Source organism: Protomyctophum parallelum, assembly GCF_964188405.1.
Source record: "Protomyctophum parallelum genome assembly, chromosome: 13".
Classification (NCBI taxonomy): domain Eukaryota; kingdom Metazoa; phylum Chordata; class Actinopteri; order Myctophiformes; family Myctophidae; genus Protomyctophum; species Protomyctophum parallelum.
The window spans coordinates 11,191,036-11,263,124 of NC_139708.1; the positions used below are offsets into that span (position 1 = coordinate 11,191,036).

The 72,089-nt window shown below is 43.6% G+C and overlaps 2 protein-coding genes across 8 annotated transcripts; one reads left to right on the forward strand and one right to left on the reverse strand.

Annotated features, from left to right (window-relative positions):
• Positions 1–9,382: 9,382 nt before the first annotated feature.
• pctp (phosphatidylcholine transfer protein) lies at positions 9,383–23,058 on the reverse strand. Of its 4 annotated transcripts, XM_083779535.1 has the most exons (8): positions 22,916–23,058; positions 22,064–22,181; positions 17,221–17,300; positions 15,023–15,194; positions 13,723–13,790; positions 11,474–11,550; positions 10,704–10,751; positions 9,383–10,672 (listed from the first exon to the last, which is right to left on the reverse strand). In XM_083779535.1, the coding sequence occupies exons 1-6, from the start codon at positions 23,045–23,047 to the stop codon at positions 11,476–11,478; spliced, it is 645 nt and encodes a 214-aa protein (XP_083635661.1). In that variant the 5' UTR covers positions 23,048–23,058; the 3' UTR covers positions 9,383–10,672; positions 10,704–10,751; positions 11,474–11,475. The 4 variants fall into 4 exon arrangements, with proteins under 4 accessions (XP_083635661.1, XP_083635660.1, XP_083635662.1 ...); XM_083779534.1 differs by having other exon boundaries at positions 10,704–11,550; XM_083779536.1 differs by having other exon boundaries at positions 10,704–11,643.
• Positions 23,059–27,225: 4,167 nt separating this feature from the next.
• tmem100a (transmembrane protein 100a) lies at positions 27,226–37,179 on the forward strand. Of its 4 annotated transcripts, XM_083779581.1 has the most exons (3): positions 27,226–27,573; positions 29,642–29,683; positions 31,062–37,179. In XM_083779581.1, exon 3 carries the CDS (start codon positions 31,168–31,170, stop codon positions 31,606–31,608), a length of 441 nt encoding a protein of 146 aa, XP_083635707.1. In that variant the 5' UTR covers positions 27,226–27,573; positions 29,642–29,683; positions 31,062–31,167; the 3' UTR covers positions 31,609–37,179. The 4 variants fall into 4 exon arrangements, 3 of the variants coding, with proteins under 3 accessions (XP_083635707.1, XP_083635705.1, XP_083635706.1); XR_014570121.1 differs by lacking the exons at positions 29,642–29,683; positions 31,062–37,179 and adding an exon at positions 29,722–29,854; XM_083779579.1 differs by lacking the exon at positions 29,642–29,683 and having other exon boundaries at positions 31,062–37,178.
• The last annotated feature ends 34,910 nt before the right edge of the window (positions 37,180–72,089 follow it).

Genomic DNA, 72,089 nt, shown 5'->3' on the forward strand with positions numbered 1-72,089 from the left:
CGATGGGCTATAACCCATCGTTTTTTTCACTTTTTTCAAATCCTCAAAAATGATGAAAAACGGCGTGCTATAGTATGCCGTACGGCATGGGCTATAGCCCATGGTCAAAAATGATGAAAAACGAGGTTAAATCTTTTTTTCAAAAAATCAAAAAACTATGGGCTATAACCCATCGTTTTTTTTTATTTTTTCATTTTTTCAAAATCCTCAAAAATGATGAAAAACGGCGTGCTATAGTATGCCGTACGGTATGGGCTAAAGCTCATGGTCAAAAATGATGAAAAACGAGGTTAAATCTTTTTTTCAAAAATTCAAAAAACTATGGGCTATAACCCGTGTTTTTTTTTGTTTTTTTTTTAATCCTTAAAAATGATGAAAAACGGCGTGTTATAGTATGCCGTACGGTATGTGCTATAGCCCATGGTCAAAAATGATAAAAAACGAGGATAAAAAAAATCTAAAATTCAAAAAACGCTATAACCCATGTTTTTGTATTTTTTCACTTTTTTTCAAATCCTCAAAAATGATGAAAAACGGCGTGCTATAGTATGCCGTACGGTATGGGCTATAGCCCATCGATTTTGGAATTTTGGAAAAAAAAAATTATCCTCGTTTTTCATAATTTTGGACTATCGTAGGGCATACACTGAGCAATAGCCGGCTATTAGACGTGTGTCTAAAAATGGGATAAAAAACGTCTAAAAATAGACGTCTAAAACACGTCTATTTTTAGACGTGTTTTAGACGTCTATTTTTAGACGTTTTTCATCCCAATTTTAGACGCTCGTCTAATAGCCCATATATATATATATATACGGCATACTGTAGCACGCCGTTTTTCATAATTTTTGAGGATTAAAATAGCCCATCGTTTTTTTAAGTTTTGGAAAAAAAAATAACCTTGTTTTTCATAATTTTTGATTATGGGCTTTAGACCATACCATACGGCATACTATAGCATGTAGTTTTTCATCATTTTTGAGGATTTGAAAAAAAAAAAAAAAAAAAAAAAACATGGGTTATAGCCCATCGTTTTTTTAATTTTTGATAAAAAACATTATCCTCGTTTTTCATCATTTTTGACCATGGGCTATACCGTACGGCATACGTACGGTACAGCTATTGCTCAGTGGGATGGTCAAAAATGATGAAAAACGAAGATTAAAAAAAAAATCAAAATAAAGTGCTATAGTATGCCGTACGGTATGGGCTAAAGCCCAAAATAAAGTGCTATAGTATGCCGTACGGTATGGGCTAAAGCCCATGGTCAAAAATGATGAAAAACGAGGTTTAATCTATTTTTCAAAAATTCAAAAAAATGGGCTATATCCCATGTTTTTTTTTCTTTTCATTTTTTTCAAATCCTTAAAAATTATGAAAAACTGCGTGCTATAGTAGTCCGTACGGTATGGGCTAAAGGCAAATATCGGAAAAGCGACAGGCTATAATCCATCGTCTCGGAGCGCATGCTATAGGGTGATAAATAATGTAAATACAACACATTGAGCAGGGCACTGCAGAGAGTTGAACCCTGTTCTGGTAAACCAGGAAGTACCACACCAGTGCCTTAGTTTGTTTTGTTGTAATTTACAGGTCCAACAGCAATCACATTCATTACATTTCAACAATAGTCATTTCACAATTTACACTGTAGGCAATAATAACAGTATATAAAATAATAAGTCACAAAGCTAACATTGTCAAATTTGCTAAATATTTTAAATGTAGCCTACTCTTGTACTCCGACCTCCCACGACAAAATCATTAAAATAAGTAAATCACGGAAAAGCGACAGGCTATATAGTCCATCGTCTCGGAGCGCATGCTATTGGGTGGCATTTTTCACGATTTCGGAGGATTTGAAAAAAAGGTGAAAATATCGGAAAAGCGACAGGCTATAGTCCATCGTCTCGGAGCGCATGCTATAGGGTGGGGGGGCACTCGGGAGACACTGGGAAGGCACTGGGGGGACACTGGGGAGGCACTGGGGAGGCACTAGGGGGACACTGGGGGGGCACTGAGGGGGACACTGGGGAGGCACTCAGGAGACACTGGGAAGGCACTGGGGGACACTGGGGAGGCACTAGGTAGGGGGACACTGGGGAGGCACTGGGGGGCAATGGGGGGACACTGGGAGGGCACTGGATGGGACACTGGGTGGGCACTAGGGAGGCACTGGGGGGACACTGTCTGGGGAGGCACACTCGGGGGGCACTGGCGGGGCACTGTCTGGGGGGGCACTATCTGGGGAGGCACTGGAGGGGCACTGTCTGGGAGACAACTGGGACTTCAGTGCACTGTACTTACATCTGTTATGACCGGTCTGTTGCGACCAAAGGTCCAAACAGATGCAAGTGCAGTGAAGGAATGTATTTGAAGGAAGCCTGATCTAACATTCATAGATTTTCTCCAGTTTACCCTATTGTTTAGGATTTAGGTTTATTTAGCCTAATTGGGGTTTAGGGTTAATTCACCCCATGGCTCCTCAATTAGGCAGTGGCAGGTTTTATGACTAGCTCATGGCTTCCTGTGAGGTTAGGTTTAGCATTAGAATTTAGGTTTAAGTATTTGGTCTTTTCATTAAAATCTTTTTTTGTTGGTTATTTGAGTTTTTACTGTTTTCATTAAATCACCCAGGCTCTTCTAAGTAACATTTACATTTCAAGGTGTCCCTGTCATGTTTTTCTCTTTTGTTTCCTGGGCCAGGTTTGTTTCTATGGCCCATTTGGTGTCCGTGACACCCCTTGCTTCGTGTCCTCTGTTGGCTTGGTGTGGAATGTGCTAATGTATCCCCTATTCAAAGTCTGATTTCCAGTGATTGTTGGCTGTGTTTAGCATCTCTATGGCTGTGGAGTTTTAGTCATGTTGTTTTTGTACAAAATCAAAACAACTTGTCTAATATTCTGACATGTTTAAACCTCCAGGAAAATCCGTGTTGAGGTTCTTAATCCACAGCTTTTCATTAAAACTTCTTTAGCTCAGCATCACAAATAACAGAGTCACAGAATCAGCTCAGGGGCTCCACACAGATATAGCCCCTGGCCTATGGAATCACAGAATCAGCTCAGGGGCTTTGATTGATTGAAATATTTATTAACAGTTTGTAGAATTTACAGTACATTTTAAGCACAAACTCAATACAAAGACTGTCAACTGTGAGTGGACGACCCAATTAAGCATTACACTTGTTTACACACAGGTCTAGCCCCTGGCCTACGCTTATACACAGTTTCAAGACATTTGAGCATTCCCTAGCTCCTCTGGACAGCGTGCTCTCAGTATGGGGAAACTGAGAGACACTGCCAATGATTGCATGTCACAGGTGCTGCTAAGTAGTCTTCCCAGGCCGGTCCTCCGAGCGCGGATTGGCTCCTGGTGACGAGGGGGTGGGCAGACAGGTTGATGGGTCTCTGCCTCCACGCACCACAGCAGATCAGACCTGTGACTGAAAGTGTTGATCAGCACTCTGTACAATGTAACCTATTCACGATATATTATAAGTATATATATATATATATATATATATATATATATATATAAGCATAACCACGTTATCATATAATATATATATATAAATACAATCATCAGGTTATCATCTCATAAATATATATAATCCCCGATTATGTAACAGTCCTTCTGTCCAGTTGGGATTGTGTTGATGTCCAGACACTTTCAGAGCTGTGATGCCATGTGCCATGTAACTACAATTCTTGTAGTCTTTTTTGCATTGTTAATATTGTGATAATGTGTGTTAATAATGTGATAACATTTATGGGGTAATATACTGTACATGAACACAGAGAGATGCTTTAACAATAGTTTCACAATCAGTTAAGAGCTCAACTAATGAGTTTACAATTCATGCACAGCACCTGAAAAGCTGAAACCCCGTATAAATAGGCTATGGCTATGGAATGCCGTGATTTATCAGAACAATGCAGCTCCATGTATGGAGATCTGTCCAGAGCCTGGGCACTGTGGGCAGAGGTTTTAGAGTTTGATTAGGATCCCCATTAGCTGGTGCATAGCAGCAGCTAATCTTCCTGGGGTCCACACAGAACATAAAAACATGACATTCAACATGAGTGACAAAACAGGACAATGGACAACCCGGCAATCCGAATGGCTCGACGCAGGGCACTGCACTCCCTGTGGTGGTGTGGAACGCATGTGTCACATTTGAAGTTGGTGGTGCGAACATTTCTCGAGTTACGTGGATTACAGAGGTACGTATCATGTACGTACACACAGAGACGTGCTGCATTTATATTAGGACTAGATCGGTGCCCGGCTGTGGAGCACCGATTTGGTAACGATGGAAGTTGGAGATCCATGATCTATGTTCACAGGCTTCATGCTATGCAATACCCGTTGTACCCGTGTTCCACCCACCTGTCTGTGTTCCTTTTATGCCCATATATGGAGATTTCTGTATCATTCTCTGAGTCCCTGAACAGGCCAGCTCCATATATGGAGCCCCTTGTCCAGTGCACGGGCAGAGGCCTTTTGTGGCAGTTCTGGACAACCGTGGGTCCAACTGACTCGACACCGGGCACTGCACTCCCTGCAGGGGTGTGGAACGCGTGCAGATTTGTGATGTCGGTGGGGCGAACAGTTCTCAAGTTACGTGCATTACAACCGTACAGATGTACAGGCAGGCAGGCAGGCAGACAGACGTATAGAGACGTGGTGCATTTATAGATATAAGTGCCCCCTTCACTGGTGTGGTACTTGTCTTGTTAAAGACATTTTCTTTGTCAGAGTGATAACCAATGTGGAACAATCAAAGTCAGTTACAATAACAACACATTTAGCTGAAGGTGACATTCAGAGGGAAAAGTGATGCTTATCCTCGGTATACCAAAGCTTATTTTCCCCGTCTCAAACCACAGCTGATGTGAAAACAATATTTATTTCTGATGTCACACAAAACGGTTTTCATACTTTCCACAAATCCTCATTATAACCAGTTAAAGTGGCATTAAGACTAATTTAAAGTGACATTGAGACTAATTTAACGCTTTACATGTCAATACATAAATATAGTAACACATAAATATGTGAGTTGTGTTGTTGATGTAACGATTCCCTTGCTAGAACATTTACAGGTTATTTAACTTTAGTGTCTTTCAGTGTTCATGTTTTAGGTTGTTATTAGAGAAAGTAAAAGATGATTTTTGATTTGATTTTTATTTGGATCTCTTTTAGCCTTTCGGCTAATCTACCAAGAGTCCAGAAATAAATTAAAACTTTACAAAATACATTATATTACATTACAAAATAGTACATTGCATTTCAAAAAAACATTTAAAATTGCACTGATGCTAAACGACAGCAATGAGTCAAATATTACAGCGTAATAAAAATACCTATACCTCTAATCCTCAACTCATACAGCCGCACACTCACACACACAAAGGCACAGCATATGCCTGCCCACAGACAGTTCATTCACCTATCTATGGTGGACTATGCATGGCAGGGTCATCCTCTTCCCTGAGCCAGCTGAAAACCTGACCGCATACCAACACAGAAACTAGAACTAAAAAAAACAAAGCTTAACATAAATAAACATAATAGTGCATCAATAAAAGCAATCCCAGCTATAATGATGAGTTCCATAATTTAACTGGCCTAGAAATAAAAGATCGGCTTCCCATACTAGTTTTTATTTTTGGTAGAACATAAATATCTTTGTGTCTTGATCTTGTGTTGACCTGAGTTTCTCTCGAACTAATGTTAATTTATTCTTTATGTTAACTGGTTTATTAGATGTTTTTATTTAAAAAATCAATGCAAGAGACTGTTTTCTTATGCATGCAAGTGCTGTGGGCCATCCCATTCTGTTATGCAGTTCACCCGGGTCTATTAAGACCATTCTAGCTGCCTTGTTTAGTGTGATCTGATACCGGGTATCTCATATCTGTCTGAGCTGCATACTGCACAACAATAGTTTACATGACTATAAATCAGACTACGGGATATTAGCCTCAACGTCTCTTCAGATAGAAGCCCTGCAATTCGCCCAACCATTCCTGCCATTTGCATTACCTTTTTAGAGATATCTGTGGTATGAGCTGTCCATGATAAATTGTTTTGTATTTTAATTCCTAGTAGTTTGACTTCTGTGACCTCATTTATCTGTACCCCTCCATAAGATAAGTTCCATGGCCCAGGCTATGACCATATTCTTAGTTTTATCAGTGTTCAGTACTAATTTGTTATTCTCAGCCCATTTAACGTGTTTAAAATCATTCGCCAGGTGCTCGTGCAACTGAGTTTGTGATTCAGCTACTGCAGTGATGGTTGTGTCGTCAGCAAACATGTGTGCATTTGAGTTTGTTAGTACTAATGGAAGATCATTTGTGTATATAGTACACATTCATTCAATTTTAGTAACAACATTTTCTCAATTTCGACAAAAGATATGTCTGGTGGTAAAACAAAACTGCATTCTTTCCCCTGCATAATCTGTGCATCTATATTTCCCACCAGTTCTTAGTTTGAGGCATTTACATGCATATTGGACCTGAGATTGTTTACCTTGATTTCATAATGGTCTGCAAAATGATTGGCAATATCTATTGGTTTTGTCTTGATCTTTCCATCAACCTCCACACTAACAGGATTTGTATTATTTGATCTACCCAGCAAACCATTTACTGTGTTCCATGTCTGTTTTGGGTCGTTTTTACATTTCTCAAATGCAACTGTATAAATAAAGTGATGTTTTCTGACGATTTAATTTTACAACAAAGTTTCTGCATTTCCTGTATAGCATAAGGTCAGAAACCAGACATGACCTGGATGCAGTAGCTTTTGCCTCATCCCTCTGAGACATTGCTTCCCTTAATTGTTGATCAATCCAGGGGGATGGTTTATCTTTGATTGTACTTTTCCTCATAGGGGCATGATGGTCAACGACCTCAGTTAGCAGCTGAGGGTTAAACTTTTTTCATTTGCTGCTTTCTTTCGTTTTAGCGATTGTAGCTATTTTTACAGGCGGGCGGGGCTAAATATGTATTTTTTCACACAATTATTTTATAGCGATTTATTTTTTGATTATTTACTATAGTCCTACTAGACCCCAGGGAATTACATCTGGCCACAAACGATCACAGGATCTACTGAATGTGAAGGGGGTGACAAAATGACATGTTGAGCCTACAACACATATGGCAGCCCACAGTACCCCTTCAACCCCTAACAACCTAAAACATGAACCTTGGTTGAAAAAAACTAAAGTTGTCCTTTAAGGAACAGTTTGCACATACGAGGTCATCTCTGATGCTCATTTATACATAAAAAAACACTTTTTACACTCACAAGACCCTATTTTAAGGTCTTGGGCTTTTGTGCGTGATGACGTGGCACGCGCCCAGCGCCCGGTACATAAGTAGCCAGTCCGCTATGCCCATGCTTACTCCAGCAGAGGTGTTTTGCCACCTGTGGGGTTGAGGGCTCACTCTACCCGCAGCCTGGCGGCATCCTGGGCTCTATACGAGGGTATTTCGGTGCAGGATGTCTGTTTGGCGGCGAACTGGTTGTCACCTTCAACCTTTGCGAGGTTTTACAACCTGGACGTTACTGAGCCCTCGGTGGCTCATGCAGTCCTGCAAGTTGCTGAGGAGCGTGGGAATCGCCCTCAGGCCCCCTAGTCCTTGCCCATGAGGGCTAAGTCACTTAGGGGATTGGGCCATGTATGGTCGAATCAGAGCTTATGAGGCAACTTCGGTTGTCAGCTCCTTGCAGATGAGCGGGTCAGGGGCCCGCCGGGCCTCGACCTATGACCCTATCTCTCCATCAGGCCGGGGGTCTGAGTGGCAGATTGATGGTCCTATAAATAACAACTCTCTAAGATCCACTAACTAAGAACCAAAAAGAAGTGAAGCAGTAGCCATTGGGAACCAGCCGGTGGAAAGGGGCTGTGTGTGTAGATCTATCCTCCGTCTTCTCTTATGGACACCCAATATCACTCCTGTTTCATAGCCATTTAATTCAACCTCGTCCCTCATATAAAGTCATTTAAATCACACCCTCCACCAAGGGCGTGTTCGCCGTTGAAGGACGGGAACAGCCCTAGAGGCTGGTCCCTCTTGTGATAACGGAGTGAGTGTATGAATACCTCAGATGTGTAATCATGAGCAAACCATAAAATAACTGGAGGTTATGTAATAACCTTGGTTATTACATAAGTGACATTTGCGAGTCGCTTGTAATAAGCAGAAGAAAAGTTTAACTGAATGGCGCGTGGAGGCGTGGCCCCGTCTTATGTTAAAAAACTGGGCTCCCGGTTAAAATTAAGAATTAATAAAATTATAATTAATAGTATAGTATAGTATAGTATAGTATGTATGTTTTTTTGAGTCTTCATTTTAGTCATTGTCGTTTTTATTTAGTTTTTCTCAGTTAAAGTCAACAAAAAATTTTTGTCATAGGTTTAATCAACACTAGACAGAATGACAAGTAAACCCTTCTAGGCCTGAAGACGATTCTACAAAAGCCTTCTAAATTCTAACAGTTTTCTGAAAAACTCATGTTTCTATGTCAGTCGTTCTCAAACTATTTCATGTTAAGGACCGCCAAGATTATAGCCGCCGACCCCATATGATAATATGTTGTTCCAGGGATCTCCCAGAAGCAAAGATTTGAGTTAAAACGTTGGCTCTGAAAGAATATATATTCAAAGATTATTATCTTTATTATTATTATTATTCGAGGTTTTGGTTTTATTCAAGTTTTTATTCTAGGTTTTGGTTTTATTCAAGTTTTTATTCAAGGTTTTGGTTTTATTCAAGTTTTTATTTGAGGGTTTGGTTTTATTCAAGTTTTTATTTGAGGGTTTGGTTTTATTCAAGTTTTTATTTGAGGTTTTGGTTTTATTCAAGTTTTTATTCTAGGTTTTGGTTTTATTCAAGTTTTTATTCAAGGTTTTGGTTTTATTCAAGTTTTTATTTGAGGGTTTGGTTTTATTCAAGTTTTTATTTGAGGGTTTGGTTTTATTCAAGTTTTTATTTGAGGTTTTGGTTTTATTCAAGTTTTTATTTGAGGTTTTGGTTTTATTCAAGTTTTTATTTAAGGTTTTGGTTTTATTCAAGTTTTTATTTGAGGTTTTGGTTTTATTCGAGGTTTTGTTTTCTTTCTCGAGTTTTTGGTTTTATTCAGGTTTTTATTCGAGGTTTGGGTTTTATTCAGGTATATAAATATGTCTGTGCTCCACTCTGACCACAAGGTGTCAGTGTAGGTCAAGTTATTGGTGATGGGCAACACAATTAAATTAGGCTTTATTGCCATGAGCATTGCTAAACACCGATACGATACGACAGGGATCATAGACATGATAAGAGCATATGTCTTCCTATAATAAAACTGTGAACAGTGCTGAATCTCATATTAAACTTTATTTCCATTCTATTACACAGTAATAATCCCATTCCCAATCACAGCAAAATGTCCATGTGCATCCGTACAAAAGGGGCACATGTGTAGTTTTAATTGGGAAAACATAATTATTAGCGGTATTTATTTACCGTTTCATCCAAAATAAACAGATTACACCGTGCAATTACAATGCATTCATAATTAATACAAAAAATAAAACAAGATGATCACAACATAGACCTTGCATAAAATAAGATTGCACATTCCTGATTAGCAATGCATTGTTGAGAAAACAGTCAACAACTTCCTATGAAACAGCAATGTTCGCTCTGAACACACACCATGAGTTTAAGTAGAGCAAGGGAATTTCAACGCAGAACAGACTTATAATTTCCAGTGGCTTGATTTCAGTGCAAAACCATACATAAAAACCATTGTTCAGTCAGCTACACATATATAGAGCCAGGCTCAGGATGCATTTTTCTCATAGACATTTCAAAATGTATTTATTTAAAGACCATATAAGCGTCATACAAAGCCAAGAAAAATTGTGTTTGTTGTCATGATTAGTCACGGCAAGAGTTGGCTTTGTCCGCGGCGCAAACGTCTTTAAATAAATACTTTCTGAAAAGTCTATGAGGAAAATGAACGGGGATTTCTTTTCTGGGTCTCTCGGGGGGGCGGGACTGCGACGCTCTATAGGGCTGCACAGTTATGGCTAAAGTGACCATCCCAATTAATTGGTCTACAATGCCGTTTAGCCCATTAAGACCGGAGGTCAATTCTAAAAATGCCTTCTAAAAAAGTAGTTTTTGTAATTCTAAATCATTCAACATTTTCCAAACACTTTCAAGATTTTTCAAAAATCATCAAAAATAAGATACGAGCTTGTATAGCTGCTATTTTTGAATAGCCAACGCTAAAACGACACGGATGCTTTCCCAACATGAATGGGTTAGTTCTCCGTAGTCCGTACCTCTGGGAAGGTGCTCCCTCAGATCGGCTGAGTCTATCAACAATCACATCTTAAAAAACAAAACACCTCAAAATGACTTGCGTTAGATACAACAAAACCCCAGGTTTTGCTGTATCTAACAGAAAACGTATGTTGTTCAGACGCTCGTGTGGCACAATGGTGACGTGCCTGCCCACCACTGGGGAGTCATGGGGGTTCGAATCCACCGCTCTGCATCCGGCTTTGCAGAGCATCTATATTGTACGAACACAATTGTCTCGTGTTCGGGAGAGGGAAGCCGGGCGTGGAGGGCGATATTTGTCACGGCACATAGTCCTACGGGTTGGGGGTGGGTACTGCCCAACACAGGGAGTGTAGGGCGCAGGCTCTACGTCCTCCCGGTGGGGGCTCCTCACTGGCAGGTCAGAAGGATACAAGAACAGCAGTGACAACACAGAAGTGTGTGGAGAGTAAATAATTTACATAACGACTAAATTGGGGAGAAAGTGGGGTATGTAAATGTGCTTCCTGTGCAGCACTTAGTAACTTTGTTTCGGGAAGATCAATAAAAGCTGATACAGCAATGATAGAAGTTGCAACAGCTGACCAAATACAGCATCTCAATTAATTGCCAGCTTTCATGATTACAAACTTTTTATGTAATAGTGCAGCAAGTAAAAACGAACTTGAGTTGAGGCCCTCCAGAAATAGGCAAACCTGACATTATCAATGTAATGTATTTCCTATCGCAATCCTGTTAACCACGTAACCACATATAATTACGTTTGTAGTGGATCAGGACTCCCCAGAATAGGGACTCTAGAGTTCTTGTGGTTAAACAATCTAAATAAAGTCAAAACAAAATCACAGACTCTGTGCCTTAAAATTATTTTTTTTAAGGAAAAAAGAAAAGAAAAGAAACAGTATACACTATTAACTGCTACAGCACAAATGGACAAACATGGAGGTGTAACAAGCCCTGCATGAGGGCAGCCATCATGCTCATGCCCCACAGTACATAACTTTACATTAACAAAGAGCACAAGCACCCAATGCTTCCCAGAATCCCATGAAACCCCTCGAGTGTGTATAGAAAGTAGTACAGCATGACTGCATGGAATGATTGTACTCATCTACATTCATTTCTTCTGGAGGTGTTTGGCGTAGTTGTTGCAGGCCTTCTGCATGTCCGTCAGGAAACCCGGCACTCCAGTCTTTTTGAAAACACAAGAACGTCTCGTCACCGAGCATCATGGGTAGATAATATCCCGTCACCGTCAGGCGGAAACCTTGTATGTCCAAAACCTCTACTTAAATGTAGGAAGTAAGTCGACAGTAAAGAACCTAGGGGTTATTATCGATTCAGATCTGAATTTTAATGCGCACATTAATCAAGCTACCAAGACAGCTTTCTTTCATCTCCGAAACATCGCACGTATTAGAGCTTATTTGTCTTTAGATGATGCTAAAACATTGGTCTATGCTTTTGTTTTTTCTCGATTAGACTACTGTAATGCCCTCCTCTCAGGCCTGCCAAAGAAATCAACGGACAGACTCCAACTCGTTCAAAATGCGGCTGCTAGAGTATTAACTAGAACAAAAATGAGAGAACACATTACCCCAGTTCTATCATCACTGCATTGGCTCCCAGTGGTTTTTAGAATTGTTTTTAAAATTATTTTACTTGTTTATAAATCCCTAAATGGTCTTGCACCTTCGTACCTCCGTGACTGCCTACCTAGATATGTCCCTAACCGCCCCCTCAGGTCCTCCACTGCTGGCCTGCTTGAAGTGCCGATTTTTTTTTTGCACAAAACAATAGCCTTCTGCTTCTACGGCCCAACAGCCTGGAATAAATTACCATTCCAGCTCAGACACGCACCCTCTGTAGACATTTTTAAATCCCAACTCAAGACACACCTCTTCACTCTTGCTTTTAGTTGAGTTTTAATATGTGCGTTCCTACCCTGTCCTGACTGATTTGCTGCATGTGGTGTTTTCATTTATTTTTTCTCTATGTTTTTATACTCTTATTTTGTTCTATCATTTTAACTACTTGTTTTATTGTACTCTATTTTTGTGTCCTGCCCTGTGAAGCACTTTGAGCTGCATTTATGTATGAAAGGTGCTATACAAATAAAGTTTATTATTATTATTAGAATTGATTGATTGAATACTGTATTAACAGCTTGCAAGTACAAACAGTACAGTAGGTACTACAGTTATACAATAATGCTAAAAGGAAAACTGAAAGATACCCGAGGGCATGTTATATTTGTGGTCCTGTATATAATTAACAGTTTTTATGCCCCATACCTTTTCAAAATAAAAGGCAAAGGCACTAGAGTGCCCAGCAGATGAGTTGGATTTTACTCTGAAAAGCCCTGCCTTCCAATTCCCCACAAAACCAGTAGGTATAATGTTCCATTACTACCTCACGCTGTCAAGTCTGATCTCTCTTTATATTAGTACAGAACATCGGTAGTTTGATCAAAACCATGGACAGCGCCGTATAGATTCAGAGATAATAACAAGGTTGTCGGGCCGTAAACAAGAAAGTGAATGGCTGCGCGCATGCACATACTGCTATAAATATATTGTATTTTTTTGGCTATAGTACGTGAAATAACCTCACAAGCTTGGCAAGCTTCCGCATGTGTCCGTGTGCGTCACAGAAGCTTGCCCTCCCTGTGAGATACAGACGAAGGAGGCGTCTACCTTTCTGTCTATGGTCGTGACAACCATGAACATGTCGACAGCAGACACACCCAGGAGGGGAAACAAAGAGAGGAACCTCTGACATCACCAAGACACACATCTGCTAGCAATAAGGACAGAGAGATGTGGACCACATCTCACACACATACACACACACACCTCATCAGTCCCTTGCACACAAAGCCTGGTTTAGTCAGTGTGTGCAAAGACAAAAGTCTTGGAACGCAACATATCAGGCCAGTTGCTTGCACAATGCCCTAATCATACATATTCAGATATAACTTTTTTCTGCAAGGTGTACACATAAATGCAATAAATAAATCACAGTATTTTAAAACAATCCCCTACATAAGACATAACACACAAACATGAGGTTTATGGCATTTTCATACAGTAAATGCCATCATTGCTATTGGACCTCTAAGCTTTAGTGTTTTTTACGAAAAAGTCCAAAAGCTCGAAACATAGCTCAAATTGGGGTGCAAAGTGACGTGTTTGTTGTAGAAAAAGAAAGAAAAGGTTTTGGACATTATGAGGTTTCCACTCGACAGAGGTTCTATTTATTTTACATTGCATGTGGATACTTTTCCACACAGTGGACCTTTGCTTTCAGTATTCAACTTATAGATAGGAACATGACAGAAGCCCATTGAATGGTCCATACATACCTTAGCTCCCCAGTTCACAAGCCAGGTAGGAATCATGCCCCCGGGGTTATCAAAGTAGTTCAGGAAAACTGAAAGAAAAGTTAATGTTCATATACAGTCATTAAACCAGAATAGTATCTCAATTGCCAATGAGATCCATGGTGCTGAGGGATGAAGGCAGCAGCTCATGTAGCATGCAGTAAAATATTACAGGTCCAACACATATCATAGATATTTCATATAGATGACTGACATCTCATCAAGTTAAGTCCTAGATCGAGACATTCCCATGTGGATTCCATGATCTCTGTGAATCAATTTCGTTTCGGTATCACCAAATGAAGAGAGCCGAGGCGAAAAGCTGAAGCAAAAGGTGACATGTTGCCATTGTGATTTTGTGTTGTACACAAATAAAAGGGTTGGACAGCACTATAGCAAGCAGCTACATTGATGGAGTAACTGCAGTGGAAAACAAAAGTGCCTGGTACCAAAAGCAAGGCGAGGGAGTAAACTCAATAAGTAATGAACTCACATCTGAAAGGTTTTGTTAGGCCATGCCCCAATCTGCGATTTGTAAAAACAAACCACCCCTACACAAACGCTCTGCTTCCAAAACAACAAATAGTACAATATGTAAAATTAGGTTTGGCATTATGTTCCTGCTGTTCTGCACAGACAACCAACCAGATATCACAAATTGAGTCGTCAACCTTTGTTTTTACTGAAATATCTTGGACCATTAGGGTTTTATGTAAGATGTTTCTGAACAAGTATTCTATTGCTAGTTTGATCAATTTAAGTTTTTCCCCGCCAGGTTTAAGGTCAACTCGCTTCTCTGCCACTTCACAAGCCACTTGGCTTTATGCTGCGCCACACATCAAAAGTAGCAGCGTTGTTGTGAGCTTGTTCATCAGCTATTTTCTGTGCATGGCACATGGCATGCAAAATATAAATCATACCTAAAAAGATTGTACATTTGTAATTCCATACGAGTCAAGTGGAATCAAGATGGTAAATGCAGTGGAAAAGCAATGTAAGTCGATTGGAATCCTTTAGGATTCTAACATTTTTGGTTCCTTCGGGGGATCCATATGGACCCTTACAGATCTGCAACTCTGAGTGTCCGAATGGAACCAAATGGACCCATAAGGGTCCAGATCTGTAACTCTGAGTGTCTAAATGGACACAATAGTCCACTGTACTGACAGTGTAATAAAACCGCTTCCGGAAACTGTTCCAAAAGTGATGGAACCGATTCCGGTTTCCATCACTGTTGTTTCCGATTCTGGATCCCAACCCCTAAATGGTAAGTGGAGTTTACTTCGAGTGCCACTGTCTCCATCGCTCTCCATGGCCAGACTCTGCTTGTAGTCCTTCACCCTTATGACGCCACTCTTCTCCAGACACGCCGTGCCCAAGGAGCTCCGCGCCAGGACGACCCGGACCTTCCGGTCGCCCACGTCCAGGTCTCGGCGCTCCCTCACATACACATACTGAGGTCGGAAATGTTAAAGCGCAAATAACATAGACAATATGATATTACATATTAAAAGCAGTTTTAAATTGCATTATGTCCCTCAACGTTATTTCTAATGGTTTGAGCCTCAATCATCACTGATATAACCAGTTTCTTTCTGGACTTTTTTTTTTCTTTCAATTATCTAATGTGATCCTGGGCTCTACACACCCTCTCCGCCAACCTAGTCCCCATATATGGGGGACATTCCAACCAGTTCCTTTCCCCTCCATCAGGCGCCCCGGCTGGCCAGGGGGAGGCAGTTTAGAGACCAGGATTACTGCATGTTTTTTGTGAGGGCACCTACCCTAGGGGACACGGGGAGAACATGCAAACTCCACACAGAAAGGCCCTTTGCCAACCCCGCCTTCGGGTATGGGCACTGATGACACGGAGGAGGAAACACGCCGCCAGCACCCAAAGCGTCCCGAGCGGGAATCGAACCCAGGACCTTCTAGCTGTGAGGCGACAGCACTACCAACTGTGCCACCGTGCCCCCCCCCCCTTTCTAGAATTTGAAAGCAGTTTTAGCTGCAGTACCACAATGTCCTGAGGTGGTGGGGGTGCTGATATGCAGATTATTTAATATTTGAGTAATTATAATACTGTTGCTAGATAAAACCAGGCTTGTTTCCATTCCATGCGAGCTTGGAAAATCAACAATGGTGGACATTGTAAACAAAGTGGAAATGCAAATTTGGAACTGAAGACTGAGGAATTGATGACATCACGATGACAAAATCAGTTGAGCTGTACCTGAGAGCAATTTCCATTAAAGCACCTGATATGATAGCCTGATTGTTCAAAATTGAAAAAGTTGAATGTTATTAAAGTTCCTTTAAAGGAGAATTCCATACTAAAAGGCTTTCTTACCTTTCTTTATAGTTGTTACGTCCCCACCAAAGAGGTCCAGGTGTTATTTTGTGCAAAAGCTCCTTATTGGCTATTTCCCCTACCATAAGCCCTAAATGAATTGCATTGAATTGAATGGGAATTGAATGGGGCGTTGTGCTAATTCGCTTATTTCCATCGCTCAAAATTATAATTTCTTTGTATATATCCTCTCTTCATAATGTAAATAATATCCCAAGCGGCACACTTTACTACTTCTTTCGATGGAAATAAGCGAATTAGCATAACACCCCATAGCCCCATTCAATTCCCATTCAATGCAATGCAATTCATTGAGGGCTTATGGTAGGGAAAATAGCCAATAAGGAGTTTTTGCACAAAAAAACACCTGGACCTCTTTGGTGGGGACGTAACAACTACAAAGAAAGGTAAGAAAGATAAAAAAGCATTCTAGCATGGAATTCTCCTTTAAGGGCATCGGTTCTCAAAGTGGGGTGTTCCAGCAAAAGGTGTTTCTATTTTGTTTTGACCTGCATGTTAAAAATAAAGACAGAAAGAAAAATCTGATCAAAAAGGTGTGAACTAGTAGATGTGATATACACCTTTAATGATGACATGGCTAAGGCTGTCACAATTACAATAATTTAGCTGACAATTTACTGTCACACACATATTTGTGATTATAGGTTTCCAAGTCCACTGTCACCTCCCCATAGAATTCTATCTACACTAAATATAATCAAACAGCAGACATATTTTATCATGGGGTCCCTGCCCCTGGCACACTATGGGGGTCTGGGGCCTAATATGTATCAATTTGGTGGTCCTGGACAGGAAAACGTAATGGAGACGGAGAGATGGAAACATGGTCCGCACCCTCCCCTCAGTGTAAAAGGATCAGTTACCTTACCTCTTGAGGAGACAATCTCACTCCTATATTGATTCAGCCTGTGGGAGCAAGTCTTGGCTCATTGCAAGTCTATAAACCATGCGCTGTCACTTCAATTCACTGTAGCCGTTTAAGAAAGGCAAAGAAAAGGAATAACATGTCAAGTAAATATGATTTTGTGCACAACTGAGGATCTCCTCCCTGTAAGGTTGTATATGATGCCAATGTCAATATGTGCAAATGACTAGCATAAGAAGGATACATCTCTGTTCGACAGAGGGAACGGGTATTTCACTTCCCAGTAGATCGCTGGGTGCCCATCAAAGTCCTTCTCATACAGCTCTGCGCACACACACAAACACATGGTTGAAAACAATGCAATTGTAACATAAAATGTACAGTCCTTTAATCACGGTATGATTAGAGGCTACACAAAACCGAAAACAGATGGCGAGAACCCAGATTCATTTGAACCTCTTGAGCCCTATATAACTGTCACATTGCTTGAAAAATGTGCTTTTTTTATATATTTTTTTAACATAGGTAAGATCTTATTTAATGATGAAAGAAAAGAAAAGAGAGCAGGTTGAACGTTGGTAATAAAGATCAAGGTACAAACAGTCTGGACGTACGCCGTACGCCAAATTAAAAGTGCTTGTCCGTAAGTTGAATAGATTGTTGGCCTTCGTATCCTATGGTCAGCGGGTTTTATGCAATTGGATGCAATCCAGCTCTTGACTACACAACAAACGAAGCCTAAGGCAGCTGACAGGCTGTTCAACTCTCTTTGCTCTGCACGTTCCAAAACAGAGGGTTAAAAAAAAAGAAAAGGAAACTGTAACACGTTTCAGATCTGTCAAATTAAACTGATGCAAGCTAGGGCTGGGCGATATGACAAAATCTCATATCACGATATAGAATTTATTTTATCACGATAACGATATACTCACGATATAGAATATTTTTTACGATACCTATTTTTTTTATCTAAAAGAATAAATTTTTGTTCAGGTCGAGTACTTTACTGTACTTGGGCTGTACTGTACTGTACTGTACTGTACTGTACTGTACTGTACTGTACTGTACTGTACTGTACTGTACTGTACTGTACTGTACAAGCTCTCCTCCCTGGCCTCTGTCTGTGTTAGGCTGCACAACAGTGACACTTGTTGGTGACAATAGTTATGCTATTTCCGTGCTCGGATACAGGGACAGGGACACACATAGCTGTCTATAATGGTTGCACCACTCAAAAAACAATTAAATTCACATTATCCAGTCTAATTATATGAATATAATACTGATGCCCTTCCCATGCACAGACAGGCCCAAAGCAAGTACAAAATATTACAAAATAAAATGTATATAATAATAATTAGAGGCTGAACTCAATTGTTCAGCCTCTGTAGACATTTTTAAAGCACAGCTCAAGACCCACTTCTACAACATTGCTTTTAATTGATCTTTTATTTTTTGTTATTCATGTCCTCACTGTATTGCATTACTGCTTGTTTTTTAATGTCGTTGCCTTGCTTTTCTTTTTTTCTCCATTGCTCTGTAAAGCACTTTGAGAGCTGCATTTCATGTCATGAAAGGTGCTATACAAATAACGTTTTATTAGTATTATTAATAATAATTATTATTATGACAATTAAAAAGAAAAAAGAAAGAAAGAAGACACAGAAGTACAGGCCTGTGTCTGCATTAAATTGGCTTAAGGAAAAAATAAATATCTCATGTCACAGTTTGTCACTACAGTTGTTTCAGTTCATTTAAGCTCTGTATAGGGAATCAACATGTTCTGTTGTAGTTATAGTTTAGTTTGTTAAAGACGTTGGGCAGCTTAACGATGTTTAATTGACTACAGGCGATAGAGTGAGAGAGAACGCGATCTTGTCGTCAACTCTCCATGCCCATGGAGAGTGCGTATATGGGAGTCTGGGACGAGTGGGGCTTTTTCTTTTCCTTTTTTTTGATGATCACAACAAAGTCAGCGTCTTGTGTTGTTGTTGTAAGCTGTTGCTGAATTAAGGACTTTTCAAATGGAATAATTTATTTGGAACAATAAAACAAGACAGAGACACGCAGCAGGAGGACTGCACAGGTAAGAGGAACGTCTTGGAAGAAGTTTGCAGTGCACCCGACGACGGACAAGCTTATTGTTCAACTGTGTAAAACATGCGTGGCTCACGCAATTTATCAATTTGACCCAACATGAAACCTGCATTTATAACAGTGAATGACCGGTTACTTTAGGGCGCGTTCGGAAATAGCGCACTAGGCGGACTGTGCATTGTGCAATGCAAACTGATAGATGAGTTCGCTCTGGTGTGGTATTTCCGAACGTGCCCCTTACACCGCTCTGAATCTCGTCAGCCATCATCTCCCTTCATGTAATCAAAACCACTTCCATATCCATACAATGGAAGACGTTGCCCCTCTTTTAGGTGCAAGCACCACCTCGGCTTGTGTTGTGGTCGTGTTGGCCTGCTTAGAGTATATAATAGAGAAGACATCCGAAAGGTGTTCGCTCACTGTTTTCAGTGCGCGCGGTGGGCTGCTGGGCATGCCGTATATAAGCGCTGTGACGTAAAATACTGCCGTAAAGCGAAACGGCGATATAAGCGATATAGCTTTTTTTTCGTGATAGACATTTTCTATCGAAAATACGATATATATCGTCATATCGCCCAGCCCTAATGCAAGCCTCTTTCAAGTGATTTCAGACATCCAAGAGCTGGAGCGAAAGATGTGCTTCCACTTAGGAAACAAAAAAGATCAACCCCCACAAGTCAGAGATATGTGTGGGGCTGTTAGTCATTTACTACAAATCAGCGTCCCACATGGTTCTACAAAAGGACAGCAGACAGAGATGGACAAAAGTAGATAATTCGAACGATGGGACTTTTGAGTTCAACACTGATTCCGATTTGAGTCCTAAGACCACCGATAACACTGATTACCGATGGTTTCACCAATATTTTGTGAAACTTATAGATTTGTTATTTTTGAACATTTTCAAAAAGGTTACAAATCGAGACACATCGGCTGCATGACTGCCCATACCCATGTCGTCAAAAAGTCCAATGAAAGCTAATATGTCAGCAATCTGATGTAGTGGTCAGGCAGGCCAGTGATTGCCACATGCAAAAGCACATCTCTACATTGACCCAGCTAGTGGGTTATGTGTGAGCGCACATAACGGAGCCCCCGCTCTTCGCCCTACCCCAACTGTATGTTTGGAGTACACTCCACTGTAGTGACCCAGAAGTGCTAGTGTTTGAAAAGAAACAATTCTCAACTTCACCACTCTGTGCCCCCCTAGTGCCTGGCAGGTGATTAAATATTTGCACTGTGAGTATGTGCCATCCATTTTCTCAAAACATACTTAGTTTCTAAAGGAAAAATATTAACACTGTTCCTTGTTCACTGCTCTGATTGCATTAGTTGAAGCTCAGTAAAAACTGAAGGGTAGGGCCAGGGTATTGGATTTGGCCCAAAGTGTTGCTCAGGGGAAGTCAAAGCCAATTCATAATTTGCACGACAAGTGTCGAACGGCATGGTGCAAAGCATAAATTAGCCTAAAAGCAGAGCGTGATTAAGCCAAGGATCGAACCAGGCACCGTCTGAATCCAAGGCTTTCCTGATTCCAAGGCAGGCCGCTCTACCTCCTGAGCTACTGCAACCCTACAGCACATGGCAAAATCCTGTTAGTTTAGCTCTGACCCCGTAATGGTCACTCTCAGAGCTAAACGGACACTGGGGATTTTGCACAGTATACAAGCAATTACCAGAATATACAGTAAGAAACAACAAAACTAGGAAAAGACTAAACTAGTGTAAACACTTTAATCTAAACCAGTGTTAAAATAAGTACTTAATTTTTACTTAATACCACAATGTGGAAATATTGCATCAAAAGTAAATGTCCTGTGCTCAAATTGTAATTGAATAAAAGTGCTGGCATCATACTAGTGTATACTTATTACTTACAGTACCAAACCAAGTATGGTCCACTTCAAAATATTGTAATTAGTAATGCATTAATGTGTTCAACCCTTTAATGTTGTTGCAGCTGGTAAATTGGAGGCTGATTTTAATGACTGTATTAACCTATATAATAAATGAATAATACCTCATGTATCACTCAATGTATGTATTTTTTTATAATTTCACTCTGGAAAGTTGTCATGTAATAAAAAAGTACAATATGTGCAAACTTACTTGGCAAATACCCCAACAACAATTAAAAGAAGTGGACACAATTATTACTATGCACATGTTATATTTGCCTCCGAGATGTATAATGAAGTATAAGCACCTCGTACAGTACTTGTCTTCCACCACTGGTCTAAACCCAAATACATCCTACTCTAGTACTCTAGTGTCTACATGACTACAGACAGCGTCTACATTGTCACTACTGTTACCTTGTGGTTACTGTTGGGATGGAGACAAGAGGCACGTTAAGGATGAAGGCAGAACACAAATGAGATGGTTATTTCACACTGTGGTCAAATAGTTGGTGAGTCTAGAGAAGGGCTGATATAACTTATATGGGTGATATGACTATAAGACAGTACTAATGTCACACATGAGTCTACACTTTTTAAACACTTAAACCCTATACGTGGTTGACCGGAGTCCTGCAGGTCTCTAAACTAGTGACTGGCCATATATGGAGCATGTCGTGAGTGTACAGGGTTTGATGAGTTCAGATCAACATATGGATGGAATGTCAGAACAGGTCAGCTCGATCGAAGGGTGGCTTGAGTGTCTTGAGTGTACAGGGTTTGATGAGGGCCCAGGTAGGGTCGGGCCTTAAGTTTCGGGCCTGTTGAGAACTCTAGCCTAGGCTACTAATAACTTTGGGGCGGGCCCGTCTGGAGTCAAAAGGGAGACATCGAAGAGGAAGGACGGGTGGGGAGGGATCCGAGGGATCAACATATGGACCGTCAGAACAGGTCAGCTCCATATATGGAGATCTAAGGGCTTGAGGTCAGATGTAGAGTTGCTGGCCAGCTCCATATATGCAGATCTAGGTTATGACGGACAGGTTTTGCAGGTTTTCATATTAATCTGCGACCTACGGTCACAATTATTACCTTTGACATATGAATCCCATTGTTTGCGGTAGTCCAGGTCCATGTATACATCAGCACACAGCTCTGGGGTGCAACTGGCCAGAACACCAAATACTTTGTACTCATAAAGGCCAGTTTCCTGCAAACAAGCAAACAACAGTTTCCGTTCTTTACACACACACCCACAGTATGCAGCTAATCCCTGCACACCACAGAACTGACATTATTATAGTCTGTAGAACAGAACACTCAGGAAACTACACTTCGGATTCTGAGAAGGGTTAATTAGTTTCCTACAGCTTTAAGTCCAAACATCTTATGATGTCTGTCAAGCTGAGCTCACACCGGTTCATAATAAACTACATTTTTATTAGAATAGAAATCAAGACATCAAGTTATTTCAAGTCACTTTACATGTAGAGCAGGTCACACTTTAGAGACCACACACACACACACACACACACACACACACACACACACACACACACACACACACACACACACGATCAAATGTAAACGTTCAAATTGTATCTAATAAAGTCTAATTCATTTCCGCATGTTTCACACAAACTGGCCGCTAGGAGGCCACCACCAGAAAACATAATATGGATGAATGACCATTTAAATACATTCCCACCCAGGCCATATTATAAATGAAAGTGATAAGGGGGGACAGAGATGTGGACACTGTGGACAAAATGGTTTGTTTATTTCCCTGGACACCTATAATTCATAAACCAACTCGTTACAATCACACACTACGGTAATAAGTGACTACCGCATCGTTTAACTTCGCCCAGTGAGCTTGTATCTCGGCTATTTCTGGGCTACGTTCGTTCGGCTGTGTTCCAACAACATTAATAACGCTGTTACCTTGTCTAAAAGCCGGTATATCTGAACGCCCATGGTCTCGGTGAAGAGCTCCCACCCTCCCTCCAGCTGGGGTTCGTCCAGCTCCTTGCACGCATCGTGGAAGTCATCATCTGTGAAGCCACACAGTGACATGTTGGATGTGTTATGTATATGTATCCTCTCTCTCTCTCTCTCTCTCTGTCACTGACACTGTGTGATCGAGTCACGTGACCACAGTGCAGTGCAGGTGGTCACGTGACTGCCTGTGTTCTGCGTCACAGAGACATTCCTGTGTGAGTGCTTGTGTGTATGGTAATAGAGCACCGAAGTCCTGACGTAACTCGCTCATCCCTTCGATTCCCCCTGGTTCGCGGAAGTAATTTCTCTATGGAGAATAACATGGGGTGATCTTAATATCGTCTACTATAAGCGTTGTGGTCCAAAAATAAACAAGCTGTCTCGGCGTTATTGTCAGGGAGGTGTCTCTGTATCGTTTGCAACAGTCAGTCACTCATATATGATAGGCCTACAGTCTGCTTCTAGCGAAAATGTAACTAATTCAGTAGCAGTAGCATTAGCGTTTTCTCTCAGTCAGTTGATTCTTCATATCCATATGAGTGAAGCGGCCGGGGTGACATGTTTATTTTTCAAACAGTTCTTATATGAAGCAATCAAAAAATCCTCCTATGGCGATTTCAATGAAACTAAAAAAATACATGAACCTGGGGACTGACGCCCTCTACTGAAAGTGACGTCAGACTTCGGTGCTCTATAGCGACTGACAGAGCTTTCACTCTGAACTATCACACTATTTTATTTTATTTTATTTTATTTTATTTTACATGCGTGCGTGCGCCGTGCGTGCGTATACATGCAAGTGTGTGTGTGCGTGTGTGTGTGTGAGTGTCTATGGCCGTTTTTAGCCCAAGGAGGTTTTTTTGTGCAAAACTAATGCTTGAAATGGATTCAGAATCATGAAAACCCCCTAGTTTGACATGTCACATGCTACTTAAAGCACAAGAAAATCTAGAAAATATTTGCCTTTAGGATGTCTATGGTGGCCATGCTGTAGGCCTACAGGCCATTTTCAACACTTTCTCCTCAGCTGAGTTTTTTTTTTTTTGCAATTAGTTTGAGGTCAAATGACATTATTACTGAGTTAAGTAGCCTAGCATACTGTGGCAACTGGCAGAGCATCTATTTCTATGTAAACACATTTAAAGGACAACTTTAGTTTTTTTCAACCAAGGTTCATGTTTTAGTTTGTTATTAGATAAAGTAAAAGATGAGTGTTAATCTTTTTTCATTTGCTGCTTTCTTTCGTTTTAGGGAATTTAGCTGTTTTTGACAGGGGGGCGGGGGCATTCGAGCATGGGTCTAAATATGTATTTTTTAACACAATTTTATGGTGATTTCTTTTTTTATGGTTTACTATAGTCCTAATAAACCCCAGGAAATTACATCTGGCCACAGAAGATCACAGGATCTACTGAATGTGAAGGTAGCCTACTGGGGGAAGCCTTAACTGTGTGTATAGGCTCAATATGTCAGTTTGTCACATTCAATAGATCCTGTGATCTTCTGTGGCCAGATGTAATTTCCTGGCGTTTATTAGGACTATAGTAAACCATAAATAAATAAAATTGTGTTAAAAAATACATATTTAGCCCCATGCTCGAATGCCCCCGCCCACCTGTCAAAAACTGCTAAAATCCCTAAAACGAAAGAAAGCAGCAAATGAAAGAAAATGAACACTCACCTTTTAGTTTCTCTAATAACAACCTAAAACATGAACCTTGGTTGAAAAAAACTAAAGTTGTCCTTTAAGCAGCTCAACAATAGATGTGCTGTGGAGTGCCTGGGGAGGAGTTAACAGGCAATTATGGGCACTATTTTGCCCGTAAACCAAGTTTAGCATTAATATACGGTAATATACAGGTGTGATGGTACAATTCGGGAGTTTACCGGAGTTTGTTGGAAAGTTTAACTATAGCCTAAGTGCAATTTTGAGGTACGTTTTTAATTTTGTAGTTCAGTGATTCTACAACTTTTTAGCTCCAGCTATTCAAGCTTCATCTATTTAAAAACTTTTATTTGAGCATGTCTTTCGGTATTGCTACTAGTAATTATGTGCTTCTTCCACTATACTGAGTAAAATGTCTAGAGTTACCACAGTGTTATCATATTGCCTATATATAAATGCAGTACTACAGTAAAATTATCAATACTGCATTGTATAAATACTCTGTAATAGTCTGTATAGTACAAGTAAAAGTCCGGAATTCAAAATTCACTTGAGCAAAATAGGCCTTTACAAAATAATTGGTATCAAACCCTATAGTGAAGTGAAATTGAAATACCAATTTCACAAGTTTCCAAATGTATAAAAATAGGCCTAGTGGAGTAGAAGTAAAAGTATACTGAAAATTGGAAATACACCAGTAAAGAAATAAATACCTCGAACATTTTATGCTCCTACAGTCCTTAAGTCATTGTTCACCACTGCAAATCCTCAGTGTTTCATGAACTCAGAGTTCAGAATAGGGCATTTGGCAGAAGCTCTTATCCAGAGTGACTTTTAATAAGCATGGATAAGAATACGATAATATAAGATAATAAGATAAGAATAAGCAAGCACATGCATATCAAATGGAGAGACATAGTGCCTCAGTATATATGATCACTCACATGCATGGTATAAACAAAAAAAATGTACAATTAAACTATAGGAAAATATACCACGCAGGTAAATTAAGCCAGCATTGGTTAGGTGTTTAGATAAAGTAACACATGCAGAGGATTGTATCGTGTATAACCCGAGGCCTAGGTTGACACTCGTGTCTCATCATAATGGGACACCAGCCTGGTCCCTTTTATTCAAGCTTTTTGCCCTCAATATTCAGGTCTTGAGAATAAAACTACATCAAATTATCAGCAGGCTTGTCAGCAAAATATATGTTATATGTAATCCTGATGACAGCCCTGTTATGAATCCACGTGGTATCAGAGTTTAAACTTAATTTAATTAATATTAATAATAAAAAGTTGAACTAATCTGGTAATACAGCCAAAATTCTACAGATTTTTGATTGATTGATTGATTGATTGATTATTAATTGATTGAATACTGTACCATATAGTTTGCAAGTAGGCTATAACTAGGCTCCAGACTTCCCAAAACAAACTGGTCAGGCTCCTATATGGCCTCACCCCCCCGAACCCACCTCACCCCTGCCCACTTTGACAGGCTGGAATGACTTGGGGTCGACGACAGAGTACAACATCTTGCAATGGGTCCACAAGATTCAATACACCATCAAGATACCCCTGTCTAGATATACTTCCTTAATGTTAACGAAGTCCACACCCACAACACCAGAGGGAGTGCAACGAAACATGTACAACCCAGATTCGGCACAAACTAAGGGACTAAATTATTTTCGCTCCTATGCCACCAAAATGTGGAACGCCCTACCAACAGTCATTAAGACCTATGCAAATCCCTTGACTCCTTCAAAACTGCTCTCAAGGGGCACCTATGGACAGCTGCAATTCGAAACTGGCCCCTGTAAAATCTGAATCCCCCCCACCCCTTTTTCCCCTCACTGTATTATGTTTCTTTTCCCTTTTTACCTCCTTTATGATGAATTCCTGTCTATTTGTACGTCTCTAAATGTTTTGATGAATTGAACAATTAAGGTGGACCCTCTTGTAAACAAGTGTAATGCTTAATTGGGTCGTCCACTCACTGTCAACAGTCTTTGTATTGAGTATATGCTTGAAAAAATGAAATGTACTGTAATTCTGCAAACTGTTAATAAATATTTCAATCAATCAATCAATTGAGTGTGCAGTGATCGTGCATGGTTGAACATATGCAGTTGGTCTCAATTCTCAAATCCCGGGCATGCCTATTTCATGACAAATATGGATTGTGTTTTTAACACTGAGGATTGCGTGTAAGCTTTTCAGCCTATTCCAGTCTCCAGACTCCAGACTAGCTCTGGTCCATATAGCTCTAATGCGTTGCATAGAGCTATAGCTATGGACCAAAGCTAACTCCAGACTTTGGCGACGCCACCTGCATATGACTCCAGGGGCCCATTCCATTTCCATTCACCATCAATCATCGCACGTAGACTTCAGTGCCAAATTGTCTTAAGGGTTCAAGTTCTTCCCTCCTTTTTCAAATTTAAATGGACAATAAAATGTTGGACACCGGGTGACGATCAGCTCAGCTGTCACGACCCACCCACCCTACCCCAGGCTATACCCGGTCGGACGGACAGCGCGCACTGCAGCAGGCAGGCTGCACTGACTGGCTGCAGACAGTCCTGCTGCTTCCAGCGAAACAGACCCATTCTCTCACACTTCCAGCAGACCTGCCGATGAATGGGAGTCAAATTCCAGCAGAGAGAGAGAGAGAGAGAGAGAGCGAGCGAGCGAGCGAGCGAGAGCGAGAGAGAGACCTGAAGACAGTAGCTTTCTTCCTAACCTACCTGCCTTCCTTGGACATTGCCTTGCTTAAAATCAAACCAAACACACATGGCTACACAGACTGTAGTATATCAATTCATGTTCTGAGTGTCGTGAGACTTTTGATCATCGGTTGACTTGGATAAACGAGACGAGATCGGCACCTTTTAAAGTTGTGCGGCATGGAAAACGCGCAGTGCGAGGTAAACTATAGCCCTTTCTTTCTTTCAAAGCCATTGTCTAGCATGTATTTTCCTTCCTTCTGCAAATAACCATACAAACCTTTAGGTTTCATTTACGTATAAAGAAATAGCATTCAGCCGTAGTACATTGTCACGCATGCCGGTTAAGGATCAATTTCAATTATGCATAGCCCGCCCCAATGGCAGTTTAATATTATTAAATTCAACGTTGAGAATGAGAATGCCTGCCTGTATAGATTATGTAGGCTACGTTATAGCCTATATTGACAAACTGAACAAATGAAAGTCCATTCAACCTATATCTCTCTATAAGACCAATTACGTTAAGTAGGAGTTGAATACAATGCAAAATAATTTGATACAATATGAAATATATAGGTCATTATTATACTATATTTGCTCAATATACTGTTTCAAACTATTAGGGTGTTGCAGGCTACGTTGAGCATATTATTGGTTGTTGGCTGCATCATGTAGCAGTAAACTGATCTATACATACTTAATAACCTACGCTGCGAACTTGCAGACTATTTTAAAAATGTTTGACTATTTTTTCTTTAATGTTTTCTTTAATGTTTGCCTATAATGACATCCAAAGATGCAAGTGGATACCTGCTCCACTGACATGTAATGTAAGATGAATGTACAGTATGATACAATAATGATTATAATTTTAGATTTTAGAAGTCCTATTCAAAATGGTAAAACTAAAAGTATACAATAGTAGCAAACGAAAAAGTACCTCCTCATTATGCAGAATATGGTCAATTGGACAACCACAGTATGATTTTTCACCCTTCTTTTTAATTGACTAGCCTACTTTATTAGTCAGAAATAATATAAACAGCAACGTGAGACATTAAGGCTAAATGGATAACACAACCAAGTCTTGTGTGTCCCCCCCCCCCCCCCCCCATTGTGGTCTCTCTATATTCAATTCATCAACATATCATAAAGGCGGGAATGCTGTTTGACCTCATAATTTTACCACTTAATTAATATGTTTTGTATTAGGCCTAATCTAAATCATGCAAAGCAGCAGATTAGGGAGACGCTGTGGAGAGTAGGCCCTAATAAATACCCTAATAAAGTAGCATATACAAAAATGCTATACCTCAAACAATTATACTCAAGTCCACCCCCCCCCCCCCATTCTTTATAAAATCACAGTTTTGGGGCTGGGTTAAAAGAAGAAATGACTATAGTTGTGAAAGTGCATGCTCATGATTCGGAGCGCTCTCATGTTTCCAGCAGTAGTTTGTTGTAATGGCATAGCCCGGCGCTCTCCTGGGAATGTCTCAGCTCGTGCTGGCTATGAGAGCTCCTGCGTCATTCGCCTCCAAACTCTTGAACCCCATTTACAACCTCGTCGTCGTGGTACGACGGTGTCGACTCCGACGACTCGTGTCGTCCTCGAAGCGCTGTGGGCTCGGCGATCGTGGCTGACCAGTAGTATAGCCTCTATGTCCCTGCAGGGATTGTGCAAAGAGCCTGGCTGCCTGCCATGGTGTCAATAGTGTTGTTAAAGGCACTGTGTGTGGGGGTTTGAATTGTGAAACACAGCATTCAATTCTAACTAGAAACATCTGCCCTTTAACCATTAAAAGCTGCCATCCATGACCCCTCCCCCCCCCCCCCGCCCTTATTTTTTATCAGGCTTTGAAAGAGTGTGGCCACTATATAACCGTGATTCTCAACCTTGTTATATATTTCTTGAACACAGTTTGATATGCATTATGCATTTGATTAAAAATGAAACCGCGGCGGCGGTGGCTCAGGGGTAGAGTGCCTGGATGGTAACCGCAAGGTTGCCAGTTCGAACCCGGGCTCCCCCAGAGTTACTGTCGAAGTGTCCTTGAGCAAGACACTGAACCCCTAATTGCTCCCGATGTGCTAGTTGGTGCCTTGCATGGTTTCCGCTGCCATCGGTGTATGAATGTGTGTGTGAATGGGTGAATGTAATGCACAATCTCTGTAAAGCGCCTTGGATAAAGGCGCTATATAAATGCACCATTTACCATTTACCAATAAAAGGAATAATACCTGGAACCCCAATCTCTATCCTCAGGGCCCGGGGTCCATTTGGTTATTTGCCCACTCTCTCAGAACGGTGAGGATTTAACATATTTTTGGTTCAATGTGTAACAGTACAAGTGAGAAACCAGTAAGAGTGAGAAAAACGGAAGGGGGGAGGCCGTGGACGGGTCTCTTTGAGGCCGGGCTCCACCAAGAGAAACGAAATGCCCGCCCGGCCGATCGCTGGCCGTCACGATCACCGATCAATGGCCGCGTTTATATGCAGGGTGATCATTCCGAATGAATACTTCAGAATAAAATACTTCGGAAGTAATGTCTTTTGCTGCGAGTTTCCATGGGAAATGGTCATTCCTTATGATTGTTTACAAACTTTACATGCATGTGATATAAGACATGATATATATGTTAATTCACGTGAAACTACGCCATCTGCTGGACACATAAAATTTCACATCACATCACATTTATTATTATTCTTTTTAATATATTTTTTATCCCACGATTTTGTAACCCATTTTTCACCCCTGTGTCAATCATCTAATGTGATCCTGGGCTCTACACACCCTCTGCCAACCTGGGGAGAGCAACGGACTTAACTCATGCTTCCTTCATGCTTGAGTGTCCAAGTTTCTCCTTTACACCTGACAGAGGGGAGTTTCCCTGGTTGGACGTAGCGCGTGGAAGGAACACGTTATTCCAACCAGTTCCTTTCCCCTCCATCAGGCGTCCCGGCTGGCCAGGGGGAGGCAGTTTAGAGACCAGGATTACTGCATGTTTTTGTGAGGGCATCTACCCTAGGGGACACGGGGAGAACATGCAAACTCCACACAGAAAGGCCCTTTTGCCAACCCCGCCTTCGGGTATGGGCACTGATGACGCGGAGGAGGAAACACGCCGCCAGCACCCACAGCGCCCCGAGCGGGAATCGAACCCAGGACCTTCTAGCTGTGAGGCGACAGCACTACCAACTGTGCCACCGTGCCCCCTCACATCACATCATTTCATTCCGCAGTAGTTTTGAGGCTGCTGCTTGGATAGGGGCGGACATATTATGTTTACCGTCTTTTTTCCCCCACCTCAGAGAGAGAGAGAGAGAGAGAGAGAGAGAGAGAGGCCAGTGACATCGGAATGGTTTTTAGATCGCATCGAGCATTATCATTCGGATTTAAGTTTTTGTAGGTGTTTACATGACAACGTGTAATAGGATTGAACTTCTATTCGGAATGAAAAGGGGATTTAACTGCTCATGTAAACGTAGCCATTGTCTGTCGGCATGCAAGCCCCGGAACTTGTAGATCTGCTATTTCCGCTATATTGGAACATTTTGGATGCTTGGATGAAGGTGTAAAGGCGTAAAACTGTGCTGAAAAATTGGGCAACCATTATCTGTGCTGATGTATTCCATTGTTCCCTTGAGTGTTACATAATGCATGGCTTATTTCTCCACATAGGCTGTGGACCGCCGACAGTAACGAGAAGAGAGCAGCCAATCGGGACCCGCCACTCGCTCAGTCAGCACAAACAAAATCAGACATCGGATGCTGTGACATCCCTGCCATGCTAGACGAACCCAACGACAAGAATGCCATGACAGTGCCGGCAGCAGCCCCAGAACGAGCCCTTGCCGAGAAGGCGGCCAACGGCAACAGCGGCCAGCCTCCGGCTGAACAGGCCGCTGCCGCGTCCGTCAGCATTCCCTTGGTCAACGAAATCCAGCTGACAGCGGCCACCGGCGGCGCCGAGCTCTCGTGCTACCGGTGCACGGTCCCCTTCGGCGTGGTGGTGCTCATAGCCGGCATCGTGGTCACCGCCGTGGCGTACAGCTTCAACTCCCACGGCTCCACCATCTCCTACTTGGGCCTGATGCTCCTGTCGGCCGGCCTGGTGCTCCTGGCGGCCAGCGTGGTGTGCTTTAAGGTCCGGCTGGAGAGGAAGAAGGAGAGGCGGAGGGAGAGCCAGACGGCTCTGGTCGCCAACCAGAGGAGCCTTTTCGCTTGAGCTTGCGGTTTGAACTATAAGAAAGCACCAACTAGGCCTGTTATATGGCCCCGGAAACAGCAGCATACAAGCTGGCTGGGGGGGGGGGGAGGGGGGGTTTGGGGGAGGAAGAAAATAGCAGATCTACAAGCTCGCAACATGTCACGAAGCGATGCATTGTGAGCATGTAGATCCGCTATTCTCGGCTAGTGCCGTCGCCGTACGGCGGGTTAGAAATCAGGCTTCGTGACTGGATGGGGGTTGGTTCCAGAGATTGAGGCATGCACTCGCAGCTGTGCGCAGATGTTTCTCATGGACCGGATGGCTTACATGTGGCGGCATCTGCTGACCCGACAAGCCTTTTTAACCACAAACTTTCGAAGGCTCGAACCAAAGAGCCAGAAGAACATCTTAAAAAGCTTTGAGGATAGTACAGTGTTTTTTATCCGTCAAAAAGACGCATTGCAGCTGGGGCGAGCCGGGCACGCGGCCAACACCGAATGTATCACAATTAAGATGAATTACCGCCGTGCAAAGCAATGCAACGGGAAGTGTCACATTAATCTCCCTGCGGTATCGGGTGGCTCTGATTGGAAACGGGAGGGACTGTGCGTTTCTTTTTTTTTTCTTTTTTTTTTCGAGAGGCTACGGAATAGGAGAAGAAAATTAGTAAATCCAGAACAATGAATCACGCCTAATTTTTCCATTTTTCATCCAGCGCATACGCTTTATGAAGTGGCCTCATGCTCGTTCACCTCAGTCACAGGGTAATGACTTGTCATGGAAGTAAGGTACTTAAACTATGTTAACATGTAGCCGGTGGGTGAGGAGGACTCATGGACACAAAAAAACATCATGTTTTGAAGTCTGTCAGTGTGTTCTGTGCCAGCCCTGGTCGCCAGTGAAAATGTACATTATTGTACTTCACAAAACAAATGCTGAAACTGGACTTAACTGGACTTATCCCCAAAGCGTTGCATGTCACCGTTTCTAAAAGCGAACCATGTGGAATCAGTCCTAGATCTCTTTTTGTTCGTTTCGAATTGTTTGTTTTTGCATTAAAACTAATTATAAGTTATAGTTTTCTATTCTGACCATCAACATGCAACTCGAATAGCGCTGAGTCGTGCCTTTGAGAGGCAGGGTTGTTTTTCAGAAACATACAATGACAACGTTTTTTCTCTGGCGACTGCTTCATCTTGGGCAAGTGGTTCTCAAACCTTTTCATGCCAAGGACCCCCCATTTGAAAAGATTTTGTGCCAGGGACCCCCCCCCCTCCCCCCAGCCAAGAAAAGAAGATTTGTGTTTAAAAGAAAATCTAAATAACTCAAAATCTTTCAAATATTTTCAAGATTTTTCAAACGAAAAATCACACATTTTCAGACAACCTTCAGGCAAAGACCAGGAAAGCGTGAAGAATTGGAATGGAACATCTGTAGCACATATACAAGCTTGCAGCACGGCACGAAGTGGCACACTGTGAGCTTGTACAGTACATGTGCTATTTGTTTGAATGTCCAACGAATAAAATATGGATAAAGGGGTTACAGGACTGTGATGCTGTATCAACTAATTTGGCTGGGGACCCCCGCGGAACCCACCCCAAGGACCCCTGGACATCAACATGCAACTCTGGCCTATGCAGCGGAGGCAGACTATTATTGCACACAATAGGAACACTGTTGTAGTACGTGCTACAACTATAATACACGGGGGAGGGCATGTTTACTGGAAGTGTAAGTTACTCTCAAATACTGTATGTATTATCTTAATGCACTTTGATGACAAAGCCGTTTGAAAACAATGGCCTCTTACTGGCATTTAAGCACCATATACTACACTCCAGGGCTCTGTACTTGTTCTGCACCTTTTTATTTCTCTACACCAAACCTTCGCCAAAAATAGCGAAGACATTTTCAAATTCATTTTGGCGAATGTTCGCACCCATGCGCTAGGGTTCAAAATGGTTACGGCATATTGGAGACTTTTTTCATAATGGCTCACTATCCTCCACATTACTGTACTGTTACACCCATATCAGTTGAAGGCACTATTGTTAACTGCCATTGACTCAAACATGCAGCATATCATGATCACTGTACTAATGTCAGTGGTATATTTCCATACCGCTGATATGAAACTGTATAGTGTTTTAATGTAGCCATTAATTTGGCCTGTATATCCTCAGCACATTTACTTGTTACTAGGACTGTAGGACATGAGGTTTAATAAACTCGTTAATTTCAAGATGTCTTGGCATTGTAAAGCCAGATTTATATTCAGTCATTTCTGAGAATCACTCGCTGTGTTTGTACAAAGATCGCTTCGATTCTTACAGCGAGAAGTCAAGTATCAAAAATAGCCCACCTATAAGCTCAAGTTGCATTGCGATGCGTTGTGAGCTTGTAGATTGGCTTTTTCTGTGCTGAACAGAAGAAACAATTTATTTCTCTTGACGTACAGCAGTGATGGGCTCAAATCCCTTTGCTTTGGGGGGGTCCTATTGTGTATGTAGACAAATGCACTTTGCTTGCCTTTTTTGTTTCTCGTTTAGTCCAAAGAAATGACTAGGCCTACTCATCATTCATGATTCATGTCATACTCACAACTGTGAAATTCAGCACTAGAACATTAGCCCATGGTCTCCAGTCTGATTTGCTGCCTTCCCTGATTTGTTTTGTCACTTCGCTACTCAGTCTGGGAAGTCTCCTATCTCCAAGGTAGGCGGGACGTGCCAAAACTGAGACTCAACCCGAGGCTTCCAATTGGTCTGTGGTGCAGGTTAGGACAAAAAAACACCAGTTTGACGTATCAATGCGCTACTGCTGTTGCCCTGCAACGTCCATGTCCCTTTATCATTCACTACACTCACCCCAGCCGGCATTCTTTTTCTACTAGCCTACTGAATCTGATATAGTGGACTACTGAATCCAAATAGTTTACCTTTACCGTAGGTTTTACTCTCGAGTCTCAAACTGGTGAGAAAAGACTGGCGCTGGCTGATGACGTATCAGCAACAATGTGGCTACGTAACGGGTGACGTTATGAAAGGAGGCCAGACCGAGTATAGCGAAGTGACAAAACAAATCACAGAACACAGCGAATCAGGCTGGAAACCAGGCTAGTAGAACATCCGATGTCAAATACAATGATCACATCCTTTTTTGAATGTATTTTGATTTTATTGTTATCATTATATCAGATATCATATACATTTGTTTGTTTTTAGTTTAGTGTCAACTATTGTCCAACCTTTGTCCATTTTCCTCCAAGGAAAACACCCTGATTAATCCCTTGTTACAAGAGTCATAATCTGTTTAGTTTTCTGCTAGTTGCGTCCCTCGAGTGTACAATAGCGCTGTGTATTTGGATTATCAGGTTCTATTAACAGACTCTTGGCACAGTTTATTACGCAGGTTTGTATAGAATCTAAATAATCAAGTGAGCCTGGGGCACCTGACCCACAGTTAATTCAACATTTTAGCATTTTACCAACATCAGCAACGATATATACATTCCCAAAAGGTAAAAGGAAGTTGAACTCTCTGGTTTGACTCGGGGTGTTTAAAATAGAGCCTGGACGTGAAAGTTATATTTATAGTCAGCATTTGCGTTGCTATGCGTCTCTGTGACACCAGACACTACAACTAAATGGTTTGCTTGCGTCAGAGGAGCGTCCTACAACACACTTTGTCACTTTTGGGAGTTCACCCCTGCCACGCGCTTATGGGGGAGCGCGTGGCGAGGGGGGAGGGAGGGGAAGGCGAGGGGCGCCTCTGTGTGCCTGCCTGGCGTGCACTCTAATAGCTGACTGTCAGATCACATTATTGTTACACTGTGGAGTACGTTGTTAAAACTGACTTATTTGCTGTGTCCAGATTCTTTACTTAAGTAAAAGTTGTACAAAAGTACAAAAGTATTGACACCAACATACTTAAAGTAGAACGGTCCATATTTCACAATCATATATTATTGGATTGGTAATGCATAATGTACATCACATTTATGTTGCAGCTGATGGGGATGTTAATGACATTATGTGCTGCTGGGTAATAGTAGAATTATTTATAACTTAATGTATAGTTTTGATGATCTAAATCTTGAAAGTAGCTAGTAACTAAAGCTGTCAAATAATTGTAGTGGAGTGAAATGTAGGCCTACACTATTTGCTTCAGAGATGTCGGCTAGTAGTACCAAGTATCAAGAACTGCACATACCAAAGTAAACTTAAAGAGGCGGGGGAAAAAAGTCAAAATTGTGCTTAAGTAGTCTACAGTACTTGAGTAAATGTACTTAGTTATGCTTATTTTCAGTGTGGACTCTTTTTTGTGGCGATTATAGGGCACGCCTATGAATTAGCTTTAGGAATGTCCCTCCCCCCGCATGGAAGCTTAAGCCTAATTTATGCTCCATCGTCGCAGGCATGCAAGCTCACTAAACGCATTGTGGATGCAACGCTTGTGAGCTTTTAGGTCTGCCATTTTTTACATGCAATACCGTCGTGTGACAAAGTATACATTGGGCATTTGTCAGAAGCCGGGGCAAAGATGGACAGAGAAATGGAAAAAGGGGCTATGTGATATGAGATTTGACAGGTGCTCCCTGCCGGCCGCCATAGCCTCTTCCTGAGCGCCTGCTGGCACCTCACGCTGGCCCTGCGTGCGTCACTTATTTGTGCCTTTACACAGTAACACATGCCTGTCATTCCAGGGAATGCCAAGTTGCTGGGGGTCGGGTTTGTCAACAAAACAAAAGCCCTGCAGCACTGAAGGAACGTTGTTGCTTCTTAACCACTTTAGCCCTGGAGTCCCCAATTTTGGGGCATATGTGCAGAAAAAAGATCACAGTTTTGTTCACAAGTTCAGTGTCGTGAAATTGTAAATCAAATTTTAATGTGGCAAAGTGTTTAAAGCGGAATGAAACCCTAGACTGCTTTTGTAGTTTGTTTTTCCAGTTCAGGTTACAAACTACAGCAGATTAATTAAACACATGGCAGGCTAGTGAGAAACCCAGCTGCGGCTCATAAAATGAATATGAGTGTGTTAGATTCAGGTGTCCACTGAGCCATGGGTGCGCCACACCATAGAGGCATAGACAGTAGTATAATGCACATTTACAGACCTATAATGCCCCTTTTACACAAGAACGGTTTCCATAGAAAATGGCAAAATAACTGGTTTTGGGGGTTGAAAACATAACAAAGTGAAGACACCAAAGTGGAAATCTTTGAAAACGCTCCGCCTCCCGGCTCCATATAAACGGGAAAAACGATGAATCCGCAAAACTTGTGACGTCATATGGCTAAAGTCAGCTCACGCCGCTTATGTCTTCTATGAGCAAGTGCTCCCTCGCACCGCTCATCCTACGAATACACGCTGCATTGTTGAATGGAAACAAAAACAGCCTTGTGAGGAAGTAGAACGGAAGTGCAGGTTCTACTATGCATGCGTGCCTGGTCTATCTGGCAGTGCCAGTGCATCACCACCTAGCCACCTGGCATGCACTGCATTACAATGTGTTTAATCATTGTTGCGTCTCTGTAAATGCTGAATAAAAAGTGAGAACGCAACGGGACATTTTCTGTAGAGACCGTTGTTGCTGTGTAAAAGTGGCCTCACCATTATTAATTTGATTAGCTGCAGCTGTGTTGCTTACGTCATGTTGTACTCTAAGGTCAGTCTCATAGCGTTCAGACTATTGTATAATAGGCATCACCTTTTTACATTAAACCCTATGAGAGACGACCATGCAAAGTGCTAGATATTAACGGACACTTTTAGAACACTTTTCACCCTGCTGTAGTTTTTCAAAACAAGCTGTAAAGTCAGGCTATATACGGTAGGTAGGGTACTTATTTCTACCCCATGAAAATGAATTTGGGACTTCCAACTCGTGATATTGCACATTGTGCAGACAACATGGGCCGAAGAAGCAGACTTGAATCAAACGCTAGCTGTGCAGATGAAGCATGTCTAAAGCAGAAACAGCTTGAGCCAGAGCCTGCGTCAGAGATTTCTGGTGAGCACTGGAGCACACGTCAGGAGACCAGGCCTTCCACTAATGGGTTTTATTATCTGACCTGGTTTCAGGTCATCCTGTGGGAGTGTTGTGTTGCTGGGATATGAAGGAACAAATGTTTTAGTGATTGGTGAGAGTCTCTTCCAAGAAATAAGGCCTATAAACATCTATCTATCTATCTTGTTTTCTTTGCTTTGAACAATTTGTTCAGATTTTATTATAGCACAGTAACCACTTAAGTCCTATACTTTATGTATGTTATAGTTTCCTCCTATAATGATATGGCCAAAATAGGGAGGCCGGGTTGGAAGTGTTTAAGTGTATGCATAGAGAGTGGACAAGCTGGAGTCTTGTTGCTTATTGACATTCAGGAGGTACGTTTTCACCGCAAATGGCATTGCGACACACTGTTTTATATACAGTCTGTGCCTTTGGCACGGTCTACAAAAGCTCAGCGGAGACAGCATATGAAACCAAAAGCCTTGACAGCTAAACAAAAGCTTTCTCTGTTGTCTGGCTCAGTCCACGCTGCCCCGCAGTGATGCTGAACTCAGTTAAACCTGAATTATAATAAGGATGAACTGCAAAAACCTTACTATCGCTTTCTTTTCAAATCTTTGTATCATGTTAAGGAACCATAGATTCCCTATTATGGGGCAAACATTCTGCCAAAATACCGGATACTGTACCAGCCATAGAGATATATCATATATAATTTCTTTGTGAGCGTTATGAGTGGTGAGTCTGCCAGCATTCACACAAACATCTTAAACTGGTCCAGTATGCCTGGTATATTCAACCTGCCAGAGTTTCACATATCCCCCCTTTTGCGTTCCATTCACACTGGCTTCCTGTTGCTGCCTGCATCCAATTAAATAAATTGCACGGTGACGGAACGGAACCCCCTTTTACCTCCAGGACGTGTACAATCCGCCCCTGGCCTGCGCCCCTCCCAACACAATTATAGATGAGCCAAAACAGGAGGTCCGTCTAGCCCGCCTGGCTAACCCTCACCCTCTATAAGTGTCCTAGACATAGACCAGTGGTTCTCAACCTTGTCGGGCCACGACCCCCCAAAATAATCATATTTGAACTGGGGGGACACACCCCACCCTGACAAGAACTAGGAATTACAGTAGGCATTACATTTAGTTTGACAGATAAATATTGTGAAACTAGCAGATCTACAAGGATTACCAGCCTATAGCCGCCCGGGCCCCCTTGTGGGACTCAGAAATGTGGGAGGCTTCTGCAGAACAAATTTATCTGCAATAGTAATTGTAACCCTGGCATCCTAATTTGGGGAAATGCTATGATTTTCTTTTTTTCCCACCACAAAATAGCAAAAATAGCCTTTTTGCAGGCATGTTTCACAGTGCACTGTGAAACATTCTCCATGATGTGTAATTGTAGGCCTATGTGAGACTATATTACAGTATGTGAGTGATGAATTCATATCATTTTAGAAGAAGATTAATTAGAGAGATTATGTTTTCGGCGTTTAACCCCTGCCTGTGTGCGGTACCGCACACAGGCAGGGTCTATGTGGAGATTATTTAATAATCAAAGTGCTGTTGTTGGTGTCTGATTTAAAGTTTGTTTCTCCGTTGAAGACATGCAACCATTGCACAATATTTATGGGAGATAAATATTATGGCACTGCAGGTTGGAAAATGAGTCTTGTTGTTTGTCAAGAAGCAGTGCTGTCCATCGGATGACCTCCTCAGAGAAAACAAATGAACAACAGGACTGTATCAAGACACGTTGCTGTCCGGCAGAAACCTTGTATCTCCATATTTCAACTTTTCATGTTTTATTTTTTCAACGTAGGCCTATAGCCCGCACAACTCCAAACAGTCTCAAACTTCTTGAGCATTCCGGGTGCTCGGTCGGGTAAATAACTTAAACAGAAATTTCTCTAAAAGAGAAAACCAGCAATCACGGAACTCAAGTTTTAAGGCAGTTTTAAAAGCACTTAATTTATTTAATTGTTGACATGGTGTGCTGCAGAGCAGCAGCAATGAATGCCTTAAAACGTACATGAGTTCCGTGAGTGCTGGTTTTCTTTTGTTTTATTTTTTCCTCGTGATCGTGGCAGCACTATGTAACTTTTCTCTTCTAACCCGGCTTTGAACCGGATTCCTTAGATACATTGTATCTTATCCATCAGGTCAGTATTCAACACCATCTAAATGTCTCAATAGAAGAGCATGAGGACAAAATACAACCACAGTAATTGTATAAGTTATATTGTATTAACATACTCTACCATACAGATTGGACAACATTACATTCTATACCAGTAAGACGCCTGAGGGCGAGAAGCGACACGCTTTATGTAGAGCACGTGGAGTGCTAGGTAGCTTTTGAATGAAGGTATGCAAGTCCTGCTTGAAAGCAATAACGTGGTTTAGGTACCCGTAGGCCTACTGACCCCCGCCGCACAGGTGACACACGTACATGCAGGGCAAGCACCGGGCGATGAGCATCTCCTTCAAGAAGCCGGACCCCACTTTGAGGACCACTCTCCTAAAGTGAGATTTCTCACCGAAAAGTGAATAAATCTAGGGATACACTGATTAAGGTCACTGACAAACAAAGACTTGAATAGAGCAATACAATGTAATCATAGTATTTGGACCTGATTTTGAACACAAACCATGATTGCTGCCAATTGGCTTCTTGAGAAATGCAGTTTTATATTATTATAATTTGCAATAGGATATTTTGGAAGCAGAACTCTGGATTTTCACTGTGTTTGCGTCATTGCATTGGGTTGGGTTGGATGCATCTGCTTTTGATAGCCTTTTCTGCTCTTTTTTTTTGGGGGGGGTGGGGGTGTTTTATCCCTGTGATTAATTACATGCAATCCATTTTGAGAAATGGAGACCGTCTGATATACTTTTGATAATAACCCAATTTAATTATTGAATTACAATATTAATCAAAAAGTTTCAAAATTTTACGTTTTCCAAATTACCCTTTTTTTAAAGTAGCAAAAAATAGCAGTTCTACAAGCTCACTCGGTTGTGAGCTTGTAGATCTGTACATTTTGCTATTTGTTGTACGGCAAGGTATGGCTTAAGTGCTTAAGAAGCACCCCTCCCACTCCTGTTTATATTACAAATGGAACGGTGTGCGTCAGTATAGCTTGCTGACCCGCTGTGTTTCCCCCCATGGCGGCTGTTTCATGTTGACTTGTGACATCATGAGGATGGAGAGCTATCTCCATGGGTGATTACCAACGCCAGCTCAGGAAATCTGTTTCCAATCTGGCCTGCCAGTTTGCTTTTTTCACAGGGATTGAGAGAAACACTTACAGGATTTGTTGGTCAATCGAGGATTTCTTTCGTGCTCTGATCATAGTCTCCCTTTCTGCCTATATATTACGTCACTGACTCTGTCATTGTTGCGTTAAGTCTCCGTAGGGGATACAGTACGCTATGTAATTAATAGGCTGTTGTCACCAAATGGACCCATAAGGGTGCATTTGGTTCCATTTGTACACTCTCATAGAGTTATATCACGTGTTTCCCCGAGCCATATCTATACTTTCTCTGAGTGTCCTTCCCATGTAAGTATAGTCACATGTAAGGCTGTACAAGGGAAACAAACGGACCCTATACAGGTTTGTATAGTTCCATGTGTTATAGCCATCATCGGCAGCCTCTTTTTTCCTTTCTGTCCTTTTTCCCCTCAGCAAACGAAACAAACTACTTTGAACTCTTCCCATCGGAGGAAACCGCAAAGGTGTGTCTGACAGCTGTGGAGGTCGTGCAACAAACGCAGTGATGTCATGGGAAGTAGCTTCCTCACAGCGCTCGGTTTCCTTTCATCCGAAACAGCTGAGCTACTTTGTAGAGTTGGATTTTCCTGTCCGAACCTCAAACCCTCCATCCTAGCCCCCCCCCCCCCCCAACTGTACAACGATGTGTACAATTACTACATGTTTTAGTTTTGTTCTGTAGCTTGCAACAACACTTGAGAATAAAAAATCATATTCATACTCTTAAACTAAAGCATGCAGTTAAAGGAGTGGTTTTAACTGAATGCACAAAACACTTATTTTATCAATTGCACAGCCCATGGAGCCTTGAATTTATTCATTGTGATGGTGATTATTATTAATTATTATTATGATTATTATGTATTATTATGATTATTACCCTTATTATTATTTTGTACAGTACATTCCTAAACCAATAATCCGATCACAGTCTGAAAGGTGTTCATGTTGCCGAGTCATCAAAATGATTGGCTTAGGAATGCAACAAAAACTAAAATGAATTCAAGGCTTCATGGGGTGTTGATAAAACAAATACGCCATTTTAGGTGTGAACTGCTCCTTTAAAAACCTTATAAAAAACTTTGTTGACTAGTGTCGTCCAGGGATCCTCTCTACACCAAACTCAAGTTGCAGAAGATGTATGATCTACAAGCTCTCTGTGACACGTGAGCTTGTGGATCTGTAATTGTCGTCTAATGTTCGCCTACTATATTCTTAATCTTTTACCAAATCTTCCCCTATATGACAGGCCCAGAAAAGGTACGCTAAAGGCTTCATGATTCTGCCTGAATTACAGTCAATTATACGATCATATGTGACAAAAATAGATGATCTACAAGGCAAGCATGTAGAATAGATCTTCTATTTTCGCATAATGACAATCCCAACTAGGACAGCACACCGGGTTTGAGTGGTTTGAAATGTTAAATGTGCATTTATATAGTGCTTTTATCTAAGGCGCTTTAGATTGTGCATACATTCATCCATTCACACACACACATTCATACACTGATGGCGGAGGAAACCATGCAAGCCACCAACTGCTCTTCGGGAGCAATTAGTCTTGCTCAAGGACACTTCCACACTAGCCTCGGAAACCCAGACGTTTTATTTCCTCTACACTAACTTTGAAGGAGCTTGGAATTGAACTGGGAACCTTGTGGTTCCCATCCGGCGGCTCTGGCTGCTATGCTGGCCGCCCCAGCATTTAGGCTACAGTAACGCACTTCAACCCTCTAGTCCTTTTTGGCCATGCACCCCCTGTTACCTCCCGACCTAGCTGATGCACCACCTAGCTGATGCACCACATGGAAATATAAACTTCATAAGCTATATAGACATACATTTCCTTTTTATCCATCCACATATATACACATATATGAACCTGAATATGGCATAATATATGCAGCATAGGCTATATTCTGCATTACTTGCCATATATTGGCATAATATGTTAATATAGTTCAAATAAAACCATAGCACCATCATTAGACTTTTCATGTCGTGCACCCCCTAGAAGGTGCTCGCGCACCACAAGGGGTGCACGCACTCTAGTCTTATAGCCAAACGGATCTGAGTTGCAACTGCACTTGGTCTGCCGTTGTTTCCGTCGACACAGACAACGTCTTCGCCATAGCAGGATCTACAAGCTCACAACAACACGTCGCAAATATATAATCATCCACCAACATTCTCCTGAGCATTGCATAGGAAAGAGGGTGCAATGTAGTTGACTTTCATATGTGGTCCTACGGTTTCCCTCTAACTAAGGGGTGGCGGTGAGTGATGCATGGATCAGTTGAGATGATGAGCTCAACTGAGAACAAGATGACACCAGGCAGTATCACACGAAATGTTCTGAGGATTATTACACACAGTATATACTAGCTTCCATGGACACATGAGATAACAGGAAGATGATGAGAGTTGGTAAAGCTAGACTGTTGCAGCAATGGGAAGACGTCTGTCTGTTATTAAGATATGTTCCAAATATATACCACAACAATGCATTCCCCAAATTGTGCAAACACTGGCTCTCACTCATTTGGATTATTGTCCAATGGTATGGTCTAGTGCTGCAAAAAATGATTTAGTGGAATTACAATTGGTCCAAAATAGAGCTGCACGTATTGCTCTGTGCTGTACAAAAAGAACAAACACCAACAGAATGCATGCCACTTTAGGATGGCCTGGCTCTGATGGAGGACAGACTTCATATTTCCCTGCTGTCTTTTGTCAAAGGTATTATTTCATCTAAAGTTCCAGCTGTCCTGTATCGCAGGCTGAAGTTCAGCTCTGATGAACACACCTACAATACCAGACATTCAGCACAAGGTCTTTTTACGTTTCCCATCTCAAAAACGAATGCAATGCAACACACTGTTGCACATATATAGAGCAATGAAAGAGCTGCATAGTCTTCCATCACAAATCAGACAGGCAACAAGTAAATCAGATTTTAAAAATAAGTTAAAGAAATATCTCATGTCACTTGCTTTTGATGATGGTCATTGAACATTGTTTAAAATCTTTCATACTGTAACGGTAGGCTACTCAAACTGAAATTGTATTCATGGTTGCGATGTTATATTTATTAATCACTTGTTTTATATTTAGTTTATTTTTACTGTTTTTCTTACAGTCTTGTAAAATGTATTTCATATGATGTAATGTATTTTATGTGTGGACCCCAGGAAGAGTAGCTGCTACTATGGTAGTAGCTAATGGGGATCCAAATAAATAAAGCACAGATTGAGTATAGAAATAGAACATGCATGCAAATGTCCTAACAGAGTAAGTACTGTATATTTGCTCAGGTACTGTACATCATTTTAGTATTTCTAGTTTCCAAATAGGCCTACTTTGTGCTTCTACAGTATACTCAAATATATCTACACTAAATATCTCCGAGCCACATGTAAGTTTTTACTCCATACCATTATTATGACATTATTTAGAATCATTGAAATGGAGTGCTTGTTCAGTAATTAGGCGTCTTCTCATCTCTCCATGCAGCCTAATAAACAGAAACGGATTATGAATTTGATAGTGTTCCAGTTTCAATTGTGTCTTCTCAGTTATTTTTGTCATAATGTGATTGTCCCTTCACTTGTTCCTCCTAAGTTCTCTCTCCTGATTGGATAAAATTGGTATCGTGAAAATGCATGAAGGAAGACAGAGACTTTACTAAAGAAATAAAGGGAGACCCCTAACTAAACATACACTCTATATAGTCTATCTATACCAATGATTGCTGTCAGAATTTATTTTATCTAAGCATCACTTACTGCACATTAAGTAATTTGCTATTTGTTAGGGATTATATAGGTGATTTTCAGTGGTTTTGTATATTGTGAGTTCATGGAACTATTTATTTGTATTTAGTATGTGTTGCAGGACCACATTGGTCCTGCAACATACTTGTAGTGTTAGCACTTTTTTGTGTATATCCTGTTGTTTCTTTTAGTTTTTTTGATGACTTGTATACAGCAGGTTCCAGCAGGCTGGAGAGCTGAATGCCTTTATGTTTGAACCAGGCACCAACATTCTCCTGAGCGTTGCGTAGGAAAGAGAGTGTCAGTGTAAGTGATGGTGGTGTGTGCGTGCGATATACTCTAAGGTGCGTGCGTGCGCACAAGCGTGTGTGTGCGTGCACGTGTGTACAAGAGAGAGAGAGAGAGAGAGAGAGAGAGAGAGAGAATTCCTCAGGCTGGGTTGCTTACATTCCAGTAGCAACGCAAGACACCCCGAGTGTGATTTAAAGTCAAAGTTAACAGCCGAGAGACAAGAAGCCTTCACATGACGTGCACAGCAACATGTGTGTGTCTTTCAGCCCTGGAATATAATGATGCATATGTGTCCCTGGCACATATAATGATGCATATGTGTCCCTGGCACATATAAGGATGCATATGTGTCCCTGGCACATAGGCCACTTTACAGCTTGTGCCCACACGCACGCACACATGCACAATACTGCTGCTATTCTTTCATTATTCCCTTTTATGCTCCCGTTTCGTACTTTCGTATTATGTTTTTTCTTATTTTTATTATCATAACAATAATTATTACGTATTACTCCGTGAAGCACTTCGACCTCATTGGAAATGTGCTATATAAATATTTTATTTGATCCATTTCATGCAAAAGCTACTCAATTTGCATGAAAGGTTAAGCTCTTGTTGTGATTTTAGGGCGTGGGCGACCAATAAGGCCTCTAGAAGTCTCTATCTAAACCTTGTGGTAGTGGGTGAGGAGTCGGGTCGCAGGTGCAGAGAACATACAGTATGCCAACACATAGCGATGCATTGCACACACATTCTAGAGCTTATTACACACACAGAGAAGTACAGTATATACAGTAGGACAGTGACGTCCCAGATTATGGAAACCATGATAAGAACAGGAACACGCATGCGTCTCATCATATTGCACATACAGTCAGTCCCTCTGATGCAGTCATAGACAATCATCATGTCATGGTTATCAATATGCTTATGCAGATAAATATTATGTCACCGAGTCAGGCAGCTGAGGCCATGAATTATAACAATTGTGGACTGGTGGTTGCAAATTATGATTACATTATTATATTTCATTATAAGAATCAAACATACAAGACATAATGCATTGATGCATGCATTGTAATGCACTATGAAGGTATTTATAAATTATATTGATACAGTCTTCACAGTAAGTGCCACCGTTGTATCTCAAAATGACACCCTGTCTGTGAGAGTGCACAGGGCTCAAATTGTGCTGTTTCGTATTAGTATAATATTTTTTTGGAAATCTTTTGAAACATATTTGCCTATAGATCTTGACATGCCCAAAATAGGCACGTGCACAAAAAACATATATTCCTGCTCTTCAACACAGCGGGGTTTCATATTTTTAAGTAATGAAGCACAGGCCAAAGAACACGCCACACAAGCTGGTGGCAGTGGGTCCTTGACTAGAGGAAGCCATGAGCAGTGGGAGGGGAGCGTTCCCACACCCAGAAGAAGAGACGGGAGAAGGCGCTAACACAAACAGTCCCCGGCACTCAGGAAGGAAAGGGCTCTTTAGGCTCTTTATCAGATCTGCTGCTAAAGAGGAGGGCCCTCCCGCCTGTCACCCACCCGCCTGACACTGTCGCAAAGAGAGACACACCCACACACCACACACACACAACACACAACACACACACACACACACACACACACCTCCACCCACGTGCAGTCTGTCCTCTTGCTTCTACAGCATTGGAATGGATCAATTCTCACTCTCACTATCGTGCTATATTTATAAAGGTCTGGTGAGCTCAATTGCACCCAAAAATGTCTGTGGTTTTCTGAATAATTGGGCTCAAACAAGTGCTCTGATTTGCCTGTGGACTGTGATGTAACAGTCCACAAATCCCATATATGACATAACAATTTGCCAGCAGATGTTATGGGATTTTGCCTGTTTTTATTGGAGCTCAAAAGGCTTCAAAGCACAGAGAAAAACCCCAAACCACAGAAAATCAACTGAATGTTCAAAGTTCAGGTTGTTTGGGTGTAATTGAGGTCATAAAACCTAAAAGAAAAAAATAATATCATGAAACTTATATAAGAACTGAAGAGGTCCTAAAAAGAACCTGAAAACTTTCCGGAAAACCACCAACAGCACATCCTCAAAGGAAGGTGAAAAGAAAGAACAGCCAAAAGATGAGTATGAGGATGATGAAGAAGGAGACCTTTCTAAATACAAGTTAGATACGAACTCTGTGCCTTTGAGGGAACTGCTGTAAGACGTGCAAGAAGGACTCTACGTCACACAACCTGAAGCGTCACCTGCGTATTGTACATGGAGAGAAACCCTACCTGTCTGTCGTGTGTGCAGAATGAGTTTCAGTACTAATTCTGAACTGAAGATTCACACACGTGTCCACAGAGGACATAGACTTTTCACCTGTAACTCCTGCAGCAAGCGTTTCAAGCAGACAAGTACCCTAAACGCGTCACCAGAGTCATAGTGGCCATCGTGGAAGGACAGTATGTTATGGCGAGGAGTCAACCCACCGTTCCTTCAAAGCCTGTTTCATCAAACCCGAGGCCAAAACACCTCAGATGCTCAAGGAGGAGGATCCCAAAGAAGCAACTACACCTAGCGAAACTACAGGAGATACTCGGACAAATGCGCCAGGGGCAACAACAATCAAACCTGCGAAGGAGGAAAAAGCGCATGAACAAATATATGAAATACTACAACTGCAAAAGGAACCAACGTCATTTCAATACGAAAAATTATAACTTACTGAAGAAGAGAATCAATTCACAAATCACACGTGAATATGAACGGAGGACGAGTTTTGAACCAATTCAAAAACATTTGAGGCTTGAATGGCCTTAAAGGCCTCACCGTGGGTTTGTTGGGCTTCTTCCTCACGGAAGAGACAGGCTGGGGCGCCAACCCATACTGCTCCCGGGTGCCGTCTAATTTCCGGCTGCCACCCGTCTCTACGGTGGTCACCAGACTATTCCTGGTTGTCACGTGGTGCTGTCACATTAGTCAGAAGGTTCATTGTTCCGAAATTACTATCCCTATCTCTAACTCTAACCTAAACCTAACCGCAAGCACGGGAGCAGTGCATGTTCGGACTAACGGGACTTCGGATCTATGGGCAGTTCCCTGTCACGTAGTCTATTCCTATGAGTCTCTCGGAACAGATCCAGTTCAATCAGTACTATCTCCGTGATCCCCACACACAGATTCTCAGAAAGTACCTTGCCAGTCAGTTGCTGAAAATAGAGCAAAGTGCGATGGCAGGTCCTACTAACAGGCCAAAAACTAACAAAAAAAAAGTGGATAGTGAGATGGAAAATGATGAAGCAACAAGAATCTTGGATACTGATGATTTGATGATGATGTGCGACAATGAGGAGGACTATGATCTGGAATGCAATTCTGAACACGAGTTGGACCTAGAGGACCACATTACTAGCTCCGTGAAGCTCAAGGAGGAGGACCCCAAAAGAGCAAGAGTCATGAGTCTTGAAAAGACAGAGAGAAAGGAAATTGGGGATTCAAAGCACTCATACAGATGTTCAACATCAACGACGATCAAGAAATGAAGAATCAGTCAAGATACATGCACATACTGTTGGTGACAGGTTAGACAGCTCGATGGGTTGCTATGGTTACTATGGTCACGTGGTGTTGGGTCGTGTCAGACAGGTAGTAAAGTCAGCTCTTCACCGGTGGCATTTCATGAATGGAAGGAGAGGGGGTGAACGACGGGGAAGTCCAACTTTGCTGACCGCTTTACAAACGCAAAAATGCTATAGACAACACCATGCTGCTATCTGTATGCTGGAGAAGTGAGTCCTTGGCATGCACTGCGTCTGGCAGTACATTTCCTCGCTTTTAGCCACTCGGTGGCTTAATAAGTTCGTCGCCATACACATACCAATTAGGGCTGCACGATATGGACAAAAATTCATATCACGATATATATGGCAGATATCTCGATATCGATACGATACGATATATCGTGCAGCCCTAGTGTGTGTGTGTGTGTGTGTGTGTGTGTGTGTCCGTGTGTGCAGGACAGAGGGACAAACGGAGTGATGGTTTATTTTCCGACGGGCACAGGCTAAAACAGAGGGCTGGCTTTAGAAGTGGACGATATATCTAGATCGCGATACCGTTGCCTTTTTGCGATACTGATATTGTGCATGTTCATACCTCGATAACGATACAATAACGATATATTGTGCAGCCTTACTTTTAACTAATTCAGATGGAATATGAAAATAAATATAATGAAATTAATGTCATAAGAATACACAACTGTATTACATATAACTTTGCAAGTGCTTTTATTTTTATGAATTAATTAATTTTTAACATAAATAAGGCTCTTATGTGTGGGACATGTTTTTTCCACTTTTGTCCCTCATCTCAAGAATGAGTGCTATATAGACGTCTGTATACATTTAGACGTCTACATTTAGACCTTGATTAGCCAGGCTAATCAAGGTCTAAATGTAGACATCTATATATAGACGTTGAAACAACGTTGTTTCAATGTCTACATTTAGACGTCTGTATACATTTAGACGTCTACATTTAGACCTTGATTAGCCAGGCTAATCAAGGTCTAAATGTAGACATCTATATATAGACGTTGAAACAACGTTGTTTCAATGTCTATATATAGACGTCTGTATACATTTAGACGTTGAAACAACGTTGTTTCAACGTCTACATTTAGACGTCTGTATACATTTAGACCTTGATTAGCCAGGCTAATCAATGTCTAAATGTAGACGTCTAAATATAGATGTTGAAACAACGTTGTTTCAACGTCTACATTTAGTCGTCTGTATACATTTAGACGTTTACATTTAGACCTTGATTAGCCTGGCTAATCGGAGGTCTAAATGTAGACGTCTATATACAGACGTTGAAACAACGTTGTTTCAACATCTACATTAGCCTGGCTAATCAAGGTCTAAATGTAGACGTCTATATATAGCACTTATATTCTTGAGATGAGGGACAAAAGTGGAAAAAACATGTCCCACACATAAGAGCCTTATTTATGTTAAAAAAAAAAAAAAAAAAAAAAAAAAAAAAAGCACTTGTAAAGTTAAATATAATACAGTTGTGTATTCTTATGACATTAATTTCATTATATATTTTTTCATATTCCATGTGAATTAGTTAAAAGCAGGCTCTGTACCCAGAAAAGCCTGTATTAAGCCTGTCCCCAGCAAGTGGTCACAATTTCAAACTGCCAAAAAAGTGTCTAATACTGTCACAATCACATAAATATACATACTAAATTAAAGTAGATTGTCAACAACATAGCAAACAATATACACAGTTAATTTTAATTTATATTTTCCAATAAATATCTCATATCAAATGTGTGTCCCACATCTCCGTCAACTCAGTCAGGTTTTTTAAAAGTCTTACATTAATCAGAATATATTGTCGACAGATTTAGCCTGACGACTCCTTTTCCAAGTCATGTTTATATTTGTTGCAACAGTGGAGCACCTGGTCTGACATGAAGCATTCAATTGTTTGATATTTTAAACAAACAATGTTGATATCAATGTGGTCACAGCTTTTACATGTCAACTCCGTCAGGACATTATTATGCTCTTTGTTAAGAATTCCAAAATAATGTTTAGTATTTTAGTTTAGGGTTAGCTAACAACTGAAGAAAAAACTAAATGGCTACATTGTACTACAGAGGGTACCCACAGAGCCTAGTCCTTCCATGTGCCAGAATGGTACCTCCCAGTACCGGCAGAGTAGTTCAGAAGGAACGGATTGTGTGGCCCTGGTTTTTCCCTAATGGGACTTATCGAGGGTAGCTACTGGGACGTAAGTCGGGACTTGATCACCCCGGCTGGGTCACCTGAGTGAGGGGTATGATGTTGGGAGACCCGGCCAAACCCTGATGACCTTGGGATACATCACTGAGGATACGTCCCAGGTGCATCCATTTAAGTATGTATTTTGTTATAGTTATTCTATTTATAGTGACTCATAGTAATAGACTACGTGACAACCAGGAATAGTCTGGTGACCATCGGAGAGACGGGTGGCAGCCGGAAATTAGACGGCACCCGGGAGCAGTATGGGTTGGCGCCCCAGCCTGTGTCTTCCGTGAGGAAGAAGCCCAACAAACCCACGGTGAGGCCTTTAGGAGGGCCATTCAAGCCTCAAGCGGAGCCTGCGGCACCACCGTGGGCAAGGTGGAGCCTGCTGAACCGTTGCGGCTCGAGAATCCACCACTCCTGAATAAAGTGCCTGGTGCTGGGAGTCTGGTGCAACCCACAGGGCCTGACCTGGTGAGAGCAGGAGTGGACCTGGTGAGACGTAGGAGGGGCCCGGACAGGTGTCAACCCACAGAGCCTAGTCCTTCCATGTGCCAGAATGGTACCTCCCAGTCCCGGCAGAGTAGTTCAGGAGGAACGGATTGTGTGGCCCTGGTTTTTCCCTAATGGGACTTATCGAGGGTAGCTACTGGGACGTAAGTCGGGACTTGATCACCCCGGCTGGGTCACCTGAGTGAGGGGTATGATGTTGCGAGACCCGGAACCCTGATGAGCTTGGGATACATCACTGAGGATACGTCCCAGGTGCATCCATTTATGTATGTATTTTGTTATAGATGAAAACAAATGCCATTTTGTCAACTCCGTCAGACGTCAACTCCGTCAGGTTTTGTGTCTGACGGAGTTGACATGTATCTGACGGAGTTGACGAAATGGCATTTGTTTTCATCTTAACCCTCTGTAGTACAATGTAGCCATTTTGTTTTTTCTTCAGTTGTTAGCTAAACCTAACCCTAAACTAAAATACTAAACATTATTTTGGAATTCTTAACAAAGAGCATAATAATGTCCTGACGGAGTTGACATGTAAAAGCTGTGACCACATTGATATCAACATTGTTTGTTTAAAATATCAAACAATTGAATGCTTGTCAGACCAGGTGCTCCACTGTTGCAACAAATATATTATATATATTTTCTGATTAATTTAAGACTTTTAAAAAACCTGACTGAGTTGGAGACGTGGGACACACATTTGATATGAGATATTTATTGGAAAATATAAATTAAAATTAACTGTGTATATTGTTTGCTATGTTGTTGACATCTACTTTCATTTAGTATAGTATATTTATGTGATTGTGACAGTATTAGACACTTTTTTGTCTGTTTGAAATTGTGACCACTTGCTGGGGACAGGCTAAATACAGTCATTTTTGGGTACAGAGCCTGCTTTTACCAATGCTTTTTGTTTAATGGCTTATTTAGAAATTAATTTCAGTAATTGTTTATAATGCACAATTAGGGGCCGGAATGTAGAAGCCTAAATGGTTGTATTATTGCTGTCTATGGTTAGCCTTAGATAATTCAATTGAATGTTTTGGCTAATTAACTGACACAGAGGGCACACCTCCTAATTGACTGATAGTGAGAAAGCATATTAAGGCTTGAGTGATTGGGATGGGTATGCACCTGGGTGGAAACACGGTTTTTACCAGCAGCAGAGAGAACACAGTGAATGAATGTCATGTTTGTATGCACTTTATTGAAGTAAAGCAAACATATTTTCTTCATGCCTGCGTACGGCCCAAGCCAATGGTGCATCAGTGAGTTTTGAGGTTTGTTTGAAAGCCGACTGTTACATTCCCCTTTGAATGTCTAGGGGTATATCAAGGAGATGCAACACGGCTGACATAAGAGTTGTGATTTATTGAACGTTATTGTGAAAAGTACATAATAATAAACAATCAAGATTACGATATCAACACAAAGACAGGCTGTATGGGGCAACTAAACAAAACAATCAAAACTAGCTAGCCCTATTCTGGATCAACTGAGCCCTCTACCTAAACCTAATCTATAAAAGGAAAAGAGGGGTTACACAAGATTGAACTGCCTAAACTCCCTACTCTACCTACTGCCTAACAAAAGGTTACAAAAAGTAAGCACCCATACGCCGTTATTTTTATATATTATATTATATACTATATATATATCTCTATATATATATATATATAACTATAATATCAGTTGTCTAACTTTAGCTCAGAAATCACAGATCACCATATATTATATTATATACTATATATCTCTCTATATATATATATAACTATAATATCAGTGGTATCTTTAGCTCAGAATCACACAGAACACAGAGTATATGGCTCAGGGGACTCCACACAGGTTTAGCCCCTGGCCTATATGCTTTAAACAATGGTTTTTAACCTCGAGCTTTAAGCTCCCACATGGACAGAGTACTGCACAGTATGAACGACTGAGAGACAATGCCAACGAGTGCATGTCACAGGTGCTGTTAAGTAGGGCTCCCAGGCTGGTCCTCTGAGAGCGGATTGGTTCCTGGTGACGAGGGGGTGGGCAGACAGATTGATTGATCTCCGCCTCCACGCACCACAGCAGATCAGACCTGTGACTGAAAGAACTGATCAGCACTCTGTATAATGTAACCTATTCATGATATTATAATTATATATATATATATATATACAAGCATAACCACTTATCATACAATATATATATATAAATACAATCATCAGGCTATCATCTCATAACTATATATAATCCCCGATTATGTAACACCCCCACACCCAAAATCAAACACAGTTTGAACAACATTTTCGTTCTGGGCACAACCCTCCCAAACGCATAAAATACAGAGTACAACAGAATTATCTTGGTTTAGCTTCAACCACTCACAGAGTTAGCCGCAACTATACTCTAGTGAGGAGCACGCCTATCAAGACGCCCCCTGCACTCTATAGTGAAGTTTAAGCACACGAATCATAAGCACCATAAAACATCTTTCCATACGCAACAGAAAGGATTACCTACTATGAGTTGATTGCACACACAATCACTGAATTGGGTATCTGGTGTTCCACCCAGGAGCAGCAAATACACAAATATACAAATCGAGTGGGTCAAAAAGGAACATTTGTCACATGTCTGTCATGAAAGGAAAGGGGAAAAAAACACCATTTTTCATTTGTCTGTAAGCTTGTTAAACCCTGCCACCATCCCTCCACCCCTCAGCAACCATGGTACCTGGAAGCGAATTAAGAGGAGCGAGGTACAGAACCAGGGCAGCACATAGCCCAAGACAAAGTCAATGATTATTAACCCTTTTCAGTAACACCTTCCACCACAGGACGCCCTATCACTTCCAACACAGGATACACTTTCCCACCTGCGATATCATTCCCCATGACAAAGGAAATCCCCTCAATTGGTAAGTCATCACACACCGCCACTTTAAAGTACCCCGAAACAAGAGCCGACTTTACATACAGCATGTGCAAAGGCGCAGAAATACCTCCCATCTCCACCCCGCGTATCATTGAACTAGACCCGCAGGCCGTCTTGCCATTCAAAGGCAGTACCCCCGCTAGTATTACACTTTGCTGAGCCCCAGTGTCCCTCAGCATGCGTACCGCAGTGCGCTCAACAGAATGCCGTGACACAGAAACCTCACCATCCAATACAAAGGGATCAAAAGTAGCATCTGGACCACAACGGGCACCCACAAAAGCATTCCCAACACTTTTCTTCGTTATGATCAATCCCATACTTTTAGTACCATTGTTTTCTTGCCGTTGGTATTCTCTGCACTGGGCGATCAAATGCCCCACCTTTTTGCAATAATGACAAGTGCGTTCCTCCCTCTGTTTAACACCACCCCGCTCAGGGGACCGCTGAGTCTGTGCGTAATTGCGCGCGTCATCAGACTGAAACACATTCTTATGCGTCAAAACAAACTCATCAGCGAAGATAGCAGCATCCCCCAATGACGCCACTCTCTGTTCGTTCAAGTGCATGCATATGTTGTCGGGCAAGCCCCTCTTAAACTCCTCCATCAACAGTAGTGCGCGAATTGACTGCAAATCAGTTGCTTTGCTTGCCACGCACCACCGATCGAACAGAGCCTCTTTTTCCCGAGCGAACTCGACAAAAGTTTGGCTAGCATTCTTAGAGAGCTGCCTAAACTTCTGACGATAAGCTTCAGGGACTTTTTCATATGCACGTAGAATGGTTGCTTTTACAATGTCATAATTCATGCTATCCTGAACAGAGAGCGCGGCCATCACCTCCTGTGCTTTACCCAGTAACTTACACTGGAGCAAAATGGACCAAACGTCCTTGGGCCAAGCGAGGGCAGTAGCCACACGCTCAAATGCATTAAAGTACGAATCCACCTCAGACTCACGAAAAATGGGAACCAGTCCAATGTGCCGTGTAATGTCAAAACTTGACGTACCTGGTGTGCCACCGAGACCGGACCGTGGCTGGGGTGCCTGTTGCCCTGTAGATGCCGCCGTTAACCTGGCCTTTCTCTCCTCCCAGTCCAACTCCATCTGCCGTATGCGGATCTCCTTATCCGCGTTTACCTGCAGTTGCATTCTGGTGATCTCCAACTGGAACTCTCTTTCCTGTTCCCTCTCTCGTTCTCTCTCTTTCTTTTTAATGCGCGCTATGCGCACCTTCACTTGAGAGCCCTGTAGGACAGACTTACTGTCAGACCCAACTGAACCCGAGGAGGATCCCGAACCCAGGCGCGGTCGTGGGGGGTCAGTAGAGTCCTTAGGCCTCACCACCGGAGGCTGTGCCACCGGCTGTGCCGCGCCCTTGTCCTCCACCTTACCCTCACTACCTCTCATGGCCCCGTCGGTCCCCCCTACAGATGCAGCTGCAAGCCCGTCTGCCCCACCTTTTTCTGCAGGAAACTGAGCCACCCTAGACGGAGTCAGATTAAGTTGGACCTCAACCGGCCCCTGAGGCAACATGCTCGGCACCTCAGCTATAGCAGGAATTAACAGGACACCCATCTCCACCAGTCTCGTGAACACCAGGTCTTTGATCTTACTTTTGGCGTCCCCACCTTTTACCGTGACTCTATAATGGTCCGCTAGTTTTAACAAGTCCTCTTTACGACATTTGTCAAACTCACCTATGGAGGGATCGGCCACGAACGCATTGAGGTCAAAGGATGCCATCTTCACCACCTTATCACAGTACCGCTTAATAGAACACAACTCCAGCCAGCACTTTTCCAAACCGGTACCCTTCTGTGCTTTGGACGAGCCGCCAACTGTTCGGACGGGCCCCCAATTGTTACATTCCCCTTTGAATGTCTAGGGGTATATCAAGGAGATGCAACACGGCTGACATAAGAGTTGTGATTTATTGAACGTTATTGTGAAAAGTACATAATAATAAACAATCAAGATTACGATATCAACACAAAGACAGGCTGTATGGGGCAACTAAACAAAACAATCAAAACTAGCTAGCCCTATTCTGGATCAACTGAGCCCTCTACCTAAACCTAATCTATAAAAGGAAAAGAGGGGTTACACAAGATTGAACTGCCTAAACTCCCTACTCTACCTACTGCCTAACAAAAGGTTACAAAAAGTAAGCACCCATACGCCGTTATTTTTATATATTATATTATATACTATATATATATCTCTATATATATATATATAACTATAATATCAGTTGTCTAACTTTAGCTCAGAAATCACAGATCACCATATATTATATTATATACTATATATCTCTCTATATATATATATAACTATAATATCAGTGGTATCTTTAGCTCAGAATCACACAGAACACAGAGTATATGGCTCAGGGGACTCCACACAGGTTTAGCCCCTGGCCTATATGCTTTAAACAATGGTTTTTAACCTCGAGCTTTAAGCTCCCACATGGACAGAGTACTGCACAGTATGAACGACTGAGAGACAATGCCAACGAGTGCATGTCACAGGTGCTGTTAAGTAGGGCTCCCAGGCTGGTCCTCTGAGAGCGGATTGGTTCCTGGTGACGAGGGGGTGGGCAGACAGATTGATTGATCTCCGCCTCCACGCACCACAGCAGATCAGACCTGTGACTGAAAGAACTGATCAGCACTCTGTATAATGTAACCTATTCATGATATTATAATTATATATATATATATATATACAAGCATAACCACTTATCATACAATATATATATATAAATACAATCATCAGGCTATCATCTCATAACTATATATAATCCCCGATTATGTAACACCGACAAACACCGTTACACTAGTGCTCAGTTACTTTCCACCGTTGCAATGTGTGTAATACTTGGGAGCCTTGCCAAAGACCGTGATGTATGTCGGCAGAGCAAGGCAGGGCAGGGCACTGCGTGTAATGTAATATGTGACCCCGGGGACGGGAACCATTGTCCGCGCGCACACACGCACGCACACACACACACACACACACCCACCCCCCCAGGAATTGAACCCGCGTGGAAAGGGAATCTAAACCAAAGGGATATCGCTTTGACTTGGGGAAATATTAGACATTTAGACCATCAGGCTGAGGTTGTGAGCCACTCTGCTGCACGCATGCTTTATTAAAAACCAGGGATGATGATGATGATGATGATGATGCTGGCATGGATTTATCTCAATCTAGGCATCCAATGTTCAGGACACAGGGGATCATGCATGTTACCTCATGGGTGTTATTGGGGTTCCAGGAGATGGCAATTGCAATTTAGACTCCAACATTCAGGGCTTTCATTCATATTTCTGAATGTTCTTGCACATCTAATCTGATTATTATAAAATAGCCAACGTTTATAGATGTCCACTAATAGTTCCCAGGTCTTGTTTTTGTCCTCTCTCTTTTCTCATTGTATGGATTTGGACAGGCGCCTTATTGTAGATACGCCTCTGTTACTTACTTCTGACTATATTCAATGTTTATTTTTGTGTGTTAATTGAAGAATTTAAATTCATCCAGTTGTCAACAGTAAGTTGTCAAGAACAATAACATTCTGGTCTTGCTCCACATTGAGGTAGGCTACCTTTTTGTGTGTCCTCAGCTGTCTCTCCATTACATAACTTGGTCTCCCTTAAATACGTGAGCGCACGCACGCACGCACACGCACAGTTCACGACATCTGCAGACAGTCTTCTCAGTGACCTTTCCCCCCATATCCACCTAGAACAGTAACTCACTGTCAGCGAGTCGCTGACACTGTGCTGTTTTATTCAAGTACAATTGAGACATTTTTGTTTTACTTTACTAAGGTTAGGTCTTCTGTTTTCTCATGTCTTTATTCTAGTACGGCTATATTTTTAATTGTATTTCATATTTTATTTGAAGATGCACATCCCCATATCGATAAAGCCCAATTGAATTGAATTGAATTGAATTGAATTTTGAATTGGGCCCAGAGAGTAGGATATGTGTTTTAAACCTGCCAGTGGTGGGGAGGTGGATGGTAGTCGAGGTTCTCGTCTAGACCGGAGCCAGTGCCCTGATGGGAGGTGGTCTCTCTTTGTCCCTGTCTGCTCTTGCATGCTGAGATGCTGAGATGTTTATGTTCACAGTGTTCCTCTTCACATTGTCAGTATCCTGCCTGCACCCCCCACCCCCGCAACATTACCTACCACCCTCACACAAGGCCAGCACCCAACACCACTCCCCATTTGACCTTTACATGCTGTCATTAAAACCACGTAAGGGTCCATTCACACCAAGTGGAATGCAGAGTTTGTGACACCACAACTATTAATGACAACAGTGGTGAACAATAGAGTTATACAGTATACGGTCACATGCATTACCTTACTTCATTGTAAATGTTGATAAATAATGTAGCAAAAATAGCAGATCTACAAGGTCACAATGCATTTCGAGTCTAACACATGTCACTTTAATGTTACAGCTGGTAAAGATGGGGCTGATTTGAATAACTTTACTGTTAGATTAAACAGTTAAACTTGATGTAAAACACTAATACAAGTACATCCACAATGAACACAAATGTAACGCAGTGATATTTTTCAAAACAAGGTCCATTTTGTACCGCTTGTTTGCGTCAGTCCTGGTGTGTAACGACTTATAGAGTTAGATGTGGCTCAGGGAAATAAGGTACAACAAATAAGGTTTTGTCCACATAATATATCCTCTCTGTCAACCCCCTCCCATCACCCTGTCCTCCTGCTGGTCCTACGGGACTCCCTGGCACCAGGGCCTGCCGCCGGGGGAGATCTACCCCTGAGATATGAACGGGAGAAGACTCCACCCAGGGGCCCCCGGTAAGTGCACACACGCACACACAGAGACACGCACGCACAGAGGGAAGACACAGACAAACCTGATACATCCTCTCTCACTAATCACAACCAGAGAACATAACAACATAAACATCCCCAGGACAGAGCAGAGCAGTTTCCCCCTCGGAGGTATAATACACAACAACACTGCGTTTTGGATAGTGTTGTAGTCGAGTCCAACTAAAGTGAGTCCAAGTCAAGACTAAGTCTGAATGGGGGAAGGGGGGGGGGGGGGGGGGGGGTCCGAGTCAAAACCGAGCATAGGAGGGAGTCGAGTCCGAGACGAGACTAAGACCGACGGGAGGCGAGACCGAGTCGAGACTGAGACAATGTTTTTCGTCATTTTTCAGACAGGGAGCAGACAGGCACCCAGCTACACTCTTAACAAGATAGCTGTCAAGATAGATGTCTCTTACATATGTGAATGTGAATGATCTCCTCATAATATGTGTATAATACATTTATTTCATTGCATTGTAGTGACTCGAGTGGAGCTTGGGGAAGAGTTCCTTGGTCCGAGACAGAGTCAGGTCCAACTTGTCAAATTAAGGGCGAGACTAGACAGAGTAAATTAAAATGTTGACTTGAGATTGGCCCGAGTAAGTCAAATACTCAAATACCAAATGAATACTCTCAGAGTTATGGGGGCCTGCGTGCGGCCTAATGCTGAGTAAACTGGTGGTCCTTGAAATGAAAAAGGTTCGAGTATGACTGCATTACAGAACCATATTGCACAGTCTGTCTCTAATCACCAGACAACTGTGAGGCGTTACAACTCAAACATTCATCGCAAAGACGTTGTGAACGAGAGCACATGCAGAAGAAGACAGCCACGCCGCCCTTCCGGGGCTGAGGCGACTCGGGAGGCTTTCCAGATGTTGTGTTTTGGAGTGGGACCAGGACAATTGACGCACATAGAAGGTCCATCGTGTTTCAACGAGACACGATTAGTCAGTGTTAAGGCCCATACATGGTGTGTGTTACAACTCATTTTGACAGGCTCTGTAGCCTGACACACAGTCTGAATTTTCATTTCGCAGTACATATTTTTTTAATGGTAGCGATTCAGGGCTGGAGCCAGGCTAGTGTCTCTGAGGACCACACTGTTATTTGCTAAGTTATAAGATTGGAGTTGTGTGCATTCAGACTTAGCCAATAGCAGATCTACAAGCTTGCAACACGTCGTGCTGACCACCGATGTATGACAAATTATATAATATAAAAATTGTCAATAAAGTATTCAATCCATCAAATATAAATAGCACATTCATATCCGAATATTCCAGACTGAGAGACATTGTAGAAATCAGACTTGAATCACATTTCAAATCACCTAGAAAGAAAAATATTTCCATATCGTCTGTCGTTTGAAAACGTCCAAAATTGTTTCTTTTCACAATTCAAGTAAAAAAATAGCAAAAGTAGCAGATCTACAAGCTTAAAACCTTTTACAGTCTATTCTCAAAACTCATCGCTTAGATCAGCTACTTGTGATACTGTTGGGTGACGCTCTAGTATGATCAACTATGAAAACCTGAAAAACCGGTTTGTCCGCCCGTCCGTTAGTCCATCTGTCATGCCACCATATATGGCCGACAGTCCGTCAATCTGTACGTAAAAAACACAAAAAGTAAAAATATGGAGAGATAGGAGTTTTCTGTCCGACAGCAACGATATGTGATCTGATCTAGACTGCCAGTGTAAACAAAGCCTGAGTGTCCGAGGGCCTGTTGAGGTCAGGCAGTATGAGGGTCAAGCTGTGGTTTTTGACATCCCTTTCCTGGACATAAAGACGGATTATGGGCCCGAGTGCGGAAAAACGAAAAAACGCTGCTAAAAATCTGAAAAACGCAGCAGAGAGCATTTTACGGATTTTTAGCAGCGTTTCATCGGTTTTCCGAAAAACGCGTCCAGTGTGCAACCAACCACCTTTACTGATAGAAAAGAGTGACCGTAGGACGCATATTACTATGAAAACCTGAAAAACCGGTCTGTCCATCCGTCCGTTAGTCGATCCGTCATGCCACCATATATGGCCGACAGTCCGTCACGCCTCGTGACACGCTCCATATATGGCCGTCTCCATATATGAAGATCACGACACTGACCTCATCTAACCCTGGATAGCCATGCATGGAGAAGACTGGATCATCACCTAGATCTGCATATATGGAGCCGGCCAGCAACTCTGACCTCAAACCCTTAGATCTCCATATATGGAGCTGACCTGTTCTGACCTGTTCATATGTTGATCCCCCCCCCCCCCCCCACCCGTCCGTCCACTTCGATATCTCCCTTTTGACCAATACTGTCCATTCAAACTCTAGACGGGCTCAACCGAAAGTTATTAGTGCAGCCGCGCCCGGTAGCCGGTGAAAACTAGAGTTCTCAACAGGACCGAAAATTAAGGCCCGGCCCTACTTGGGCCCTCATCAAACCCTGTACACCCCTGTACATTCCCCCCCTGCCACCATTAGATCTCCATATATGGAGGTTTGATGAGGTCAGATCAACATGAAATGTCAGACTAGGTCAGCTCCATATATGGAGAGCTAAGGATGGCAGTGGGGGCAGTGTCTTGAGTGTGCAGGGTTTGATGAGGGCCCAGGTAGGACCGGGCCTACATTTTCGGGCCTGTTGAGAGAATGTCGTAAAATTGTACAAACCCTGTATGTTTACAGTATGCTTTTGCATAATACCCTGACACTCTGCATAGGCACTTTTTATGAATAGTTTTGCTTTGGAGAAAAATGCCTGGCCTGTTCGCCTCAAGACAACTACTGTAATGTAATGCCATGCTGTAATGTCTTCACAGCGTTTGTCTGACGGAGTGCTGACACTCGCATATACAAATTGTGTTTAGAGTGAAAGTGAAAATGACTTTAGGATAATGGATCTGTCATTGAAGGTCACTCCCTCTGACAGAAACACTGCCTTCATCGAACTCAACAGCAAGCTTTTTGAATCGGCTCAATCAAAACGCAGTTGTTTATCACAGTGGGGGGTATGCATCTTGGTTTACATAGAAGTCAGTCAATTGGGCTTGTTTAGAGGGGGGGCTTAGGGGGGGCTAAGCCGCTACCAGAGGGGGCTGAAGCCCCCCCTTGTCCCCCTGAACAGGGGCGTCACTACCGTGACGCAGACAACGCGATTGCGTGGGGGCCCATGACGCCTGAGGGCACACCCAGGTCGGGAGAAAAAAAAAAAAGAGGTGGCAAATTTAAAAAATAAAAATAAACGAGGCGGCCGGGCCCCTTAACAATATATTGTTAACTGAGGTTGATTTTACGTCACAAACCATTGTAGAAAAATACAATCACGACTTGAATTCCCCATTCAACTTGTATCATTCCGTGAGTGCCTGAGAGACAGCATTAGTTAACGTGAAGACCATCCGAGAGCTCACAAAACTGCTTATTGTGGAGAACAGCAGCATTAGTGCTAGTTTTGGCGAAGTCTGCACTGTATTGCTGTTTTTCCTAACCACAGTGGCATCAGCCGAACGGTCATTCTCAAAATTAAAGCTGATCAAAAGTTATTTGAGGAGTACAATGGGACAGGGTCGGCTCAGTGGACTTGCCACTCTGTCCATCGAGAATACCCGTGCACGCCAGCTGGATGTGAAGGACCTGATAGATGATTTTGCAGAGAGAAAATCCGGAAGGTTCACCTATAAGGTAAGCAGAGCGCAGAGGCAGAGCCTTTTTATTTAATTACATAATTGCTGTCTAATTTTCGTGGTGCGCCGTCACCATATTTTTATAGCTCAACTTCACCTCTTTTTTTACTCTCTTTTTTTTCTCCTCTCAACCCGCTGTCCAAGGTGGCCTGCTGCCTGTGGGTGGTCTTCAAACGAAGCTTTTCATATGGAGATATGGAGATTTCATATGGACATTGTTGTGTTGGAAATGGAATGTTGCTGCATTTTACATGGAGGACTTGAGCATAATTAATTGACTTGTGCATGGGCGCATACAGCGCGCTGCTGCGCAACTAACTATCAATTCTGCCCATCAGCTCATTTATTGTGGTCAAAACAGCTTTGAGAAACAAAATGAATAGTTTAAAATAAAATGCCAGTGTTTTACAGTACTTGATTATTGCCGCTTTTTAGTTTTCCGTGCTGTGCAACATGGCCTTATAGATTGACAGCGCATTGTTTTGGCTGTTTTCTTAGGTCGCATTCATACCAGAGAGCTTTGCTGCGATTAAAACGAATCCTGCTGCGCATTGTCAGAAAGTGCGCTTCGTTTGGCAGGTGTGAAGGCTCATTCGAATCCTAATGCGCAGCAAATAACCGCATTTTACTCCGCCCAAAAACGTGGGTTTCGCTTCGCTTCGAATCGCACTTGACTACGATTCGGTGCAGGTGTGAATGCAATCCGCAGTAAATAAAGGAAATGAAGCAAACATAATGTGGCGGGTGAGGAGCTGAACACAGTTGGAGACGGAGAAGGCATATTTTACGCAGCGCAAAGATGTCCCGTTACTGTGGATAGACGTGGTCGAATAAGGAGACTGAAGCCCTGATCGAAATGAGGACGTGTACATTAATCAATTGCTTAAGAAAACACATAAAAACACTGCAGTGTATTATAGCCTACATAATATTCTGTCTGTCTGTGCGTGCCGTAAACATGGAGTGCTGTCACTGTGTGGGACTGGGGAGTTATATCAGTGCACTCATGCAGCGCTGTGCCTCCATGCCCAAAAGAACAGTGTGTGGCGGCTGCGTGCGTAGAGAGAGAGAGAGAGAGAGGGGGGGGGTCCCAGACGGCACGACACATGCACGTTATGAGTGTAATTTTATCACCATAGATTTCACTGTGTAGGCTATAGTTTATGAACGGAACACATTGATAAAGGTCCCCCCTGCTGCGTTTCCAATTGCTGCGAATGACAGTGTGAAGGCAAACCGCAGCCAAATAAATATGCAAGAATTCCATTTCCCCGCCCATACGGATCTGAGTCTACCGAAGTATTAGGTGAGAATGTGACCTTAGTTTATCTAAGCTCATCTCGCTCAAGAATCGCCTAAGGGTGGCGCCATTTCCATGGTGCCAACACAGAATAAATCCATATACTCACGAAACAAACTGATTGGGTCGTGCAGCTGTCAATCACGGATGTAGCTGCTAGCTCCGCCCCGGAGTCTATAAAGCAGCCCACCAGCCGGAAAGACATCATTCCTGCCTTTTTCTGAGCTAGCACAGATGTGTTTTCTAAGACTACCACTTCCTTAACTCCGTTGAGACTTTTATTCCCCCTGGACGAGTGCTTCACTTGTACCCTGGAATTCGCGGTGGAAACCCGGTGGTCTTACACTCACGAAAACGAAACGCAGTAAGTTTCCGAAACAAAAAAAAAGGGGGCTTTTTTCTGTCAGTGCTGTGAAGCCTCTCGGACATAGCCCCGTTAGCCTTGGCTAACACTAGCTTAGCTTAGCCTAGCTGTTGACAAACGCTAGCTTAGCCTTGGCTCAACCTAACCAGCGTCGGGAGACCTCGCGTTAGCTGTGAAGCCTTGCCTGGACCGTGGAACAAGAGCCAGCCGACGATAGACAAGAAACAGCCGCTCGTCGGAAAGAAGCTCAGCCCGGCGATCCGCGGAAGTCAACCTGCACTGCTCTGCTAACGGTGAGTTGATAAACCTCCGCTTTGCAACCCCAGTTAGCTCTGTTTTTTCCCCTGTTTCTCTACACTATTGTCGGAAGCTTTGAGGGACCCTACTAGCTAAAACGCAGTTTTCACAGACTCCCTCGGCCCGCGCTGACCCACGTTCTTTCCCGCTACGCTGTGTCGCAAGACTCTTCGGCTCGGAAAGCTCTTTCCCGCCACGTTGTGTCGTAAGACCCCGTCGGCTCGGAAGCCCGTTCCACGACTATCACAGGCTCCCACACGGCCGCAAGGCCTAGCGCTAGATTGGCGACGCACGTTGCTCTGTGTCGGCAGACCCTAGCTACTAGCTAGCTACTATCTAGCTGCCCTCTGGCTACTTCTAGCCTCCTCTAGCTGCTTTCAGCTACTCCTGTTGCTTCTAGCTACCTTTGACTACCCCTGGCTCTTGGTGTGTGTTTCTGTAGCTGTTTATAGCGATTTCTAACGTCATCTAGCTACTTCTAGCGGAATCTAGCGGATTCTAGCTACTTTTCCTCCAGACCTCTGGAGAACACTGCGCTTGGCCTACGAAACTCTCTCCTTGTGTCGGAAGACCCTGGTTGGTTTTTTTCTAGCCTCTTTACACCTCAGTGGATAGTTGAAAAACGACACTAGTCAACATGGCTACTGGCAGTGACACTACGCGGCACGACCAGACCCAGGAGGACCGTGAGCGGATCTGTTTCAGTCGTACCTGTAACAGAACCCTGGCGTCAGACGACCCGCACACCTCGTGCATGTTCTGTTTAGGCCTTGAGCACGCTCGTCAGGCCTTCGAGACACATGGTTTCTGTCCATGCTGCCTTGTCCTCACTACTAAGGACAAGGGCCGCCGCCTCTCACGGGTTGGCGCACACTTCAGAAGGATCGCTGACAACCCCGTCCGGGGCCCTAACAGCGATGGAGGTCCTGACCTCAGAGCTGCCCTGTCCCGCCCTGCCGTTGATCCTTGGCCCTCCCTTCCTACTCCCAGTGGTAGGATCCCTGCCAAGTCCGGCTCCACTGTGACCAAGCCTAAGGCCCGCCCTACGGCAACGGTCACGGGACGGGATTTGACCATTGGGTCTAAATCACCGACCAGGAAGGCGCCCAGGATAGCGACGAAGAGGGCCCCATCCCTCCGTTACGAGGAGGAGCCCTGCGAGGACGCACGGGCCAGACCACAACCGGCGCCTAGACGTCGCCAGCCGGCCGCGTCCTTCACCAACGCCTGGACTGACAGAGCCGGAAGGGCCCGCAGTCCTGACACTTACTACAGCTCCGCCGGTGCTGCTAGAGCCGGAATGGCCGGCAGCTCCGCCGGTGATGTCTATCCCCCACAGCGTATTAACGACAACTGGGGCGAGGAGATGGAAGAGGTGGATCCTCGAGACGACCTGCCCTCATACCAGGATCCCCATACGGAGGATTTCACAGTCCTCGACGAGGTGTACTCCGACGACGAGGACGACAGGTCCTCTGACCCCGACGTCATCCTGGACCGTGACGTACGCTTCGGTGACCTACCGGACACCGACCAAGCGGACCCGGACAACCTCCCTCCACTGGATCTCCTCCCTCTGGACAAGGCAGACATTGTGGAGGTGTTCATGGTGGCGGCCATCAGGTGTGGCCGTGCATGGCCAACAGCGGCGCCCCCTCCACCAGAGGAAGAGGAATGGGGATCACGCCTCAGACAGACCGCCAAACCGGTCCCTCGAGTCAAACTTCCCTTGGCCCAAGGTTTCAAAGCCCACCTGACAGCCATGTGGAAGGAGCCGCTGACACCGCTCCCCATGCCGCGCCGCGTGGGCCTCTCCCTGGACACTGAGGACATGCCCACGGTGGGCCTCGACAAGATGCCGGCCATCGACAGGATCATGGCGGCTTTCCTCCTAGACCCCTCCTCCTCCCATGTCACCCCACTGTCCAAGGACCCAGTCCTGACAGATAGGAAGGACAGGGAGGCTTCCGCAGCCAATGGGAGGCTCTACACACATTTGGCATCGGCTGGCAGGCACCTCAATGCCGCCCTCCTGCTGCAGGGGTCTCTCACGAGCCTGCTGCTGGAAATGGGGGACTCCCCATCTCCAGAGCAGATGGCAGAGGTTCGTCGTCTCCATGACGAGTCTGTAGACTTCGTCCACACCGTCACAGAGCAGGTGGGGAGAGCTATGACTCTCTCCATCATGGCGGAGAGGGACAGATGGCTCGACGTCTCTCCAGACCTGCCTGCAGAGACCAAGGCGAAGCTCCGGAAGGCGCCCATCAAGCCTGGTGGCCTCTTCGAGGGGACACTGGAGGAGCTGGCTCTGACCTGGGAAGGCCAGAAGAAGGGTCGTGAGACCCTTGCTGCCTACGCCGCTCCGGCTCAGCGTACACGCCAGCCTTCGCGCCAGTCCTCCCGCCCACCTACGCGCCAACCCCAACGCACCAGCGGTGGTAGGGGTGGTCGCTCTAGCTCCAAGCCCCGCCGGGAGAGGACAGGAGACCAGCAGGCACCGTCCGGTACCTCGGCCAACGCCCCCAGCCGTGACAGACGCCCGGCTGGGCGTGGCCGCGGCCAACCAACCCATGGCCCCAGACGAGGCCAGGGCAGAGGCCGTCGGGAGCCGCAGAACAAGTGACACCGTCCCCGTCCCAGGGGAGACGAGACCAGACGTCTCCCCTCCCCCCCCGAGCCTGGATTCGAGTGTCCTTCCCACACTCAGACCGCCCAGGAAGAGGCGGCGGCTCATGATGCGGAGCGTCACCACGGGTGCGGCCGTTCATCAGAATGTTGTTGTTCCAAATGTTGTAAATGTTTATTTTCCTGTAATAAAGGCCTTGATGCCATTAAAAACAAAACAACAACAACAACATCGGGGGGACATGAACCCACTGCCAGGAGTAGCCCCCGGGCTCTCCGACACAGTGGGGCGGGACCTTGGCCTTGTGGCGGGCCTAAACGCCACTGGCAGGACGGGTCATGCCGAAATTTTCTCTGGTCCACCAGGGGGCGCCAGCCCTGCGCGACGACGCGCTCCCCTGGCGATGGAGAACCCCCTTGCGCGTCGCCTGACACAGTGGGAACTGTGCGGAGCGTCTCCTTGGGTTCTCCGCACCATAGCGAGAGGTTACAGGCTCCAGTTCGCTATGAGACCCCCTGCATTCGGAGAAATCCTCTACTCCGATGCACGCGGCGAAGCGGGTCAGGTTCTCCAGCAGGAGATCAACTCTCTGCTGGAGAAGAAGGCTGTCAGAGAGGTACCCCTGAGCCAGAGTCGCAGCGGGTTTTACTCACGCTACTTCCTGGTCAAGAAGAAGGGGGGGGGGCTGCGTCCAATCATGGACCTACGAGCTCTCAATCGGTACCTCAAGTCCTTCCGCTTCAAGATGCTGACAGCCAAGTCTCTTGTGCGCTCTATACGCATGAACGACTGGTTCACATCTATAGACCTGAAAGACGCCTACTTTCACATCCCTATCTACCCACCTCACAGGAAGTTCCTGAGGTTTGGTTTCAAGGGGAAGGTGTACGAATACACGGTTCTCCCCTTCGGGATGTCCCTGAGCCCCAGGGTGTTCGTCAAATGCACCGAGACGGCTCTGGCCCCTCTGCGGCGACGAGGTCTACGTGTAGCGAGCTACATCGACGACTGGCTTCTGAGCGCAGGCTCGCCACAGGAGGCACTATGGAACACCACTCGGGTGGTGTCCCATATGTCCTCCCTAGGGTTCACCATAAATCACGAGAAGAGTGTTATGGTGCCCGCCCAGTCGATCAACTTCATAGGCATAGCACTGGATTCAGTCTCCTTCACGGCTCAGTTGAGCCCGGAGAGGATCGACGCCTTCCTGAAGTGCGTGGCCCTGTTCCAGAGAGGACACAGACTGCCACTCAGAATCTGCCTACGTATGGCGGGACTGATGGCGTCGGCCATCTCCCTGGTGCGGTTGGGCAGACTCCACATGAGACCCTTTCAGCGCTGGTTGAGGTCTCTACGGGTGCCCACCAGATTCCTCTCGCGGCGAGTGACAATCTCCGGGGAATGCACGCTCGCCCTGAGATGGTGGTCGGACAGACGGATCCTGACGGAGGGAGTCCCCCTTGGTTTACCGTTGACCAGGAAGGTCGTCACTACGGACGCGAGCCTGAGTGGGTGGGGGGCCACCCACGAAGGCAGGTCGGCCAGAGGGATATGGGATGGAACCTTGAGGTCCGCCCACATCAATTATCTGGAACTCCTAGCGGTCTTCCTCGCGCTGCAAGCGTTCGAGCCGCTCATACGGGGTTGTCATGTCCTCGTCCGTACCGACAACACGACAACGATGTGCTACATCAACAGGCAGGGTGGACTGAGGTCCTTACGCCTGCACACGTTGGCATACAGGCTTTTGACTTGGTGCGACGGGCGTCTTCTGTCACTGACAGCCTGCCACGTCCCGGGACTACTGAACGCGGGTGCAGACCTGTTGTCCAGAGGTCCCCTCCGTTACGGCAACTGGTCCCTACACCCGGGTGTAGTGGAACAGATCTGGGACAGGTTCGGGACTCCGGTGGCAGACCTGTTCGCTACAGACGAGAACAAGAAGTGTCCACTCTTTTTCTCCTTGACGGGCTCGCCAACGTTGGAACTGGACGCGATGGCACATCAGTGGCCTCGGGGCCTACTCTATGCCTTCCCTCCACTGGAGCTGATTCCCTTCACCTTAGCCAGGGTGAGGGTTCAGGGCTCGAACGTGCTACTAGTGGCTCCAGCCCGAGGGTCCTGGAGACAGGACATATTTCCCCTCCTCTACGACCAGCCTTGGCAGCTCCCTCTGTGGAGGGATCTGCTTACCCAGGCGGGTCGCGAGATATTCCATCCGCGCCCACAGGACTTAGACCTATGGGTGTGGCCGGTGAGGGGTCGACTCTAATAGCCACAGGCTTGCCCCCTAGAGTCATTGAGACGATCTTGGGAGCCAGGGCCCCTTCGACTAGACAGCGGTACAACACGGCTTGGAACGTGTTTATGCGCTGGTGTGCGGCAAGGCCGGAACGTGCCGTTCCTTTTCAGGCCTCGGTGGTTCTTATCCTAACCTTCTTGCAAGAGTTGTTGGATAGACACTTGGGGAACTCCTCAGTGAAACTCAACCTGGCGGCCATATCGGCCTACCATGTGGGTATGGACAACAGACCAATAAGTGAGAACTTATTGATTCGACAGTTCATGAGGGGTGTCAAGCGTGCTCGGCCGGTATCTAGATCCTTAGTTCCCTCCTGGGATCTGACCTTGGTACTGCACGCTCTGTCGAGAGCCCCCTTCGAACCGCTGAACACGGTGGGTTTGAAGTTTCTCTCTCTTAAAACTGCCCTGCTGGTCGCTTTGACTACAGCGAAGCGTTCTAGTGACATGCATGCGCTCTCGGTGAGTCCAAGCTGCATGAGATTTAGTGGGAACGGTACCAGGGTTTCGCTCAGGCCGAACCTGTCGTTCCTGCCCAAGAACTTTCCTTCCGGATGTACTCCGGTAGACTTGGCAGCTTTCCACCCGCCCCCTTTCGCATCGGCGGAAGACGAGAGGCTGAACAGTCTCTGTCCGGTCAGGGCACTGAAACTGTATGTAGACAGGACTGCTGCCTTTAGGAAGGGCAATCAGTTGTTTGTCGCATGGGACCCTCAGAGAAGGGGGAATCCCATAACCAAGGTGAGACTTTCACAATGGGTTGTGGAAGCCATACAGTTGACCTATGCCGAAAGTGGTGCACAACCCCCGGAGGGTTTGCGGGCTCACTCTACGAGAGGCATGTCTGCATCCTGGGCTCTTGCGAAGGGAGCTTCACTTCAGGATGTGTGTACGGCGGCGAGTTGGTCGTCCCCTTCGACTTTCGCCACGTACTATAACTTGGACGTGGCATCCCTTGGAATTGCTCACGCCGTTCTGGGAGCTGCCGCTACGTGATGGGACAGTTGGGAACAACGGTCACACGCGCGCACTTCAGGAGTTAGATCCTAGGGCATATAAGATGGGGAACCATCAGCCCGCATCTGAGTGCTTAGACAGTTTTCACTGGCTAGCTCCTTAGATAGGTTCTTGTCTACTGGGCCTGTGGTCCAGATAGCCTCCTTGCCTTTCCTTCTCCCCACGGGCAGGGGACTGCTGGGGGAGGGGTCCCGGGTCGGGCCTCCTTTTCAACTGGTGGTAGTGATACGGGGGGTTTATGTACACCCTTAGGCGATTCTTGAGCGAGATGAGCTTAGATAAACTCTGGGTTACTTTAGTAACCTCAGTTTATCAAGCGAATCGAGCGAGAGAATCGCCCTTACTACCCTTCTTGCTTAGAAAAAGCACAGAAAAAGGACTGGTTGATAGGAATGATGTCTTTCCGGCTGGTGGGCTGCTTTATAGACTCCGGGGCGGAGCTAGCAGCTACATCCGTGATTGACAGCTGCACGACCCAATCAGTTTGTTTCGTGAGTATATGGATTTATTCTGTGTTGGCACCATGGAAATGGCGCCACCCTTAGGCGATTCTCTCGCTCGATTCGCTTGATAAACTGAGGTTACTAAAGTAACCCAGAGTTTCTTTTCATAATTGGCTAAACAGAAAAGAGACCGAATTTGATATATAATGCCACTTGCCACAGCTTGAATCTATTCATTTTAGAGTAGTGTTTGGTCTGATACAAAACCGTTGTTTTAAACATGGTTAATTTGTTTCTATATAGCGGCTTGGTGTGGGGGGGGGGGGCACTCTTGACCATCCTGCGTCAGGGCCTGTTGCTGCGTAGTGACGCCACTGCCCCTGAAGCCCCCCCTGGCGCCGCGGCTGATGTTCATGGTGTAACCATGTTGTATCACTACAACACATTGAGATCTAAACCTGACTTCACAATAGTGGGATCCCCGGACCCCACTGTGAGTAATGATCTAGTGCCACCAACTCTGAATTAACAAGGAAAACTGAGGAATTGTTATTGTATGAACAAGGCAACCTATAGCTCTGCATGGTCAGGCTGCATATACCATGTGACTTAGCCCTCCAAGCAGAACCCAATGCTACTGAAGTTTCTGACATTTGTTCGATCCAGTGCATGGGGTCCTGTTGTATCACTACCATGCCACCTGGTACGCGGCCATTCATAAAACATAAACATGGATAACGCCTGTCTGCGCTCTTTGACGACATTTTTTCATGTGAGGCTTTCTGAATATGTGAAGTATAAGTACCCATACATGCCGCTGCGAATATCTCCTGTGGCGCGGAAGCCGTTAAGTATTTTTAATCTTTGTTTGACCGATTTGGTCGCTTTGATTCTTCTCTTCCTTCCTTGTTTATTGACACCTCATTGTACCGCCTATCTGGCTAGCTAGTGGCGCTATAGCTATGACAGAGCAGATCAGAGGCAGGGACGTAGCCGCAC

Bases quoted from the DNA above. Each gene is read 5' to 3' on its own strand.
- pctp (XM_083779535.1), bottom strand. From the start codon at position 23,047: ATGTCACTGTGTGGCTTCACAGATGATGACTTCCACGATGCGTGCAAG. The intron at 22,182-22,915 runs GTAACAGCGTTA...GCTTGTTTGCAG, and splicing joins TATACCGGCTTTTAGACAAG to GAAACTGGCCTTTATGAGTA. The intron at 17,301-22,063 runs GTAATAATTGTG...GTGTGTGCGCAG, and splicing joins ATGGGATTCATATGTCAAAG to AGCTGTATGAGAAGGACTTT.
- tmem100a (XM_083779581.1), top strand. From the start codon at position 31,168: ATGCTAGACGAACCCAACGACAAGAATGCCATGACAGTGCCGGCAGCA.